Consider the following 68950-nt stretch of genomic DNA (forward strand, 5'->3'; position numbering starts at 1 on the left):
TGTGGATTGGGTAAACCTGTGGAACTAGATGGGCTAAACTGGGGGCCAAAGAGGAGTTCTGGTCCCTCCAGCAGTGGCTGGAGTGAAACACTCAGGGATCACTTGTTGTGGTTCCTGACCCGGTCCTTACCTTTCCCCGCAGGGAATCTGGAGCTGGAATTTCAGGCTTTGATCTCACTCTCACTCTGTGGTGTCGCTGGGATTAAGGACAGGGTGTTTCAGGACTGATGTGATGTGAGGGGTGAGCACAGCTCCTGCTTTCCTCCCTCTGCAGCCCTGCCAAGGCAGAGGAGGAGAGTTTATTTTCCACTTCAGTCTGTCAGAGCTTTTGGGTGCCTGGGGCGAGGAGGGGGTTAATGTTATACCAGCCTAGCCGTGCCATGAGCAAACCTCTTTTACACCCGTTAATTTGCACGGCCAGGAAAAGAAACTGAAGTTAATGTGTGACACCCGAACGCTGCACAGAAAAATAAAACAAAAACAGACAACAAAACGTTTCGGAATAATAAAATCACTTCTCTGGGGGCTGTCCATCCTTCGGTAACACACATGTGCCAGTCAGCAAGTGGCTCCACGGCCCTGCACATCGTGGCATGGCAGCGATGGGCTCTGCCACAAAGCCTTAGGGGCAGAGGGAGCAAAAGCTCAGCCAGCCCGACTCCTGCAGATCTGGACTCCGCGGAATTGCTCCGCGCTTACCCCTTATTTGCTCTTTCCCCGGGCGTTCGTCTCCGAAGGAAAAAGAGGGGAGAGAACGTCAGACAGCCCAGCGAGACATCTGAGCGGCGGATCTGCAGCCGCTGCCCCTGGCGGGGCTCAATGGGCTACATTCTTCTGCCTTTTTCCCCCCCCGGCTTTAAACAAACAGGAGCTGGAGCCTCGGGGGATATTAGGGAGCGATAGGGATCTCCAGGGATAATGCCAGGGTTAGGAAGCCATTAGCTCAAAACTCCCAACAGGATCCGATGACGGCAGGGGTGGGGGGTGAGGGGCAGAGGGGGAGGGTTTGCAGCCGTGCCAGGGAACGCTGCCACGGGGACCGCGAGGGACGGGAAAAGGGAAAGATTTCCCCAGGAGTGGGAGCTGCTGCAGGTGATGCAGCCGGTGTGGGAGAGGATGGAACAGCCGCGCACTCGCTAAATCCTCTCTGCCTGTCCAGAGACTCCAATCCTCCCATTTCCCAAGCTCGTTTTCCCAAGTTAATGATGCTCAATCCATCAGCGCCCGTTGTTAACATCGCCTTTCGCTGCTTGGGGGGAATCAAGTGAGGAAAGGAGGTGCTGCTTTTTTAGTTTGGAAGCATGCTTAGCACAAACCCATAAACAAAGATGGAACGACCTGTGTTAATGGGCTCCTATTATTCAATGGGGTTGAATAATAAATTCAGGGAAAGGAGATGCCTTTTATTGGCAGGTTTCTGTCCTGTTCTTTAGCTGGCACAAAGGGCCTCCATTCCTGCAAATCAGGAGCTGCCTGGCACTGCTCAGGGGCTGCAGTTCCACAGCTGGACAGGCGCTTGCCAAATCAGCTCCCATTAAAAAACTCCATAAAACCTGTTGCTTTAAATAATTCAGTGGGATTTTTGTGCTGCTGCACTCATAAAGGTGAAGCCTTTCCCCCTCTAATGAGTATTCCCTAAATTTCAGCCAAGCCTGGGCATATTTGCTTTGGGTAGGAACTGCAGAGGCCAACGGGGAGTGTTTGAAAAAAGTGAAGTTCCTATAATTCTGGCTGCTCGTGGCTTCCATGGGCTCCAAGGAAAACAGGAGGCTGGTTTCTTAAGCACCTTTTTTAAAGGCTTGTGCTCCTCAAAGAGCATCACAGGTTGATGTTGTGATGTCAGCTCTCTGCAGCTGGAAGAGCAAGACCTGCTCCTCGTTCTGGAGGGAGGTAGGAGGGCACAAAACTCCTTTGGAAAAGCAGGATTTGATGCAGAGACTGCATCCCATCAAATCTCAGGGTCTGGGTAAGACAGGGCAGAGCTGAGCTGTGGCCAGGAGGTTCAGGTGCAGAAGGATGGGGAGAGAAGGAGCAGAGAAGCTGCAAGAACACCTGAGATACAGGGAGTTAAATCAGTGATCTTGATGTTATTACCTTTTATTGCATCACAGCCTAATGCTGAGTTATTCATTCATGCTTTACACTGGGAATGGAGCTGGATTTGGGATGCTCAGGCCCATGACTTGTCTGAGATGGAATGTGAAAGATCAGGCCAAAGCCAGGCTGTGTCCACTGCATTTTTCAGGGACAGGGCACATGGAATGAGTTATTGGAGCCCTTCTTCAAAGTGGCTTCTCAAACCAGCTCTGTAAAGGTCCAAGCAACAACTCACTGTATGATGGGAGGGAAAGTCAGGAGCAGAAAATGCCCATTTCACACCTCTCTGTTCTCTGGGAGCACCAACAGGGCTGGTTTGGTACCAATAAACCTGCAAGTGTTGGTCGGTGCTGCTCCATCTCTGGGGCTGGGAAGGTGCTGATCTCCCCCCTGTGGATCCTGAGGGCTCCAGGGATGAGCTGGAGGAGGGAGGGAAGGGGGGGATCACAGGGACTGTGTGTCAGGAGTGTGGGGGGAAAAAAAAAAGGAGACTCTTTTCCAGCCCAAGGTCGTTAAAGAATAAAAACAAATCAGCGTCTGCAGAGAAGCCCTTGAGGACAGAGATGGGAACAGGGCTGGGCACGGCAACAAATGGAGCGTTTTTCATCACAATCTCATAATTGCTGTCTTGTTCCCTGTCTGCTCTTGGGAGAGACTCTGCAATACCCACTGGGGACTCTTCTGGGACACAGCACGGGAGCCAGAACCTCCTTTTGGAAGGAGGGGAGGGGAGCGGAGCCATGGAGGCAACGTGGGATCCAAAGTACTTTTTTTTTTGCTTTGCTTTTTAATTTGGGTGTTTTGGTTGTGGGGTGTTTTTTTTTTTTTTTTTTGTTGTTTTTTTTTTGGCTCCAGAAGCCCAGAGCAAGGAATGTAAATTGGCTTTTGGAGAAACGTGTCACTCCCGGTGCCAAAGTTTCACTTGATATCATCTCTGTCTGGCACCTCCACAGCAGGTGCTTCCCGGGATGACCCCGGGGCGAGGAGGAACAGCGGGAATGCCGGGCTGAGCTCTGCTGTCACACAGCTCCTGTGTCCTTCACAAACACGACGTGTCCCAGCCTCCCCTGCAGCCACGGGGATGTTCTCCTGACACGGTTCTCCCACCCCAAATGGGTTTGGCAGGAATGTGGCTGCTCCTGGTTCCATACCCCTGCACTCAGAGTCACTAAAGAGGATTTGGAGAGTTGGGCCAGCAAGGGAAAGCTGCTGCATTTCCACCTGAACTCATCCTTCCCATCCCAACCCAAGTGGAAATTCCTTCCCCCTTTCCCCACCACCTGAACTCACGGGACATCAGGATTTACCCACCTTCTACCTGCAGGCCCAACGTGCCTTCTACCTGTGCTGGGAGAGGTGATGGAAGGGAGGGTGAGATCACACTGAAGGAATGTTTCCTTTAGCCAGGAGCACTTTTCCCTTCTCCCCTGTTTTGTTTTGAGCAGACACAGCCCAGGGTGGAACCTTTCATGTGGCTGTGGGGCAGGAGATCAGGAGAATTAGTCCTTGATATTAAAAAGCTGGAGCTCGGCAGGAAGGTGTGAGGATGGCAGGGATTGACAAGGAGAGACAGGTGAATTTTTGCACTTGGGATAACGTTTGGCTGCAGGGATTTGCAGGGGAGCAGGGTGGCAGTTATCCCCAGCGTGGAGTTTCGCGCTGCTGGTAGAAATGCCTCACTTTAAATATCCCAATCATCATGTTTTAGGGAAAAACGCATTCAGCCAAGCTAAGGGAAGATGTTTATGGAAGGTGCAAAGCCAGGAGTGGCAGAGATTCATTAAGGAGCTTGCCTGGAGACAGAGGGCTCTGCGTTTAACCTGCAGCATTCCCTGGAAGACAGGGAGAGGATTAGGGATTGTTGCTTTAGCTCCTCTCTCTCTCTCTCTTTACATCTTTCTCCCTCAAAGTGCTCAGCTCTTTTTTGGTGGTTTTTTTTTTGTTTTGTTTTTTTTTTTCCCAGGGCACATCCTACAACTCGTCCCCAGGCCAGACAAATTGTCCCCTGTCGGGATCCTCCCCCGGCTGCCCGGGCGCCAGGGCTGACAGCGAGGGATGACAGGGAATGTGCCTCGTGCCGAGTGACAGCGCTGGGCTCCTGCCAGGAGGCAGCACAGGGCTCTGCAGGGGCACAAACCACGCACAAACCACACACACACACACAGTTTTTGGCAGAGGGTTGCCAAGGATGTGCCCGCCGGGCTGGTCAATGGTGGATGCTCGGAAGTGCAGCAGGACAAGAGGGCATGGCCTCTAAAATGCACCAGGGGAGGCTTAGGTTGGATTTTAGGAAGGAATTCTTTACAGGGGAGAGTGATCAGACACTAAAATGGGCTGCCCAGGGCAGGGGGTGGATTCTCCATCCCCTGGGGGTGGTTAAGGAGAGACTGGATGTGGCATCAGCACCACAGGTTGGGTGACAAGGTGGGGTTGGGTCATGGGTGGGTGATCTCAGAAGTCTTTTCCAACCTGGGATTCTGTGACTGCTGTGTTCCTTCTGGGAAGGCTGGAAACCCTCTGGAGCCCGGGCAGGTGGAGTGGGCAGTTTGGAGAGTCCCAGAAAGGTGATGGCACCGTGCCTTTAGCCCGGGCAGAGACACCCTGGGGGCTGCTGGAATAGGGATGTGGGATGGAATCACCCCAGAGACACCCAGGGGGCTGCTGGAATAGGGATGTGGGATGGAATCACCCCAGAGACACCCAGGGGGCTGCTGGAATAGGGATGTGGGATGGAATCACCCCAGAGACACCCAGGGGACTGCTGGAATAGGGATGTGGGATGGAATCGCCCCAGAGACACCCTGGGGGTTGCTCCAGGTCTCCTTGTGCTCCTCATCCAGAGGGTTTTTGGGCACTGAACAGGCTCCCCAGGGTTTGATCACGGCTGCCAGAGCTCAAGGAGTGTTGGGACAACGCTCTGAGGGACAGGGTGGGATTGTTGGGGTGTCTGTGCACGGTCAGGGGTTGGACTGGATGATCCCTGGGGGTCCCTCCCAGCTTGGGATATTCTGTGATTCTTAGGCATTTATTTTGTCCTTTTCTTTGTAATTTGGGCAATTCTCCCCCTCCAAAAAAAAAAAAAAACAAAAAAAACAATAAAGGCCTGAGTTGATTTCCTGGCAGACCAAAACTACCCTTTTTCATCACAGAAACCTCCCAGCTGACCCCAAAAACTGTGCACTGGTCACTCAGGGCTGTATTTGTCAGGGAACCAGAGCTGGGTTCATCCCAAGTGGGGATCCCAAATGCAGGAATAGTTATTTCCTATTTCCCTTTCTGGGGAGGTGTTCTCTGTTTCCACAGCCTGTGTTGGTTTTCTCACTGTCACCAGCTTGGGCCGTTTTCTGCCTTTGATCTTGGGATCAAAGAGCTGGAGGGGGTGGGAGGTGCTGGGGACAAGCTGGTCATGGAATATTGGATTTCCCACCAAACAACCCTGGAGGGGGAGAAAAAAAAAAACAAAAACAAAAAAGAGAAAGGAAAAGTGAATAATGAGAGTTGAGGCAGAGCGAAGGTGTGGGGGGGAATGTTGTGGTGGTTGTCCCGGTGTGTGGGCACAAATGGTTTTTGAGAACTTGGAGAGTTGGTTCTTTCCAGCTCCTGAAGGAACTTCACAAACCTTTGTTCCCCCTGACATCTCAGCAACAAAATAATCACATTTTATTTGTTTATTCTTTGTTTTCTTTCCTTCAAACACCTTAATTTCTTACCTTAATCTGCTCCCTCTCCCCACAAAAATCCTCCTCAAACCCACCCACTTTCATCTTCCTCAACACCATCCTCTTCCACTTCACAACCCTCCTTATTCTATTCCCTGTCAGCAGAGCCTTAGGAAAACAAAATACTCAACTTCTAAACCACTCCACAAATACTATTGTTTTGTAAACCATTCTTAAAATATTATATCCCCATCTATAATTTAAATGCTATCATTTATAATGATACATTTTTTATTATTCAGTAGAAATAAATTTAGATCCTAGAATTAAACCTAATTTATAATGATGTAAAATATAGAAAATGTATAAAATAAAAATCTATAAAATATATAAAATAAAAGTATGTAAAATAAAAATATAGAAAATACATGAAATAAAAAGATACAAAATAAAAATCTATAAAATATATAAAATAAAAATATAGAAAATACATAAAATAAAAAGATGCAAAATAAAAATCTATAAAATATATAAAATAAAAGATATAAGATAAAAATCTATATAATAGAAAATATATAAAAATATAAATATCTAATATAAATATGTATATATTTTTATATAAAAATATTTATATTTATATTAAATATGTTTAAATGTATATATAATATAAAAATCTAAAACACAGTCATAACAATATAAAAATAAAATTAAAAAATTAAAATATATAAAAATATATAAAAATAATAAAAAATATATATTTGTAACCCAAAGACTGAAAGCTGCCCCTTTCTTAGAGTTTACCATTCAGGAAAAAAAAAAATAAGAAGGTAATTAAATAACCCTTTCTCCTGGTGCTGCTCCGTAGGACGAAGGCGAACCACGTGGGCTGGGAAAGTTTTGCAACGGAGAGGCTTTGGAAATACTGTTCATTTTTCCATGACAGGGCCCTTCCAGGCCTGGCTGTGGGCAGGGAGCCAGGACATGCCGTGAACTCCAACAATGAGAACAATTTTCCCGGGGAGAAATCGCCGCGACCCCCCCGCCGGGCTCCTGCTCCACGGGCGCCAAATCGCTTGACCTGGGTTAGCCCGGGCTCCGGGAGCCTTTCTGCTCCACTGCCTGGGCTGGAGCCGGGCTGTTCCTCCCCTGGGCCCGCCTGTCAATCCAGGGAACGCTCAGAGCTCCTTATCCGGCAGGAATTCCACTTCCAGGGGCTGTCTGGGCTCCGGGAGCGCCCGAGCGTGGCGTGGGCTGGAGGGGCCAGGAGGGAGCTTGGCACACCCCTGGCCTCGGCCTGGCTCGGGTCCAGCGGGTCTCAGGCTCAGTTTTGGTGCCCTGGACTCACCCCTGGAGGGAGGGGGATGTGAGGGGCTGCAAGAAGCTTCTCTGGGGGCTGTGAACACTCAGCACCCGCTTTTGGGGCTGTTTCACCCCATGTGGCAAAGTTGGTTTGCAGTCGTAGATGGTTTCCACACAAGGGTTTAATCTGAAGGGGAAGAGGCTGGGAGTGAGGGTTTTGAGGGGTGGCAGGGGGTCTGGAGAAGCTTAATCTAGAAATATTCTCTGGGAAGAGACTGGGAGTGAGGGTTTTCAGGGGTGTCAGGGGGTCTGGAGCAGCCTCATCAAGAAATGTTCTTCACTGAAGAGTGAGCTTTTAACACCCCTCACCTCAGCCTGGCTCAGGTCCAGCAGGTCCCAGTCTAAGCCAGGCAGGAACACATCCCTTGGGCTCTCATGTGTGGGAAGTGATCCACTACAAGAAGCTTCTTTGAGGTCTGAGAACACTCAGCACTCGGTTTTGGGGGTGTTTCACCCGATGTAGCAAAGTTATTTTGCAGTTGTAAATGGTTTCCACAGAAGGGTTTGGTTTGAAGTGGCAGAGTTGGGAAGAGTCAGAGTGAGGGTTCTGAGGGGTGTCAGGGGGTCTGAAGCAGATTAATCTAGAAATATTCTCTGGGAAGAGTCTGAGTGAGGGTTCTGAGGGGTGTCAGGGGGTCTGGAACAGCTCAAGAAACATCTGGAAATGTTCTTGACTGAAGAGTGGATAAAAGGCTTCATTTGAAACGGTCAAGGCCAGGACTCACATCATCTGCTTTGTAAGGGACTTACAAGGAGGATGGAGAGGAACAAGGGCCTGGAAAGACAGGACAAGGGGAAATGGCTTCAAAATGAGAGAGTGGAGGGATAGATTGAATGTTGGGATGTTGGGAAGAAATCCCTCCCTGGGAGGGTGGGGAGACCCTGGCACGGGTTGCCCAGAGAAGCTGTGGCTGCCCCATCCCCTGGGAGCGTCCAAGGCCAGGTTGGAGCAACCTGGGAGAGTGGAAGGTGTCCCTGCCCATGGCAGGGAGATGGAACCAGATGATGTTTAAGGTCCCTTCCAGCTCAAACTCACCAGGAAATTCAGGAACCTCCCACTTCTCCGTGTAGGAAGGACCAGACACGTCTCATTCCACTGATGATTTCGGGGAGACAAAGTCTGACATTTCCTAGATTTTTTTTTTTGCCTAGCAAAAGAGGCTGATTATCCTGCAAATAATGCCCTTCTTGTGGGTCACCCTGGAGGGCCAGGAAGTTGTGATTCATGGGTGTGCAACAACTGGAGTTGGCCAAAGGGAACGAAAGGGAGGGGAAAGGAAAACACATCAGAAAGTCAGAGCAGCAGGATCAGGGCCAGTTCAGTGTGTGTGGTTTGGACAGCACATTCCTAATCTGCCATGGCATCCAGAGGAGCTTGACAGGAATTCAGAGGTTTGTCACTTGAATCCCATTTCAGGTTTTCTGGAAAATGCCATCAAGTGATGTGAAGAGCAGGGAGAAAACAGGGGGGTGATGCTTTTGCTCTGTGCCCAGGGAAGGTCATAGTCAGGATATCCAACAGGAGTGCTCAGCACTGCCCATGGAGTGGACTTTTCCATTGGTATCTTTTCATTTGAGCCTTTCACTAAAATAGAGAGCCTAAATTGAGATGGGAGGATCTCCCTCTGGTTTGGGTGACCTTAAAGTTCATCTCATTCCACCCCCTGCCACGGGCAGGGACATCTTCCACTAGCCCAGGTTGCTCCAAGCTGGCTTTGGGCACTTCCAGGGATGAGGCAGCCACAGCACAACATCCCAGGGCTTCCCCACTCCCAGAAAATTAGGAATATCTTTCCAATATCCCATCTAAACCTGCTCTCTTTCAGTATGAATCCATTTCCCCTTGTCCTGCCACTGCAGTTCCTGAGGAAAAGTCCCTCTCTGGCTTCCTCCTACCTTTGGCAGGACCTGGGGATTTTCTATAAGGAAACATTTATTTTTTCCCCATTTCTTGTCCCTCTTATCCCCTCCATGCCACATTTTCAGGCAGTGCTCCAGCAGGAAGGTGAAGCTCCACTGCCACCACCGAATCTTCTGCTTTCCAACCTCAGCAGGGCAGGGCAAATGATGCAAAGGGGCTGGGGAGCTAAAATAATGAATTTATAAGGTTCATTTTCTCTCTTTTCACGCCTCCCTTAGCAGTGGTGAGGCCATCCAAGTCAAGAGTGGGAAGGATAATGCCTTGGCCTGGAATGAGTGTGTTTTCCTCCGATTTTAACCCATGATCCCCACCCCAAAAGCTCCCTCGTGGTCCTGGGAAGAGCAGATGATCTGTCTGCAGACACAAAGGCAGCCAGGAGTGTTTGGGCCTGTCATGTGAAAGGAGAAACCAGTGTGGTAACCCTGCCTGGAGAGCTGATGTGGAAGGGTGGCCAGCAAGGGAATCTTCAAGGTCCATTTAAGATTTTTTTTTTAGGTTGGTTTTGATTTTTTTCTTTTTTTTTTTTTTTTTTTTAATAAAAAACAGGAAAAATCAGAATTTCACAATGTCTGTGCTGACAGAAACGAGAGACCAGGTCAGCAAAGTCCAAGCCCCTGACTGGAAATGTAGAGTTTATGGTTTGCTAGGTAATGTCTTTGGAATTCCAGGAGGGAAAAGGCATCTACTGACCCGCTCTGGGACTGCTGCTGGTCCTTGGGCCTGAGCAGGAAGGGAGTGAGAACCCTTATCCTGGGGGCCAAGGCTGGGATTCAAACCACAGCCACATCTTCCTGCTATCCCATCTAAACCTGGGTGAGGAGCAAGACCCAATGAACCCAGGAAAAAAACCTCCAACGGGGAAAAAAGTGACAATTTTGGGCAACAACCAGCGGGGAAAGCCAAGGCTGCAAATGACTCCTTCAGGTGATCAGAACTGTGTATTAAATATTAATTACTGTGCATTAATACACAAAACCTGTGCATTAAGTTGATGTTTATTAATGGTCCTGCTGGAGCCAAATCCCTTGAGTTCCCAGGCTGGCTCTGCCATGAAACTGTTGATTTTTGGGTGGCATCAGGCGAGACACTTTCCTTTTGTTTACCTGCTGGCTAAACAAAGAGGATGGGGAGGGGAGAAAAAAAAAAAGCTTAATTCTTTTCCTACAGGAGAAATCTCAGAGATAAACTGGCAAAAATCCCCCAAAAGAACTAAACCAAGAGCCCCCTCCCCAAACTCCCTTTTCTCTCACAGCCCCTTCTTTCTTTGGGAACGCTCCGAGAGGAACCTTCGAGGCAACAGAGGGGGGTTGGGGGGGGGGGAGAGAAAGAGCTGCTCAGACTGCAAATCTTCCAAAGGATTAGGGTTTTACTTCAAATAGAGGAATGTAAATGTGTCTGGCTCCATAGTGGCTGGAAATTTCCCTCTGGAGCCAAAGCTGGGCCATACTTGGCGGGGCCGGGACGTTTGTTTGCCCACCCTGCTCGGACCTCGACTCTCGGGCTGGAAAATGTGAAAGTGGGCTCTGGGTGCTTTCAGTGCCATAAAGCAGAGGGGTTTTTTGGGGGAAGGAGAGTGTAGGACTGGTTACAGGTGATTATTCTCCCCCCATGCTCCCAGTTGGAAAGCTGGGGGAAGGAGCTGGGGAAGGAACGGGGAGTTTGGGCTCATTTTTCCTCCCCCTTCTCTGATTTTTAGGCATCTCCCTTTCCTTTTAGGCATTTTGTCCCTTCCCAAAGGTATTTGGGGGTGTAAATCCGGGAATTTGGCATCTGAGTGCCTTTGTGGTTTCAGGTTGTCCTTAGAAAGGCAGGAAGGGATTGAGCTCCCGGGCAGGCAGAGGGGAAATGTGGGCACGGGATAGAGGGGAGTATTCCTGCATGGAAAACCAACACCCTGGGTGTGCTGGGAGTGGCTCCAGGGGAAGATCTGAGCACACAGTGACAGTGCAGTGGATGGGCCCTGAGATCAGCAAAGCAGCTTTTGGGAAGGGCAGTGATAACAAGGCCTCGACTCACAGAATATCCTGAGCTGGAAGGGACCCCCAAGGGTCATCAAGTCCAATTCCTGGCCAGATGTTTCCTTGCTACCTCTTAACTCAGTTGGAATTAAGATGTTCTGTGTTGTCCCCATTGATTGAAATTATTATCAGTGAAAAAAACCCCTGATTTCTTTTGTGTTGGATTGTCCAGCCTGTGATGGGCAGTGGCAGATACAAACCAATCCCCCCCTGCTGCTGACAGAGGGGAAAAAGCCAATCCTGTCATGGATAAACTTCCCAGGAACATCCACCTGCAGCTGATAAAGAGCAGGTATGGACATAAAGAGGGCAGGGTGTGCTGGATCAGTGTTATGCTGATTAATGGGTGGGACAGATCCAAGGTGCTGCAGGAGAGCATGGTTGGTTGAGGACCTCAACCAGAGCAGGGGGAGCTTGGAATGAGATGATCTTTCAGGTCCCTTCCAACCCTGATTTCTCAGGAAAAGCAACATGAAAGAAGGAAGAGGGGAAAGCTTTGGTTGTTTTAGACCAACTGGTTTGGTACAATTGACCCCAAAGACTGGCAGTAACTCCACTGACCTCAACCAGTGTCGATTTACACCAAATAAATACCAGATTACACATGAGAAACAGAAATAATTATGTTAGTATTTATATTCTGTACCAGCTCTATTCAATCAGGATATATTTTTTATCTATTGATATATAATTTTAATGTATTACAGTCACTCAGCAAGTGAGAGCTGTGGAAATATCCAGGAGTTGGACTCAGGGGTCCCTGTGGGTCCCTTCCAACTCAGGATATTCTGTGATTAGAATAGTAAAGACTTTTAACTCAGAGACAAACACCTTTAACCCAGACACCCCCAACAAATACAACACTCTGGATAAACCCAGAGCAAACATTCCTTCCCAAAGTTAAGCCATGTTTAAAAACCTCCTCAGCACCTCTTCAGCTAACATTTACACAACTTAAGGGAGGAAATTCCCATCTGCTGAATGACACAGGGCTGGTTTTGATCCAGCCAAGGGCAGGAAATCCACGGCTAAGCCCCAAATCCCACCCTTGGCCACTCGGGTTGTGCCCCAACAGTGACATGGATTGTCCAAGTCCCAGCTCCTCAGACACAGGGATCCATCTGTGCCTCCTCTGCAGGGTTTTGTGAGTCTCTCCTGAGGCTGAAATCAGTGGGAATTCACTGGAATTCCTTGGGGTTCAGTGCCTGGCATCCCTTTGGCCCCTGGGATCATCACGGAGCTGGCTGGTGGCTGTGGCAGAAGGTCCATCCCAAGGCAACCCAAACAATATCCCCTCTCCCTGGCCTGGGATGAATCCCAAGCTATGTTTCATCATTCCCACCACCCAGCAGGCAGGATCAGCTGCCAGGACAAAGGCTGGCACCTCCACAGACAACTGCCCTGTGGATCCCACCAGCCCAGGCACCAGGACAACCCCGAGCCAGCTCTGCCATCTGCAGCTTCAGCTGCCCCCTGGCACTGAAACCAGGCTGGCAGTGAGAGGGGAGAAGGGCTGGGAATTGTTCCCTTCAGGAGAGAGGCCCTGTGGAATAACAAACACAGGGATGTGTTTTATCCTTGGGATAGGGGCTGGGGATAGGGAAGGCCAGGCTGGGGTGTTTCTGCACAGACCACACATGTGCTGTATTTATGAAGCAAAGAAACAAAACCTAAATTGTCTCCATTTTATAAAGAAGAAAAAAACACAACAAAACCCAAACCCCACCTGAATAACAGAGCTGTGTGGTCTGGCAGGGCCTCCCCGGGCTCTGCTTCGCTCCCCGCAGTGACAAACACGACCTGCTCCATCACTCACCTCCCCCTGCCCTGGCGGGAATTTTTGGGGAGAAACCCTTGGAGAAAGGGTTCAAAAGAAGCTCTGCCTTGGGAATCCCAGGATGGTGGAATGGATGGGGTTGGAAGGGACCTTCAAAGTCAGGGAGTCCAACTCCCTTCCCCTATCTCAGGTTGCTTCAACCTGGCCTTGGACGCTTCCAGGGATGGGGCAGCCACAGCTTCTCTGGGCAACCTGTGCCACCCTCTCACAGCCAAGAATTCCTCCTGCAGCTGAGGAAACAAATGGCCAGACTTGCTGATGGTTTTGGCTCTGGGGGTCACTCTCCCCTGGATCCACTTTGGCTTTTGGGGGGGGGGGGGGGGAAAAACCAGTGCCCCACTCGTGCTGCTTTGGGATTTGAATTTTCCATGAGTGCCCTCAGGTGAGGCCCTGGGGACTGAGAGTCTGGTAAAAAAGCTCTTCCCAATCAATCTGTCCGTGGAGAGGGGCCCTGGGAGGCGAGTGAGGCGTTCAGTGAGTGACGAGGGCAGGGTTTGTCTCCCCTCAATCAATTATCGATCCCTCCACCCTCACCTCCCTCATCCCACCAGCAGATGGGGAGCAAACAGGGTCTGTGCCAGCACATCACCCCTCCCTCGTGCTTTTTGGGTCCCTGCCAGCTCAGCTCTGGCAATTAATTCCTGTTTTTTTTTTCCAAGCAGCTGCACGTGCCTCCCCCCTGCTTTGTCCCAGCAGCATCCCTGGATGGGGATGGGCTCTCCATTCACCCCAGGGAACCAGGCCAAGCTCAAAGCCCTCAAAATTCCTGCCAGGCTGTCTTTTCCCAGTACTAAACCAGTTCCCCCAGCACTGGGTACTGGGAGGATCCATCCACGGGCTCTGCCTGAGCTCCCAGAGGGGCAGCTTGGAAAAGACCCTTTACATCAAGTGCAGCTTTATTTATAAAACTTCCTTTTTCACAAATATGGCTTCGTGGTTAGAAATATAATTTATTTATAGAAACGTATGTTTAGATATAAATTTACATGTTAAAATATATATTTATAAGTAAAAATGTATTGATATAACTTTATTTACATAACTTTATTTACAAAACCCGGCACTTCAATTAAAAAAGCAGCTTTTGCAAGGGAGGATTTAGTGATTCCTGCCCAGCTCTTGAGCACCTGTCCAAAGCCTGGCTGGCTGTGGAAAAGGGAGTTAAATCCTTTGGGAAGGTCTGGGCAGTGCCAGAAATGAACTGCCTGGGCCAGCACTGGCTCTTCTATAAAGAAAAGCCTTTGAGGCCCAGATTTATCTGCATTTATCACTCTTGGATCTACTCCCTGGCATTCACTCCCAGGTGATTGATACTTCCCCAAAAAAATAATTTGAGCTCAAGAGAAGGGCAATTCTTTTTTTTTTTTTTTTTTTCCCAGGCCATTTGCAGACAAACAAATCCCAGAGAGAGGAATCACAGAGCACCCTTCAGAGCTGGAAGGGATCATCAAATCATCCACAAGAATCATCAAATCCAACTCCTGGCCCTGCACAGGACACCCTCAAGAAGACTGGAAAGTGTTCAGAGCTTGGGGTTTGGAGCAATTCCCCCCAAAATCTGGAGACTCTTTGACCTGTGCCTGCAAAAAACCAAACCAGAAAGCTAAAAGTCTTCCTGCAACAGGTCTGATATTCCTCCTTTCCTTCCATCTGGTAAATCCCTTAGGAAGGACATTTCCAGAGCTTCTGGTGGGGGAAGGCCTTGAGAAAAACTCTTGCAAAAAAAACTGTGGCTGAAAGGAGCTCCCTTGAGTTACCTCCTAAAAAAAAAAAAAAAAGTCCAGAGAGGAAAAACTAAACAGAGAAATAAAAATCCCTGATGTTCATCATCACTCCCAGGAACTGGTGATTCCTTGGAGACTCCCTGGGGCCGAGCAGGGCTCCCAGAGGGGGCAGATGAAGGGAGCACTGCGGTGTTTGGCTGGGTCTGAGAGTCTGGAATGTGCACTAAAATAAATAATTCCTGCCAGGTATTTATTTTGTCTGGAGTCAGGTTGACAGGGGCTGACAAAACCAGCTCCTTGCCTTGGGATTATCCAGGTTTCTGGGAGTCTTCTCTGATGGATTTTTGGGCCTTGCAAGCTGCAGGGTTGGTCTCACTCCTCTCTTGGAGAGTGGTTGGAGCTTGTGCTGGCCGTGGGACGTCGTGGAGGTTTTTTCCAACACACGGGGGGAAGGAATTCCAGAGTTCTATAAAAGGGACCTTTCCTGTCTTCAGGAAAAGTCCTTGTGAGTGGTGCCCAGGTCTGATTTATACAGGACATGATGCTGAGCAAGGAGAGGATGTTTTGGGAGCAGCTCCTTGCAGGTTGTCCAAGCCCTTTGCAGCCCACAGGTGCTCCCAGCTTCGTGAGCAGAACTGATGGAAAAGGACCAAACTGTGAGCAAACTTGTGGTTTTATACCAGTTTTCTTTGGCAGGAAGCAAAGAGGTGATATTTGGGTTAGATTGTTGCTGCCCTTTGAAAGGGAGAGGTTGGGAAGCAATTCCTGAGATGGGAATGCAACCAACTGCAGTTGGTGCATCAGCAGAGCCATGGAGTGTGTGAGGGGTCAGTGGAACAGCAGAGAACTCCTCCTCCTCCTCCTGCTGCTTCCAGACCTGCTTTCCTTCAGAGGCAGAAAATCTTGAACCTTTTTATTTTCCTTTTTTTTTCTGGAGCTCTTTAGACATTTCCAAGTGAAACCGTGAGGAAAAGGAAAACTGATGATTTGTGGAGGTTCCAAAGGTGGTCCCAGCGAAGGCAGAAGGGACAAAGGGCTTTCCCCTCTCTGTTCTCATGGATACAACCCCCAGCTCACCTTGCACAGGATTTGTGATCCCTGATCCTTGGATTCTGCCAGGGATAAGTGGCCTGGGCTGGGTTGAAGCTTCCTGGCTGAGCTGCATCTTGTGCTGAATGACAGAGGGCTCAGCAGGGCTGAATCCATCGCTGTCAAAGGCTCTGCCCCCTCTTGGAATGGGAATTTCGGCCCCCAGACAGACTAATTCCATTCAGTCCTTGTCCTCAATCCCTTGCCTGGAGCAAGGAGTGCACCCAAGGCTCAGAATGATGTTTTGTGGTGGAGTTTACACAGGGACAACGCCCTGCTGACGTGTCCCAGGGGGTGAGCAGCTTGCTGAGCCTGCTGTGGCCACAGCCTAAGAAGACAGAGCTTAAAACAGGTTGTCTTGGTAAATGGAAGAGACCAAGGACACCTTCCCAGGGCAATCCCAGATCAGTCCTTGAGCTGCAGAGCTGCTCTGAGTCCCTGCAGAGCCTCCAGTGCTCCCCTGGCTCCTCTCCCCACGACATGGGTGGCACGTCCAGCCCCAGCAGACTGTGCTTTCCTGTCCTCAGATTATTCTTGGCAGCCTGCAGGTCCTTCAGAGCTGGCTCTCTGAGGGAGCTGAGAAAGATCAACACACACACACACACACACTGTGTCATTTTTGTCTGGGAGGCAGGGAGGCCGTGCAGGGAGAGGGTGGGGTGGCAGGAAGGAGGAGAGAGGATGACCCGGGGGGAAATGAAGCCTCCTGTCAGCCCTGCCTTGGGAAACATCTCCCCCAGGAGGGTTTGCTGAGGTTTAGAACAGCCCAGCTGCGTGCTGGGTGGTGGGGTCAGGGATTATGAGGGGCACAAAATGGGTGGAAGGGCCCACAGTGGGGTCATCTGCTGTGGTTGTGCTGCTTTAGGGCTCCTGAGGATCTCAGCTGATGGATTTTGGGGTGGAAGGCGCAACTGAACCGACACCTGAGACTCAAATACGGTGTTTGTGCAGCGAGAAGGGGCCTGGAGCTGGTGCTGCAGCACCTGTAGAGCTGCTCAGATGAGGAGCTGCAGGTGGAGCTGCTCTTCCCTCACCCCTTCCAGCCTGTCTGACCCTGCCCTGAGCAGACACACAGCCTGGCTTCTTGGCAGCAGCAGGGCCACGAATGAAATCAGCCTTTCACTGACAAATTCACCAATATTTCATGGCATAAGGAGGTTCATTGACCTGCAATTGCACACGTTAACAGCTCACACATCGCTAAGCAAACAGCAGTAACTCAGGGGGTGCAAAATGAGATCATGTCCAGCCCGTTTCTAACACAGAATTTCTGTTCTGCACTGGCCTGACCCAGGGGGGAAAACAGTCCCACCTGTTCAGTGCCACTTCAGCAAAGACTTGGGAATAATCAGTCCTCAGTCTGCGAGTTGAATGTTTTCAAGAACACACAAAGACAAGGGGTCTGGTCCTAAAAAAGACACCAAAAAACCACAAACCACAACCCACCCTGTGCAGCAGAACCACCCACAACAAATTAAACTTGTGCTCAAGGCCAAGGGACAGTTTTATCTTCAGGGCAGAACATCCAGCATCAGCCAGGAGAGGAATGATCCCACAATATTCACCATTCCAGAGGATTGCAGCCACCACCCAGCAGAGCAGGCAGAGGTGCTGACACGGCTCGCTGAGGTGGAACTCGCTGTGTGGCCATGAAGACGTGGAGGGGGCAGAAATTGGGGGAATTTAGGGGGAGAGGGGGGAGAAAATGAGCAACAAATCTGTCTGGAGCAGGAGGTTTCCTAGCACGTGGGGTGTTCACCACCAGCAGATGCTCGGGGGCTGGTTGGGCGCAGGGTCCCGGTGTCGGGAGATGATGAAGGGCTGAGCCCCGTCCAGGGAGGCTTTGGGAAAGGGATAAACAGGAAAGCCAAACGTCAGAGAGGGGAGGAATTCGCCTTCAGATGGACGCTCTCCAAAGCCATCTGCTCGCAGCCTAACCCTGAGCGTGATTTATGGGCTCCCCTGGGCTCGGCTGAAGCTCAGCCGGTGCCAAGAGCAGAGCACGGGCCTGCCTGGCCTCAGGGGGTGCTGGGTGTGCAAGACAAGCTCCCAGGGGAGGTGACAAGCCCAGCAGAGCAGATGACTTTGCCAGCTGTGGATCTGTGCCTGCCCCTGGGAGGAACCACTTCAGTCCCAAGCGGGTTTAAAACTTCGGCGAGTTAGGAGCAAATTGAGCTTAAAACCCAAAGAGCACACAAAGGCTGCTCCCCTCCATCACTGGGAACTGAAAACCACATTGAAAGGTTAAAAAATTGCTGTTTTCTTGGGCTGTTTTTAGGGGGAATTGGGACAGTAGAGATAATTCATTCACCCACTGTAAGGGATGTCCAAGTTCTGGGAATTTCTCCCCCACCCGTGGCTGGGCCAGCAGTAAAAAACCAACTGCTCTGCACCTTCTGCTGGTACCTGGGAGCATTCCTTGGAAGGGAAATGTGGCAGAATAGGGAGATATTGGGAATTCAGAGTTGTCAGAACAATATTTCCACCTTCTTTCTTCCCCTCAGTGCTTATTCCTACAGACTTATCCCTGATGGGGACACAGGAGTTTGTAGAAAAAACTGACTGAGGGGGAAAGTCCTGCAGTGACCTGGCACGCTGGGAATAAGAAAAGGGATTACATTTCTATAGATTTATCCTGATTTACTCATAAAACTGTGGTAGCCAACAAGGAATTCCTGCTTCAAAGCAAGGAACAGAAAGAGAAAAGGTCCAGCAAAGACTAAGAGGTAAAATCAGAATATAGAACTATATAGGTTAGACTGTGGGGGAAAAAAAAAAAAAAAAGATGAATGGAGACATGAAAAGCCTGCAAAATCACATAAAGCAGAGAAAAGGAATAAAATGGGCCCAATTCCTGGGCAGACCCCAGCACAGACCATTTCCCTGCCCCGTCATGTGTTGACAAGAAGGTTTGGGAGATGGAGCCAACCCCCTCGGAGAACAGAGTGGGAGCAGCACTGTCAGCCTGGCCTTGCCCAGAGTGAATCAAGGGGAGATTCATTCCAGGAAATTTGCTTTCATTCACTGCAGAATTTAATTAGCCGTGGAAGGAACTCTAATTACGCCGGAGAAGAAAGTCTTGGGCCGCCTGTGACCGAAGTAAACACTGGAGGCCTGGGCAATGTTTAGATCAGCTGGGTTACAATGGAAATAACAAAGATGGATAAAGTGGAATCAGACTTTAAAATAAAGAAATAAATAATTTTTTTAAAGAAAAAAAAGCAAAAACTTTTCCCAGCAGTTTGGAGCCTTCATCTCCTGGCAGGACAACTCTTGGTGGTCCCACTGCAACTTCCCCAATCTTTGAGAGAAACTGTGGTTGGATTGGGCACCAGGGGCTTCCTTGGGACACTCTTCCTTGGGAATGCAGGTCAGGCTTTCACTTCCCATCTCCTCCTGTCTGAAAACAGCTATTCCTTGGCTAGGAAATGGGCCAGACCCCACAGAGGAGTGGAGGTGTGAGGAAAATGCTTATTGAGAGTCTTTATAATGAGATTAGAATTTAGAGAGGAAAAAAAAAAAATCCAAGTTTAGGTTCCTCATTTGCTTTTCCTGGCCTCAAGATGGACTTGTCTGGTTCCTATAACCCTTCAAAAATTAGGGCTTGGGACCTTTCAGAAATCAAGGCTTGGGACCCTTCTAAAATCAAGCCTTGGGACCCCAATATTTTATTCATTGCATTAATAACATATCACAGCATTCAAGGCTCAGGACAAGCCACTTCCCTTTCCAAAGCCTGGGTGTTTCCTTGTGCAGCTGAGGCAGGAGAAACCTTCCCTGGCCTTCCAGATGTGCCCCTGAGCCTTAATGAGGCTTGATTATTGTTATCAGAGCACTTGGAGATCTGTGAGTGGATAAGAAGCTTTCCAAAGTACCAAGCAGGGCTCTTTCCAGCTGAGTTGGGATTTTGGCTCTGAGGGGAGCTCTTGGCTGGGCAGTTGTGTTAAGACAAACATCCCGAGGCTGGTGACCATCTGGAGGGCTCTGATGAGTGCTAACATCTGCCTTTTGGGTTCTGGACACCAGATGGTGGAAAACAGGGTGGAAAACCAGCCGGGAAAGCCAGGAGAGCTGGGCTGGGAGGAGCTACAGCAACATTTTGGAGTAATTTGCTGCTCAGTGCAATGGCACAAGGGCCTGTGAGAGGCTGCAACGTCACCCAAGGTGAAGAGATTTATTCCAGGAGGGACGGGAACTAACCCAGGGGAGACATGGAATAACCTGGAAAATAAGCATGGAAAAATGACCCCCAAACTCTCACTCAAGAGCAGCAGTTCCTGCTCAGTTCAGTGACCTCCCTTCAGTTCTCCAAACTATTTCTTATATTCCCCCTTTCTTAACAAGTTATTTCTTATACTCCCTTTCTTAGCAAATTATTTTTTATACCTCCTTTGATAGCAAACTATTTCTTATATCCCCTTTCTTAGCAAATTATTTTTTATACCCCCTTTCTTAGCAAATTTTTTCTTGTATCCCCTTTGTTAGCAAGCTATTTCTTACATCCCCTTAGCTAGAAAATTATTTCTTACACTCCCTCTGTCAAGAAATTATTTCTCATATCCCCTTTGTTAGCACATTATTTCTTATGTCCCCTTTCTTAATAAATTATTTCTTATACCCTCTTATTAGCAAATTATTTCTTATATCCCCTCTCTTAGCAAATTACTTCTTATACTCCCCTTGTTAGCAAATTATCCCTATAATTTTACAGGAATATAAAATTTCTTAGCAAATTATTTCCTATATCCCCTTTGCTATCAGATTATTTCTTATACTCCCCATCTTCCCTTATCAAAGAGATGCCCCTGGGCTGGGCATTCCCTGTCCTGCACCCTCAATTTTGGCCCACGCAGCGAGCAAATAGCTGTTTTTTCGCTCTTGCCTCGGAGAATTCCTCCTTTTTCTTTATTTTTTTCCAGCCGAGGGAGCTCAGCGGCGACATCCCAGTGGTGCAGCCTGAGCTGGGATGCAATTCCCGGCTCCCCCTGAGGAATGTGCCGGCGCTCTGTGGGTTGGGCCGGGGATGGAGCGGCGCTGGAACGTTGTCTTTTTTTTTTTTTTGTTGGTTTAGTTTTCTAATAACATATTTGAGCGAGCGGAGCAGCCAGGCTGGAGCCACAGCCCGGAGCAGCAGCTGGCACGAACAACTCCACTGTGCTCTCACACTGGGGTCTTTTATAAACCCGGGGAGAGGATGGTTCCAGCAGCAGGGCGATTGCAACCCGGGATTAAATATCCCAATTAGCGCAATTCACAGGTATTGACAACGCTGTTCTCCTGCCAGCATTCCCCGAGGACAAGAAACTGCTCTGTGTGGATCCCGAGGAACTCTTCCTTCGGATGATGCTCCAGGGTTTTTATTATCTGCATTTCCAGAGGTGCTGGGAGGTAAAAGAGGCTTCCCAGCCCCAATCCCCCAGCTCAGGGGGGTGTCAGTGGAGAGCAGGCTTTGTGCAAATTGTATTTTTTGGGATTTTTTTTCCTTCTGCATTCCCACCTGCCTCGAAGGAAAGCTCTGAAAGGTCGTTGTCAAGGTCCCAAAAAGCCCCAAGAGAAAGCACAACAATATTAAACCAGCTCCTCTGGCTCGGGCTGTAAATCCAGGGGAATTTTTGGGCTCCAGCCCCTGCCAAAGCTGTGCCACCACGGGATCATTGAGGTTGGAAAAGCCCTCTAAGGTCACCAAGTCCAGCCATGAACCACCTGGGCACTGCCATGCCCACTCCTAACCCATTAAAATGCTGTTTGCCCAAGCTCATTCCACCAGATTGCTCCAGATTTGCCCAAAAAAGAGGAAAAAAAAAAAAACCACAAAAAGGGGGGGGAATTTTCTTCCCATTTCCTTCCCAAGTGGAACTCATGGAACAACTGTCCTGGCACTTCCCACCCTGTAGGGACAGACCCTTCCAAGCACCTGCCCAGTGATGTTGCTGAGGCTGCATTTTCCCTGGCTCTGCACAATCCTGCTCCCAGCTGCTGCAAACTCAGCCTCTTGGGCCATTCCCAATCCAGGAATCTGCAGCCACTTCCAACCTGCTCCTGATCTTGTGCCTGTTCTGCTGCTTGGGGTCCTTCAAAATGGATGGAGAGCAACGTGGAAAGGGGAATGGAGTGGGAAGGAAAGGAAATGAGGGCCTTTGATCTCCCTTTTCATCTGGAAGGCATCGAGAGCCAAATGTTTTGGGATAAACAAGCTGTCAGGGGTAGGGAGCGAGCGGATCCACGGGGATTGGGTGGGGTGCTCCCCATGGCACTGATGGAAGGCAGGGATGGGATGATTCCCAAGCACATCAGCCAGGCAGCCCTGCTGTCAATCCTGGGATAATTAACCTTGGGAGAGGCCTCTGGAGGTGCCTGGTCCAACCTGCTGCTCCCAGTGGGGTCAGCTCTGGGGGCACAGCAGGTTCCTCAGGGTTGGAAAACCTCCCTTATCAGGGACTGCACAACCTCTCTGGTCAAGCTGATCCAACAGCTGACCTTTCCCATGGGGAATAAATGCCTTTTAATCCGGTTTCAACCCCTCTCCTGTCAATGTACCCATCACCCCCTGTCCTCCTGCCATGGCCCACCGTGGAGAGCCTGGCCCTGTGTCCTTCCCAGCTGCTCCCAGATCGGTATTAATGCCCCCAAAATTTCTTATCCAGCCTTATCTTCATCCAGGAGAGGTCTGAGGTTTGGAAGCACTGCCAGGGAGGCACTGAATCCACCCAGGCATTTCCCACTTCCAGAGGGCTCCTCCAGCACGGCCTGGGCTGCCCAGTGGGACCTCTTTTCCCAAAAAGAGCTGCTGCTCTTGGGGAAAGTTCCTCTTGGCACAGCTGGAATTAAAGGCAAGGCCATTTTATCCCTTCATGTTCCTCATTTCCACCTCAGTGGGTCTCCAGTGACCCCAGTGCTCAGGACAACTGGGCTGGGACATCCTCCCTGGTGGCTGATTCCAGCCAGTTGGAATCTTGCTGTGCTTCCTTGCAGATGGAGATCTCTGGGAGCCTGCAGCTCCTGACGCTGAGTTTCACTCGTCTCAGGTTGTAGGATTTATTTCGGTGACTCCAGCCCTGCTGTCTGAGCCTGGCTGGAAATAGTAAGTGAGTCTGATCTTATCTGCAGCCACTGGAGCCCTCAGTTATCTCCTCCCGGCACTATCTGCTACTCCAAAGAAATTAGATCTTGCTTATTGTTTTCTTACCCCTCTCCCTGTCCTCAGGAACCTCCCAGCTCCGGCCTTGGCTTTGGTGGAGCTTTTCAGGAGCCAGATCGGGCTTTTACAGAGTGTAAGATAAATCAGGCACTTCCCTAAAATCCATCCATGGATCCCAAAGTCTTTGAGAGCTCAGCTTCCCAGTGCTGACGTCGTTATCCCTGCACTGAGGGGGAAGCTGAGGCGTGGAGTGGTTATAATTTCATTTTGAGGGCTGGTTTCTGCTCGATTCTGTGGGAATAACGGATGCACAGCACATTAAAGGCTCAGGGCTCATGGTTTGGGAGGTCTCCTCATGGCTCTGGAGCAACCTGTGGGAGCCACAGTCCTTGGAAGTGTCCAAAACCCACGTGGATGGGACAGGGTTTAATGGTGGGAAGGGTTAAGGGTCGGACTTGGAGGGATCTTGGAGGGCTTTTCCAGCCTTAGTGGTTCCATGGCTGTAGGAAGGAGCTGAGGGAGCCACCACCCTGCAAGGAGGCAAGTCAAGAAGATAAAACCCCACTGAAGATCTTCCAGCCAGGAATCCCGATGGAATCAGGGGTTGGGAATGGGAAGGAAAGCCAGAATAGGTGTAAGTTTTCCAAGTTTTTGGGCTCAGCACCTCATATTTGGGAATCATCAGCGTGGCTGATGATTCTCCTGACATTCTTTGCAGCCCAGCTCAGCAAGGTTTGCTCTGGGCAGGGACAGGGTGGCACTCCCAGAGAAGCCACTTGGAGGGATTGGGAGGGACGAGCTGAGAAATTCCCCAAAGACCCCAAAATTAATCTCAGTCTGGGCTCAGTTCTGGCCTCCTTGAGCCCCAAATCCAGGCCTGGAGCTCAGGGCTGGCTTTTCAGTCCATTGGACAGTGGTTGGATTGGGGATCAAGGCCCAGATTTTGGCAACCAACCCCACCCCTGGCTCGAGTCATTCCCTCAAGCAAATCTACAAAGCAAATATTTGGAATTCCCGTGGCCAGGAGCTGCTCTGGAGAAATGTTCTCAGAGCCTTTTGGCACCACCCCAAATCCACTGATCCTCAACAACCATCACCACCTCTTCCTCTCATTCAAATCCAGGGAGTTGTTCCTTTTCCAGGCCCCTCCGGTGCTCCTGGATCCTGTGCTTTGTGGGGAGCTGCTCTGAGATCCCAGTCCCACATTCCCTGGATTTGGGACCACCAGCAGCAGGTGGGACAAAATTCTTTAATGTTCCCTGAATTCCAGCCTTTCAGGTGAATCTTTTCCTTAAAGGTGAATCTTTTTCCTTAATTCCCTGCACCAGGAAAAAAAAATCACCTGAGAAGCTCCTGGAGCCCATTTTAATATGAATTGAATTTTAATAGAAATGAATTGGGTTTATTTTATTTTTGATATATTTTCATATAAATATCCAATTTTCCTTTCTCCATGTCCTTTCATCAACCCCCGAGTTCAAGCAGGAGATTTTTTTGGGAATTCCGAATTCTTTGGAGATTTCAGGGCAAGGTTTCCCTTCGGAAATTCCTGCCCTCAAATCACTTGTGTTTTCAGCTGATGAAAAATCTTGATTAAAGGATGGGGAGGGTTGGGTTGTTTGGTTATCAACCATTCACTCCATGGAGCAACATCTTGGCTCCATCCTTGACAATTCCTCCATAATTCCATTTTTTACTGGAAAACTCTTCTCCTTTTCTCCCCAGTCACTCTGTGCTAAAACCAGCAGATATTTGTTAGAGAACAAAGCCAGATTCGAGTCCCGATTTGGGACACTTTGGGTGCCTCCAGGTGCTCCGAAAGGCAGGGAGTGCCACCTAGTGAGGGAATTTTATAGGGCAAGGCGAGAGGAAAACCGCGGGATGGCATTCCAGGATCTGCAATACTGCCGGGAAAAGGGGTGATGTGGGTGGGATAACGTGTAAATAGGCGTTATATCGGGGATAAATGGCTTTTATTCGCGGTATTCCTGGGAAATGGGAGAGGGGATGAGGGGCAGGGCTTGGTTTGGCTCTTGGTTGTTGATCAGTGATGGTTTGGCTTAAACTGGGAAGGGTTTGGGTTTGAGGGGAGTTAAACCATTCCTTCTCTCTTCTGGAGTTGTGTTATGGAAAAGGAAACGAGGCTTTTACACTCTCTATTTTATTTATTCAATTTATTTTATTCTATTTGGTTTTTTCTATTTCATTCTATTTTATTCCATTTATTCTATTTTATTCCGTTTATTCTATTTTATTCTCTTTATTTTACTCTACTTCTCCTATTTATTTCATCCATTCCATTTATTCCACTGCTTTTATTTATTCCACTGATTTGGAAGATCTGGTGCTGTGACCCAGCCCTGGCTTTGCCCTCCATTTCCTTGGATGAGTTTGGAGCAAAGTTTGGAGCAATTCCTGTGTGCCAGGGACAATAATTTAGGGAAATTAATAATTCAATGGGACCACCCACATTTTAAAGAGGACAACCCACCCACAGTGGTGCCGCTGAAAGTGCTTGAAATGATTTGAGCAGATGGGAAGAGTGCAAATATTTTCAATTCTCTGCCACAACCTTCCCAAAGACACAAACCAGAACCAAACCTGAGGTGTTTTATTAATGTTCTATTTTTTTTAGGTATTTTTTAACCACACCAGAGTCAAGTTTTTAAGTGTAAAAACTCTGTTTTTTCTGACTTTGTCTTGGGAAAAACACAGAATTAGGATGGGTAGGGTATCACAGAGAGGGCCACACCATGAACAATTAATTTCTCTGCTGTTTTAATTCACTTTGGCAGATGTTTAATGCTTGGTATTTTTAAAAAAAAAAGATCTAAAAAATCATCTGTAAATATTACCATGAGTGTCACAGACTGCTGATGTTTCTAAATTAGTTTGTACCAACAATTTAGGAAAGCTGAGGTTGATGATTTTTCCTTTCCATACTGAAATAATATTTAAAAAGGCCAAGTTTTGGAGGGAAAAGCTTGAAAAGGAGCAGAAATATTATTTAAATAAATAAAAAGCTCAACCTATCACTGACCTTTTCCCACTAAGAACAGCTACAAAAAACCCAACAAACAGGGGACTCTGTTCCTGGATAATTTTATTTTCACACCAAACTTTCCCACTCTCACAGAGCTGCTTTAAGGACCAAAAAAAAAAAAATTCATTTATTTGACTGCCAAGAGATCAAATCCTGGTTTTCAAGTATAAAAAGCATCCCAACCACGACCCCCAGGGATGGTGGCAGGAAATAAGGAGCTCAAAATCACTTTGATGGGTCTGTCCCACACAAACCCTTCTAGATAAAATAGAAATATGTTTTAGTTCATGGAGGGAGTTGAAGTTTAAAAAGCCATTTTAAAGTAGCTTATTTTTCCTGTCCAGAATATACATTTCCAGGAATTACAATTATAAATAAATACATTACAGGCATTTAATCACAGATATACACACACAGCACTATGGCAAACAGACACTTTAAAAAAAATTGAAAAGAAAAAGTGAAAATCAAGTTCAACTTCTTCTGATCTTGTTAAATTCCTGGTTGGGAATAGGATACCTTGGGAAAAGCACATTGCCTGGCAGTACCTAAGCATGCATTAGGATGGACACATGCTGAAATAACTCCGTTTTTTCCTTCTGCAAACACTTTTCTTAATCCTCAATAATTTAATCAAAATGAGAATAACAACAGCAACAACAAAAATACATAAAGCAACACTTGATTCCTTTGGTATGAGTCGCTAATTTTGTTGTGAAGCAGAAACGCAGATATTGGCACCTTTTTTTGTGTGTTTTGTTGTTTTAATTTGGGGGTTTTGTCTCTTCCCGCGGGTGGGGAGGGTGTGAAAGTGCAGAGTGCAACAAACAGCAAAACTGGTCCTTAAGGATGTCCCTCAGCAAAAGGACACTTCAAAGAGAACAAAAATTCACATTTTCACACAGAAAAGCAAAAAAAAACCTCTGCCACCATCCAGCTGATGGAGCTTCCTGGGAGTTGGCAGCTCTGGGAAAAATACCTGTGGGTGTTACATATTTTATATTTATATATATATATATATATATTATAATGTTTGAATTCCAGGCTCACCTAAAGGCCTGGAGATGAATAAGGAACGAGGTGGAATTGTGTGTGTGCCAGCACTGGTAAAATCTGCACCTGATGCTCCTCAGTGTGGCCAGGACTCAGGGACATGATCACATTTATGGGTGTGTCTCTTGAGCAATTCATTCAGACCTCCTGCAAAATCATTTTAAATCCCGTTACAAGGTTGGAGAGGAGGAGGGAACTCACCCAGTCCAGCTTTGGGCACCTAAATGTGACTCTTTACACTGCAGATTGAACCTCCACTGCTCATTTAGGTGAGAACCAGCCCAGAGAAATATAAATCTGAATTCCACCACGTCTGGCAGCAGTCAGGGGATTATTTACTGCTGGAAGGGAAATGATTCCTCACACACAGTGTTTGGAGGGGAAGCTTACACACCAAATACCAAACTCGCCCACCTTCCTAAACCTTTCTAAGCACTCTGGAGCTGCCAGGTTTAAAATCCAGAATAAGTTATGTACACGGTGCCTTTGAAACAGCAAAGAGCTCAGAGAGAAGTCACACAGAAGGTCTAATAATTCCATTCCTTGCCAAGAACACCCTCCCTCCCCCAGCTCGGGTATCCCAGGGGAAACCGGTCCCTTTTCCTGCCCCTGACAATAACCAGCCCTGTTCCCTCTGGCAACAGCAGCTGATTTGCAGCCTTTTTACTCTTCCCAAACTGACATTTCTTCCCTGCCAGGAAACGGCAGCAGGCTCTGTTTTCACAACCTTTATCAGCAGCACAAAGGCCTGTCACCGTCTTCAGCAAATAAATCTTGGGGAAAATCTCCCAGCAGCTTTTCTCTCCCCGTTATTTTCTGTGCTATCCGTATTTTGAGACCTATTATTTGCCTCCAGTCCTGTCACAGGAGCCTTTCCAGCTTTCTGTCACCTCTTTCTGTGTTTTCTTTCAAGCATCTCTACCTCGTGCCACGTCAGCAGCTCTCGGGGAGTTGCAGGGTTTTCACTGACATAACGAGCCGTGCAAAATCTTTTTCTTATTTTTTTTTTGTTGTTTGTTTTGTTGTAGAGTAATTTGTAACCCCTGGTTACTGGGATTCTCCCCAGGCAACAGTAACCAAGCTGCGAGTCCATCACCACCCTTTTTTTTTCCCTCAGGCTTTCAGGGGATGCCGTCCTTCCTCTGGCAGCACTGGGAGGGGGGCACCCCCCAGTCGTACATGTAGGAAAGCCTGAGCTTCACCTCCTCCTTGCAGAGCTTGCCTTCCTTAGCCAGGGTCTGGTGCTTCTCCAGCATGTCCTCGATGCTCTGCTTGTGAGTCACTATGTACTTATTGTTGCAGCCCCGCGACTTGTACTCGGTGTCGAAGCGGGGGTCGTGCACCCTCTTCACGTCGATGGGCGCCAGCCAGACCCCCAGGGACACGTCCTCGCTCTGCCACATGTTCAGGTAGTCCCTGCTGAGCCGCAGGTAGCGCACCAGGTCGGCGGAGATGACATAGCCCCCGCCCAGCGCGTAGGGCAGGTAATAGTCACACAGCACCCAGGCGCTCTCCTTCCACTTCCCGCCCGACTTCACCCGGCCCCGGCCCGAGAAGAAGCCCCAGTAGAGCCGCCGCGGCTCCTTGGCCTTGAGCTCCTCCACCAGCACGTCCAGCCGCACGAAGGTGTCGTCGTCCGCCTTGAGGGCGAACTGGAAGTCCAGGTGCAGGTCGAGCCAGGCGTAGGTGGCCAGCACCTTGGCCGTGAGGTTCTCGTACGAGTCGCGCAGCTCCGGCAGCAGCAGCAGGTCGCGGTGCCGGCTCTGCTCCAGCTCCAGGCTCCGCAGCTCCTCCTGCCCCAGCCCGGCCGTGCCCACCACGAAGCGGCTCCACACGCGGCCGCGCTGGGAGCGGCTCCCCGCCGCCATCCAGGTGCTGCGGATGATGCTGCGCCGCTCGCTGTACTTGGGGCCGCTCATCACCACCACGGCCACCAGCGCGCTGCCCTCGGCGCGTTGAGGAGGGGCGGCGGCGGCGGGCGGGGCGCCGCGGCCCGGCCGGCTGTGGGGCAGCGCGGCGGGGGGCGCGGGCAGCGGGCGCAGCCCCTCGGAGGTGCACTTGGCGAGGTAGAGCAGCACGGCGGCGCACAGGGACAGCCCGCCCAGCCCCAGCGCCGCGCGGTGCCGGCCCAGCCGCCGCAGCGCCTTCATGGCCGCCGGGGCCCCCTCACGGAGCGCGGCCACGCCCACGCGGTTTAGGCGGGAACGGCTCTGTGTGTGTGTGAATGGGGGGGGGGGTCTGTACGGCCGCCGCGAGGGGACAAGATTCTTTGGTGGGGGGATGCTGCCCGCCCTGTAGCAGCGATACCTCTTGTGTGCGATTCCCAGCGCGCTGCGACCGCGCAACAACAAAGCGCGCCCGGCTTCTGAAACTCACCGAGCGAAGCTTAAAGAGAGGTTTATTTTAAGAGCCCGTTTTAGGCGGCGCCGCCGCCGCCCGCTCCGAGGGGGAGGTGGCTCCTGCCCTCACGCAGGATGGCGGCTGCCCTCGCCCAAGATGGCCGCCGCGGCCTCACGCTGTGGGGTGACGCCGTTCCGCCATCTTCCCTCCTCCTCCTCCTCCTCCTCCTCCTCCTCCCGCCCTCACAGCGCCCGGGGGCCGTGAGGGGCTGAGGGGCGGCCGGGCCCGCCCGGAGCCTCCCCGTGCCTCTCACGGCGCTCGGGGTCGCGTCCTCCTCCCTCTTTCCCCACCGAGCGCTCCCCCGGTGAGTGCGGGCGGCCCCTCCCGCAGCCCCGCGGGGCTTGGGGCGTGTGGGTGTGGGTGTGGGGAGTGCTTTCGATTTCGCTCGCGCTGTTCGATTTGGGGCGTTTTCCCTGGGCGATCCCACGTCTCGCAGGATATTCTGTGATTTTTATGGTTCTGTGACAGGTCCGCCGCGGGGTTGCGCTTCCTGCCGCTGTTTCCCTGCGTGTTTCCAGCTCCGCTTTCTCTTGGGATCAAACCGCGTTTCCCCCTCGCTCATCCCTCTCCAAAAAGACCTTTATTCCTTTTCTAAACAGCTGTGGTGTTGGGATCTCTGGGATATTGCTGTGCTGCCGTAGCTGTTTCTGCCTCTGGAAGGGTGTTCCCTTCCAAAGTCCTCTGCGGGCTGAAAACCAGCACCTTAATGCCGTGTGTTTATTATTTAATGGGCTTTTTTTCTTACTCTCACAGCAAATACTTGTGTATTTGCGTGTAGGTTGTTCCTAATTTATACTTCCGTGTAGTTTTTACTACGTATAGTATACATATTATACTTATTATAGTATATATATTTATATAGTATTTATGTACTATATATGTTATAATGTATATTTATGCCTCTGTGTAGCTTTTTATGCTTCTATATTTATACTTATTTGCATTTTTTTATACTTATTTATATTCTGTGCAGTTTTTTATACTTCCATACTTATACCTGTGTGTAGTTTTTTTATACTTGTATATTTATACTTGTGCGTGGGTTCTCCTGAATTTTAGGTGTTCATTATTTATTATCATTTGCGTCCTCACATTCCAGAATCTAATTTATGTGTTTTCTCCTTTTTTTTTTTTTTTGTTTTCAGATCATTTAACCCACAGTAATTCACATTACCCAGTGTTTTGAATTCAAAAAAGGAACAAAATGATGTCGAGACAAGCCTTCCTGTGCAGTTTGGGATCTCTGTATTTATCCCTCCTGTTCATCTTCCTCCTCATGGATGTTTATGCCAGGCCTGCAAATAACTCCGTGCTCAGGGAGAAGGCAGCGGATGGGAAGGATGAGAATGAGATCCTGCCCCCAGACCACCTGAACGGGGTCAAGATGGAGATGGATGGGCACCTGAACAAAGAATTCCACCAGGAGGTTTTCCTTGGAAAGGAGATGGAAGAATTTGAGGAAGATTCAGAGCCCAGAAAAAACAGGAAGAAGCTGATGGTCATTTTTTCCAAGTAAGTTGGGCAGTGCTGAGAGCAGAGAAAGAGGACAAGTTGGAGTTGTTTCCTGTAATATTTAAAAATTACAATGATGAAGGAAGGGGAAATCCTCATCCTTTTAGGGCTGTGTTTGTGTTTTAAAGGTGTAAAAAAACCCTCTCCAAACCCTCCTCAGGAGTGTTGAGAATCACGACCAGTGTTGTTGTCTAGGCAAGTTTATGCCAAAATGCACAGTTTCTGTGTGGAAAAAAAAAGCTTTTCAGGGTATGAAAATTAAAATTACTCTTTCCTGGCTCAAGGAATACTCAACCACACTTGTATTTTAGATCAGGGAATTGGTAAGGAGGGGTTTCCTTAGGGGAGGATGTCCATGAGTTAGGACAAAACTGGAGCAAAATCCCAACACCTCCATTGCTCTGTTCAAAGTTTGATTTCACTGGCAATTTACTTTGCTTATTTATTTTTTGGTTTCATATTCCATTTTGTGGCTCCTGCCACAAAGAGAACGAAGCGTGAGAATGAAAAGATTAAAGTTTCCTTTTAGAGCTTTTTAAAGAAGTTCATCTCTTTCTTTACTTGGTATAAAAACATTTGAGACATTAAGGCTTTTTTTTTTTCCTTTCATAAAGCACTTTCTGTGCTGCCTGAGGTCTGGGTCAGGTGTTTGGAGATCAATCACTGTGCTGGAAATCAAACCCAGGGTGCACTTTCAGTCACCAGGTGGCACAATTGGCTTTATTTGCATTTTTGAGTGAAGGATTGATTTTATTAGAGCAGCTCAAATTACATTGGTACTCTCCACAGGGATGCCCGTGGAGACAAACTGATATATATAAAAATATTAAGATTTCTTTACTGTTTTACATGTGTTGGCAACACTGTTTGTAATTTGGGAAGGACAATTTACTTAAGTCTTGAATTTCTGCCTGTTTGTTATCAAGGAGGTTTCTCAGGGAGCTTAAAATAATTGGATTCAAGATCCATTTCATTCAGAGCCTTAAAATTACATTCCCTCAGATTAAAAACGTTGGGAAGCTTTGTGGGGGGGCTTTGATTGCTTTCCAGACCTTCTCCTAAAGGCTAAAAGAGAAATCCTTGGGATCCTCTGGGAAAATCCTGGGCTTCCAGATGGTCTGGAATTGCTGTCTTGGGAAGGCACAGAGACAACACACCCCAATGTGGTTTTAACCAGTGAAAGCTGAGATTCCTCAGTGTATAAAATAGGATAAAATGGTATAAAACAGCCAGGATAAAATAACCGAGTCAAAGCATAAATTATTATCCTACAAGATTCCTGAAAAGGAAGTTGGAACATGAAAGAATTGCTCCCCAAACCACGATTTTCCAGGCAAGGTAAATTGTGTTGTTTGGCTTTCTGTGCTGTGGCTCCCTGAGGTCACTGTTTGGATGAAACAGAAACCGGCTCTGAAGTGATTTGTGGGCTTGGAAAAAGAAAAAAAAAATCAGCATTTTGAGGGGTGCTCTGGGTGAGACCTGAAACCAGGGATCTGAAAGTGGGTTATTGGTGATGGACCTTCTGGAGGGTGGCCACAAAAATCTGATATTTTTTTTTTTTTCGTGGCTTGTGGTTGAGCAGCTGGGCTGAAAGTGGTTTATTTTGATTTTATCCATATATATAATATAACCCTCACCATAGGAAAAATTCAGTTATCCTGCAAAATACCCACTCGTTTCTTACTCAGAGGTGCCACCTTTGTGCTTTCACGACCTAAATGAGCAATAAATGGGAGGTTTGCTTCTAGTTCTGGGGTGATTTAGGTGGAAAGTACAGCTTGGAAGTAGAAAGTTTGCTGGCTTTGATCTAAGGAAATAAAATGTTAAACGTTGAGGGGAAAATGCTCTGCTTTAGTCTCAGTTTTATTGTACCTGTTCCATGCCAGACCTGGTGGGTGCAAAGAGTTGCCATCACCATCTTACTGCTCTTGGCACTGAGATTTAAACGTAGCCCTGATGTGATATTTAAACCCCTCCAGTAATAGGTTTATTGTGTTTTCAGAAGATCAGGTGCTGGGGTGGTTATTTGGCTCGAGCTTTTAACATTTAGCTGACATTTAAGAGGCAAATCACATATTTAATAACTCGAGTTTCAGTGATAACACTTCAGTGATACAGAGATAACAAAGCAAGAGTCAAGCTGGGGGGTTTTGTTATGTTTGGGGTTTGGTTTTTATAATGAACAAGAGTGGTTTTGGTGTGCCTTAAATAGATTTTTGCCTCTTAAGTGGCTTTTCAGTTGTATCTGTTTTGAATAAATATTTAAAGGTGTGCTCAAAAAAAAGAACAAACCAACCTTCCAAGTGGAAAATTAGTGGGGTTTGTGTTTGTTCTTCTGCTGTAATTTTTATGTTCTCCTGAGTGAAATCAGCACTGGTGGAATTGGAAAGTGTCACTGGTGGTCCATTCAGGAAAAAGGGATTGTCAGGTTGGGTGTTTGCTGAGGATTTTAGTCGGAAAAGGGACATCCTTGGACAAAGCAGACAATTTGGAAACCTCCTGGAGGACAAATGTGTGTGCAGAACCTGTAAATGTGTTTAGAATTAAAAACTCTCAGCTGTAACATGTGGAGGTGTAACAGAGGAAACCTGGTTTAGCAAGGTTTTTTTCCACTTTTAAGCACTACAAAGTATAAAACAGTTCAAGTGTTTGCAGTTAGGGAGAGCCTGGAGCTGCTGACAGCTCTGAACCTCAGCAAACCAACCACTCTTCCATTTGGGATGAGCTCTGGTTTCCTCTCTTCGAAAAATTTACTGAGAAATGTGAGTTAAATTTAAGAGAACCTGAGTTACCTTGCAGGGAAGTGAAGGAGGGCTGAGTGTGTTCCACTGAGGGGTAACTCGTAGTGTTGCAGCTCCTTTAATTAACCAATAAATTGCTCTCTTCCCACTTATTTCTCTGGAGTTCCAAGAACCTGCAGCTTCTCCCAGAGGGTTGTAAATGTTCTCAGCCTGTTTGTTGTTGCTGGATAAAGGAATTCATTTTGAATCTGCACCTTTCCCTGCCTGACCCCCAAATCTTAAATGTGGTTTGCCCTTCCCCCAGGGTGGATATAAATAATGATAAAAAGATTGGAGCCAAGGAGATGCAGCGCTGGATCATGGAGAAGACGGATGAGCATTTCCAGGAGGCTGTGGAGGAGAACAAAATGCACTTCAGAGCTGTGGACCCCGATGGGGATGGTAAGAGGAGCCATTCCTGCATCTCCTGGTGACCACAGCCACTCAGAGGTGCTGTGGTGACAACCCCACTGTTTGTTTCCACGAAGCCCAAACAAGTAAAAGTGAATCAGGTGATAGTTTTTATCTTGCCATTCATAAACCTCGGTCTGCTGCTTGAGCTGGACCAAAAGGTTTGGAATGGGCTGGTTTTTTTTTTTTTTTTAGTCATGAGACCAAAAGTTCAGCTTTTAAGATCTGTCTCTTCCTCACAGGCCACGTGTCCTGGGATGAATATAAAATCAAATTCCTGGCAAGTAAAGGCTTTAATGAAAAAGAAATTGCTGAAAAGATCAAGAACAACGAAGAGCTGAAAATAGATGAAGAAAGTAAGTGCAGACTGGGGGGGTGTTGGTTTTTCTGTTGTGTTCCTGAAACCTGAACGTCAAAGCTGTTCATGATTTCTAAGCTGAATGTTTTGGTTGTTCTGTCTGTACCCAAATACAGGAGGTGGGAGTCACAAGGCAGAAATCCTTCATTCTTTCTACCTGAAATCCACCATAAAAATGGGCAGATTTTAGCAGGAATCTCCCAAGCTCCCCAACCCAAGAACTTAAATTTACTCAGTTTAAATTTACTGTCAAGCAAAACACAAAGCCTTTTTGCCTTTCCCTGCAGGAATTAGTCATTTAAAAGCTGGTTGTGTTACACTTTCCACTGATCAAAAAGCAACTGAGATGCAAATGGAGCTTTGAGCTTTCTGGCAAGGGAAAGCACCTGTGCAGGGGGGCTGGCTGCAGTTTACAGGAATGCTCAGCAGATAACACATCTGCTGAGTCAGGCAAGTGTCTCTACACCAGCACTGCTCTACCTGGGGACCAAGCCTTATTTGGGAAAATCAAATTACTTAATCTGCAGCTTCCTGGGCCCTGAGGCAAAGCTGAGTCTTGGGCTCTAGTGCTGTGTAAAAGTGCTTTTCTTTTTTTAGGGGGGGGGGGATCTGTTTAATAAACACCTGGATGTGTAAGACCTGTTCTGAGCCTTGAGCAGGAGCACAGGCCAAAATTAGGGGCACCCCTTGAATTAATTAATGCAGATAACAACAGTTTTAGCTGGTGATTGACAGTTTAGTTTCATTTAAGACTTAAGGCAAAGGGAGTTGAATTAGGACTTCTCACATTTGGGGTTGACTGCCTTGGTTGACCTGTGTCCTTGATATAACTAAAACTTGCCAGCTGCAAACTTGCCCAAGATTATTAATATCTTCATTTTAAGACTGAAGGATTCCTTTACTCTTCACGGAAATATTCACTGAAAAATTCCAACTGTCAGCCTAGAAATGTAGATGTGACCACTGGGGTTGTTCTTCCTCTTGTAACTCAGCAACCAAAAGCCTTCAGGAGTTATTTAAGCCAGTGTGATAAATAAATAAAAAAAATCATTATCTGAAGCCTTTCAGAAGGTTTTAAAACTTGCTGCAAAGCAGATATTTCAGACTTGTGTTTCAGTGTGTGCTTGCAGGTAGCAGGGAGTGCTGCAGGCAGAGTTTTTTCCAGTGTGTCATTTAGAAAATGCCTACATGAGAAAAAGAATACTTTGGGCAGGTATTTCTTTCCTGTGGGTCTCTTCAGGCCCGGTAGGTGCACCCAAATCCACGCCGTGTGGGTTTGATTTCAACTCAGATGTGTGGTTTTAGCAGAAACTCAGGGGTAAATTGTGATTCTCAGTTGAGTTAGGGGGAAAAAAATTCACTTCAGTGGTTGTGTACACGGTGTAAGATGAAAGAAGTGGGATTGTGAAACGAAATGAAGAGAGAAGTAAAAGGATTTGGGTGCTGAGTTATCTGTTGATTCGCAGGAACTTCAACTTGCATCTGCTCTTTGCAGCAAAAACATTTCCTTGTCATTAAATTACTGTGAAAACTGGAACATGTGGAGGGGTTTGGCTCGTGGAGCATCGACTGAGTGTCAGGGCAAGGTGTGTTTTAAGAGCTTTTAAACAGATGGAAGGTGACAACAACTTTAAAATCTGGTGAAATTTGCAGCCCAGGAAGTTTTAGACAACCTGAAGGATCGGTGGTACCAGGCTGACAACCCCCCTCCTGACCTGCTGTTGAATGAGGAAGAATTCCTGTCCTTCCTGCATCCAGAGCACAGCAGGGGGATGCTGAAGTTCATGGTGAAGGAAATCATCCGGGATCTGGGTATGGAATTTTCCAGTGTCTTCTCAGGAGCTGTTTCCTCGCACACCATTTTGTTGGGTGGTCCTTGCACTGCCCTGGGTCGGGCTGGAATTCTGGCACATCTTGTTTGCTCATCTGCTGATGTGATGAGTTAAAAAAAAAAAAAACAAAGCCAAGCTGTTATCACAAATCCTGGCATCTCTCTGGAGTTGTCTCAAGGCTCTGGTTGTTAAAAACCAGAACATTAGAAGGATACTCTGAGTAGAAACATTAAAGGTACTTCATGGGAAGCAAATCATCTTCTGCTCCTTCAGCTTCAGCTCTGCTGCTCCAGGGTCATGGTAGCAGTGGTAGAAAAGGTTTGCTGAACATTAAATATTATAAAATAATAGGTTTCCTGAGGATGGCACTAACCCCAGTGCAGCAGCCCTGTCACAATCGTGGCTTCCACTCATCAAAGTGGAAAAAAATGGTTGAGTTTTGCAACAAAGTTGTATTTTTTAATCCCTATGTGTTGGCACACGAGTGGAGTGAGGGCTGTGGGCTGCTCACAGCAGGCAGCCCGGCCCAGTGAGATTTCTCCTTTTTAATGGGCACTGAGCAAATAACTTCTCACTTCTTTGGTGCTGCTCTTGCAGATCAGGATGGAGATAAGAAACTCACCCTGTCAGAGTTCATTTCCTTACCTGTTGGCACCGTGGAGAACCAGCAGGCTCAGGACATTGATGACGACTGGGTGAAGGACAGGAGGAAGGAGTTTGAGGAGGTGATCGATGCCAATCATGATGGGATTGTCACCATGGAAGAGCTGGAGGTGAGTTCCCAAATAATTTCGAACCCAGTAATTTTAAACACAACACACTTGGGTGGTTTTTTTTGGGGGGGGGCTGAAAGCAGGCACGGATTTCCTCAGCTCAGCTGGGCTATGGGGCACTGACTCAGACTTCCAGTTGCAAAAGGAGTAACTGCCCACCTAGAGATTCATTGAGAAGAAAACCCCACCAAAATAAAAGAAAGCCAAAAAAACCCCAGTGCCCAACAAACACTGGGGCCCCACGGCCTTGAAAAGAGCAGGGTGTTTTTCTTGTTTAAAACCCAAATTTTCAAGTGTGAAACAAACACTGGGGGCCCCACAGCTTTGAAAACAGCAGAGAGCTCTTGTCTTTTAGGCATTTGGTTTGTTTTTTTTTTTTAAACCCCAAATTACTATTTTTCAAGTGTGGATTCCAGTTTGGGGTTTTTTTTTTTTTCACTACAAGAAGAACTACTCTACTACTTTTTTCTCTTCCCCAGACTGTTAAAGTTTAAATGAAAGTTGGATGAATGTTAAAATCCCTCACCTCAGTATGCAAATATTTGGGTAGAGATGTTTGATATTTTATGGATATATGTTTATATGGACAAATTTTATGACCTTTTTCCTGAGAATTTCCTTTTAAAAACAGCTGTTTTACCTGTGGAGTCTTTGTGTACTTACACATCCATCACATATTCTGGGGAGAAATGAAATCTTGAGTCTCCTAACTTTTAATTAAGTGCCCCACCTTTTAATTTATTTCGTGTGAGGTGAAGGGGCAGGTGCTGATGTGTGGGCAAGCGAGTGCCAAGGATGTTCTTCCTTGTTTCCAGGAGTACATGGATCCCATGAACGAGTACAACGCCCTCAACGAGGCCAAGCAGATGATTGCAGTGGCAGATGAGAATCAAAACCACCACCTGGAGCTGGAGGAGATCCTGAAATACAGCGAGTACTTCACGGGCAGCAAACTCATGGACTATGCACGGAATGTCCACGAGGAATTCTGACCCTGCTCGCTGGCCCAGAGCTCTGAAGCACTTTCTGGCTTTCAAAAAAGAGAGGGAGAAAGGAAGAAATCCGAGCCCCAAACAGACAGAAAGTTCCTTTGCTGCTAATCTGTGTTCTTTGCCTCCAGTTTGTTGCCCCAGACTTCCAACTTTCCGTCCATCCACGGGATCTGCTGCCTTTTGGGGTGAGGGGAAACCAGGCCAGGAAGAGTGGGAAAGGCCCTGGAATCCCTCAGTTCACCCTGGATTGGGCAGTGATTCCAGCTGAAGTTCAACAGATCATTCCTGGGGGAGGCTTCTGAAATACTTCACTTATTGCCCTCGTAGCTGCTGATCCCTGGGAATCACAGATTACAGGGAGATGTTGGGTTTTGGAAGGGATGCTGATCCTGGGGAATCATAGAGAACAGGGAGATGTTGGGTTTTGGAAGGGATGCTGATCCCGGGGAATCAGGGATTACAGGGAGATGTTGGGTTTTGGAAGGGATGCTGATCCCTGGGAATCATAGAGAACAGGGAGATGTTGGGATTTGGGAAGGGATGCTGATCTCTGGGAATCATAGAGAATAGGGAGATGTTGGGTTTTGGAAGGGATGCTGATCTCTGGGAATCATAGAGAACAGGGAGATGTTGGGTTTTGGAAGGGATGCTGATCTCTGGGAATCATAGAGAACAGGGAGATGTTGGGATTTGGGAAGGCAGTGGTGGTTCCAAGGCATGTTCTGACCTCCTGGGAATACCCACGTGACACTCCACCCATCTCCCAGTGGTTTTCTCAGCCTAGTTGGGAATTTAATCCAAGTTTTCCCTCCATCACTCAATTATCCTTCGGGACTGTGGGGAGGAATTTGTTTTAAACTTTAGAGAGAAGCTCTTTGGCATCTACTTCAAAATAAACCTGGTTGTAGCATGACAGGCTTTGTGTTGGCACCTGCCCCGGGGGGAGATGGGGGAGGGCTCAGATTATGGCTTCAAAAAAAACCCCAGATTTGGCTCTGAAACGAAATGCAAGGGGAAAGTTTCTTCATGGACTCAAACTCGCTGTTCAGACTGGTAAAATCAGTTGTCTCTCTGTAAATTGGAGCTGAATTTGAGGTGCTGAAGGGGGGGAATTCCAGGCTTTGCTTCTGAGCTGTGAACACCCGGCACTCGGGAAGCCCTTTGATCAGCCTGGCTCTGGGTAATCTCTCCGAGCATCTTGGCTCCCATCCACTACTGCAAAAATAGAACGTTTATTTTTACTCTGGTTCCATCTTTACTGTAAAAAAAAAAAAAACAACCCCAAAAAACCCTCTTTGTGAAGGGTTCCTGCAAAATCCGAGCGAGATGTTATATTTGATTAAATTTATTCTCTTAATATAATGTAAATATAAGTATTGCTGGTTCTGTTTGACTCTTCCTCCTCTTTTTTTGTTGGTTTTATTAAATGGCTTGTATAAGAGTCTTTTTTATATCAATATATCTCTTTTTTTTTTCTTTCCCATTAAATATTTTTCTCCATTTGGAAACGGTGCTGGGTTCAGGTTTGTGGGGAAGAACGAAACTCTCGGGAAGAGACAAAACGGGATTTTAAAAGGGGAAAGGAGGGATCAATTCCATTGATAATCTCATATTAAAATGAGCTTAAAGGGAGACATTTTAATAATATCAGTTGATAAATATATGTTATTTTTCTCTTTTCTTTTGATAATTAATGATTTCTGTTGGGCTCAGGATGATCAGAGGTTTGGCCGCTCCCTGCCTGCAGGTGGTTCCGCTTCAGGGAGAGGGGACTTTTGGAAAGAAAGATCTCAAGCTATAATATCTTTTCCATAGGGGTTACCTTCCCAAATCCTTGGAAAACAGGAGAAGTAGATAAAGAGTTGCTGTTTTGCCTCTTCCCAGAAGTTGAGGAGAGGAAAGAGAAGCAGCAGTTGCGGATAAATCCACCGTGACGTTGCTGTCCAGCCCTCCCAGACACTGCAGGAAAACTGCAATTCCAGAATTCCTGGTGTTCCAGTCAAGCCTCCTTTTGCACCTGGATGTGACTTGGGAAGCCTGGCTGTGTTTTTTTGTTTTTAATCTAAATTAATCCACATCAGAGGTTTGCTCCCCATGGCACATCCTCACTCGGCCTTTCCGCTCCCGTCTCGGGAACACCTAAAATTTCATTCCTTGACCAAACAAGTCGAATTCTGGGAGACTAAAAAATTCAAATTCACTAACTCTTCATGTGTCCACTGTTCTTTTTTCTTCCTGCACCTCGGTGCTGGGTGTGGGCACAGCTGCAATGCCAGGGGAGCTGCTCAGCCTCCTCCATCCCAGCTTTTCCCGCTTTTCCAGCCATTCCCAGCCTGAGCTTTGCTGCTCCTTTAGAGCGCCCGCCTGGAGGGGCCTTGAGAGCTAAAACAGAAACCTCCTGAGAATGCAATTCAGCATCTTACCTTCCTGCCTGTGAATCTTTTCAGTCATGAACTGCAGAAAAAAAAAAACCCACCCAAACCCCCCCAAGCAGGCTCAGGGTAGTGTGGGAAGAAGGAAGGGGGCGTGGAGCACCGGCTGGGAATTCCCCAGCCCCGCCATATCAACCTGTCCTGCTGGCCCAGGGCTCTGCAATCACATCTCCCAGAGCCCAGAAAACTCTGCTGGCATGGTTATGGCAGGTGCAGGTTGGGATTTTCCTGCTGTTTTCTTGCTGCTGCTGGTTGCTGTTGGCCATTCCTGGGGGTTGGAATGTGGGGAACACCAATATCCTTTCCGGGACAAATGTTGCAGCGACTGCGCCCCGGGTAAGTCACTGCAGATGGGGGCTCGGGGGGAAATCTGCTTGTTAGGGAGCCAGAGGTGGCATAAAACAGCTTTCTGGGAATGTTTCAGGATATCCTTAAATATATTTATTAAATTAATCGATATTTATTAAATTAATTAAATAAGGATGTTAGGATATCCTTAAATATATACAGTGGTATCCTTAAATATATACAGTGATATCCTTAAATATATACAATGATATCCTTAAATATGTACGATGATATCCTTAAATATGTACAATGATATTCTTAAATATATACAATGATATCCTTAAATATATGCAATTATATCCTTAAATATGTACAAGAATATCCTTAAATATATACAGTGATATCCTTAAATATATGCAATGGTATCCTTAAATATGTACAATGATATTCTTAAATATGTACAATGATATTGTTAAATATGCAATGATATCCTTAAAGATGTACAAGGATATCCTTAAATATATACAAGGGTATAATTAAAGATGTACAAGGATATACTTCAATATAAAGGATATATTTAAGGATATATCCTTAATATATAAATATAAAGGATATAATATAAGGATATAGGAAGGATATAGAAAAAGCATTTGGTGAGGAGCTTTCCTGAAAGATTTTTTTTTTTCCTATAACGTAAAAAATGTAGGAATCTTCCTTTTAGTCTTTAACTCTTCTGTCTTCTAATGTGTCAGCCAAGGGCATTTTCACTTTGGGAGTATCATCTGAAAAAGAAAAAAAAAGTTGTGGCATTTATGTTACTGTCCTTTATCACATAAACCCCTCAGAAGTCTTAGTTAATAATGAAAATTATTTTATTGCTAAAGATGTTTTTTTAAAGCTTTTTCCTTTGTAGCAGAGTTTATGTTACTCATGTTACTGGTGGGATTTTTAAGGGAATAAATCGATGTTCTTGGATCATAATGATCAGCACAGTGTAACAAGGTGGATTATTTTTTTTTAAGGAAAAATACTCCATTCATAGACAAAGATGAGCAAAGTCACTTGACAGGGACTGTATTTGTTTCTTCCTTTATTCTTGTAGAAATTAAACGAGTTTTTTTTCCACAACCCACAAGTCTCCAGGAGGGATTTCAGCCTTTTTTGCCAGGAAAAAAAAACAGCTTGGTTTTCCCTCCTGACTTCTTATTTTCATCATGAATTCTATCCCCAAGATGGATGGGGTGTGAACTGCTGCAGGAGTTTCATCCTCCGAGATGCTAATTGGGATAAAATCAGCCTTTCAGCTCAAAACTCTTTAAAATCTGAGTGTTTCTGCACTCAGTGTAAGACAAGGCACGTTTTGTGGGCAGCAGATAACACTTTTATCTCTCACGTTTTGTTCCCCCTTAAACTGGAAAAAAAAAAAAAAAACCTCAGGTTTTTGCATGGTTAGAAAATCTGCTGCTGCAGGGGAAACGTTTCTTCACAGCCTCTTCCACGTGTAGACAGTAAAAATGTCATTTATTGCACGTGTTATGCTCTCTAATAATCTTCATTTTGCCACCCAGCCCTCAGTAAAACAGAATTCGAGTGAGCAGGTGAATGATGCTCCTTCACCTGCAGATGGGAAAATGGAGAGGCAAAACGAAGGCAACAACAATTTTTTTGTCCCAGTCTGGGATCATTTGGGCCGAGTCGCATTATTTGTGTATAAATACATATATTTATAATTTATGGGGAAAGAAAAAAGGGTTTCCTTGGTGCTACCAAGCTGTTTTTTGCTGCCTGTTTTAGGGGAGAGGATGAGGCAACGCTGCACGGCCACGGCGGACACGGAGTGCAGCCCCTGCCAGGACGAGTATTTCAGCAGCAATCACCACCACAGCTTCTGCAGCAGCTGCACAGTCTGCAACACCAGTAAGGCTCTGCACAGGGGGGGTTTCCTCCCCAAAAATTTGGGAAAAATCAGTCTTTGCCTCCTCACCTCCGTCCCGCGGTCTGGGTTGTCCCGATGTTATCCCGGTGTCTGATCCCTCCTGCTCCGTGCTGGTGGATGGGGCCTGGAAACCTGTGCCCCTCAGGGCTGTCAGAAACTCCCTGCAGGTGTTTCCACCCACGCTGGGGGTTCATCTTCGTTCTCTCTCGGTGTCTTGTCCCTCACTTGCCTCTCTAATCCCTTTTTTGCAGAGCGGGGCAGTGTGGAGGTGAAGAGGTGCGAGAAGACCTCGGACAGGGTGTGTGTGTGCCGGGCAGGGTTCATGCCAGCCGGGCTGCCCCTGGGAAGTGGTGAGTCAGGGACGTGCCAGGCTCTGCCAGCTCGTGCCTCCACACCAGGCTGGGGTGGTGATTTCCAGTGCAACAGCTGCTGTCATTTGCCTCTCATTATTTCCAGTCAAAAGCTTTTTCTGTCTTTTATCTCTCGGAGATCTCCCCGCCAGGGCAGTTGTTCAAACTGTTGCTCTGTGGTTCCTGCCAGAACTGTGAACATTCTCCTTGGTAATATCCATCATTTACCAGCAGATAAAGCAGGAAATCCTGCCACTTGCAGGTTAAAACGAACCACTGAGCGTGCTGTGTTACTTCTGCCCCAAAATCTCTGGTTTTTAGAGGCTTTTTGTTGGGTCTGTTCTGCAAGGCAGACTGTTGTTAAGTTATTAATGTCATTGCTGTGTGGCTGTCACACAAGTCGTGTTGCTCACTGAGCTCACCCCCTGCCTGGTTTATTCCCTTTTTTCCAGTGTGCTCACCGTGTCCTGAGGGGACTTTCTCCCTGGGAAGGAATGAGAAGTGTCAGCCTTGGACCAAGTAGGTATCAAGCACCGTTCTGGCTTCCCACCTTTCGCAGTCGACGCCCCAATCAGGGTGTGCAGGATAAACCTGCAGTGGGTGCAGGGAAAACCGTGTTCCTCGTGGCTCTCAGGAGCCTCGAGCAGCCTGTGCTGAGCTGAAACCTTTGGCTCTTTCTGTGTTCACCTCCAACAACAGAATTCTCACCCTTTTTTGGTTTTTTAAAGATCTGGATGTTTTGTTTCTGTGCTAAAGGTTCCCCTGGCCAAATGCAGCTGTGCTGCCTCAGGGCTGTCACCTCTAAGAAAATCCCAGTAGGATTGTTTCTCCAGTAATAACTTTGATTACCTTTGTTGTTCTCCATATACCTCTGCACTCTGGAAAAGATAAACCCTGAGTTTGTGCTGATCAAACACGGATTGTGACGTTCTGTGGGTATCACTTGGAAAATCCCACTGATTTATTCCCAGCCACAGCAGCCTTGGGAAAAGCACCTTTTTGAGCAGGGACAGAAGCCCAGGATGCTTTGTTTCTGTCCAAAAGGTCCCCCTGGCCAAGTGCAGCTGTGCTGCCTCAGGGCTGTCACCTGTAAGGGAATCCCAGCAGGATTTCCCAGTAGTAACTTTGATTCTTGCACATCTTAGTTGTTCTCCACGTTATCTGTGGGCTGTAGGAAAGGTAAACCCCGAGCTTGTGCTGACCAAACAAGGGTTGTGGTGGTCACTCACGTGGGTATAATTTAGAAAGTCATTATTGCAGCAAGTGCCTGAAAAATCCCGCTGATTTATTCCCAGCTGCAGCAGCCTTGGGAAAAGCACCCTCCGAGCAGGGACAGAGGCTCAGGATGCTGTTTGTGGCAGTCCTGGCCTGCTGCCAGAGACCCCTAGGACTGCAAGCCCTGCCTGGAGTCTCCTCACCACTTCCCACAGGGATAACAGCTCCACTGGCACGACCTCCACCCCACCCCGAGCTGGGGAAGGTCCTTCCATCTGCCCCGATCCCAACGACCCCACAGAGACCAACTGGGGTAAGGAGGGGGCTGGGCTTGGTTGGCAAGAGCTGGGCAGGGATTTTCACCTCAAACTGCTCCCCTGGGAGGTGAAATCCCACCTGGGAGGTGATTTTCCCTGGGGAGGTGAAATCCCACTGATTTTTTTTTCCTGGGAGGGGAAATCAAACTGGATTTTTCTGGATTTTTTTTTTTCCCAGGCTCTCTCTCCCTTCTCCTGCTCTGTCTGATCCTGCTCATGGTGAGTGGAATGTCCATCCTCCTGCTGATCATCCAAGCAGCCAGAAAAGACACCAAGGGGAGGCCTCGTGGAAGCAACAATCAGAGTGAGTTCCTTTTTTAGGGAGGGAAAAACATATGGGGGAAAAAGAACAATCAGGGCCCCCCCTACTGGAAAATGGATAATTAATCATTCTAAAACCTGCCTGGCTGAGTGGAAAGTGTCACCTGCAGAGGTTTTAGCCCCTGTTTGATCCTGAGGGATGAAGGGTCACAGTGTTTTAAAACCTCTGTCTGGTTTTTCCCCCCTTCCAATTTTCCTGCAGGGAATTCTCTTCAGCACAGGCAGGATCAGGAATGGACTTTTTTAAAGAGTAAAATGGGAATTTTTTTTTTTGCCCAGGCAGAAGGGAACTGTCCTGAAGGGTCTCCTGCAAACACAGGGAAGGTGTGACTGAGAAGAGATTAATTTGATATTCAGAATTAATAACCCAGAGCTGCCTCAGGTTCCATCCACAGATCCAGGGCAAAGCGGGTCCTCCCTGATCCCTACACTGGTGTTTTCCAGCACCAAATGTCACTCCTTTTATGATCATCCACAAAACCAGACAAGTCCCTGCCTTCCCTTTTCCTGCCCCTTCCACCCTACAGTATTTATTTTTATTTGGTATTCATTTTTAGTATTTATTTTTAGTTAGTATTTATTTTTAGTTAGTATTTATTTTTAGTTAGTATTTATTTTTAGTTAGTATTTATTTTTAGTTAGTATTTATTTTTAGTTAGTATTTATTTTTAGTTAGTATTCATTTTTATTTGGTACTTATTTAGGATTTATTTTTATTTAGGATTTATTTTTATTTAGTTGTTATTTATTACTTATTTAGTATTTATTTTCTATTATTTTTATTTAGTATTTATTTTTATTTGGGTTTTTAGTTGGTATTTTTATTTGGTATTTATTTTTATTTAGTTTTTTAATTTTGGTCTTTTTAGTTAGTGTTTTTATTTAGTATTTCTTTTTATTTAGTTTTTATTTTTATTTAGGTTGTATTTTTTATCCAGTATATATTTTTATTCAGTATTTATTTTTATTTGGGTTTTATTTGGTATTTTTATTTAGCATTTTTATTCCACATTTCTTTTGATTCCATATTAACTTCTATAACTCTGCCTCTCAGAGGACAGGAGCTGTCGAATTCCTATCCAGGAAGAACAGGGGGACTCCAATTCCAGCCTCATCAAGAACTGACTCCCCATCCTTTGCTGTCTCCTGCATTTCTGAGCCCGTGGGTTGGTCCAGGGGATGGTGCCTGTTCTGTGGCTGTGTGGAGGTGTTTAACTGTGGGATTATTTAACTGTGGAGCTGTTTAACTGTGTGATTATTTAATTGTGGAGGTGTTTAACTGTGGGATTATTTAACTGTGGAGCTGTTTAACTGTGGGATTATTTAATTGTGGAGGTGTTTAACTGTGCAGCTGTTTAATTCCAAACTGACCCCCCTGAGCACACTGTCAGTGGAACCCCCACCCCAGACCAGAGCAGTGCCCTCCATCCCTGCCATTAAACCCCCCACACACCGTGTGAATTGACCCTCATTTCCCTGAGGTTCTGCCCCAGGTTAAACAGCCTGGAGTTAAACAATCCAAGTTCAAAAATCCGGAAAAATCTGGGAGGAGCTGGGAGTGTTGTTGGGAGCAGCTCTGGATGTGCCTGAGAGGCCTCAGTGGGAAGGTTCAGGAGGCAGCAGAGCTGGGAGTGCCACAGTTCAGGAGGGGTTTGCATTTCAGATGCGTCTCCTCCGTACACAATCCCTCAGAAATGGTGCTTGGGATCCACAGCGCCCGAGCAGGTGCCAGGAGAGGCAGCAGAAAATTGTATTCCAAAGAATACCAGGGGTATTTAGACGTAAATTTCTTTATATGTTATACATATGGTGGACTTTAGCAAGGGGTTTCCTGTGTGCGAGTGCATATACAGTGTATAGAAACATTTGTATTGTATACAAAGGGGCACCTGTGGGAAATAAAGGCGTGGTCGCAGCTCTGCACGGTGTGTGGTGTGTGGGATTGGGAGCACAGAATTCCTGTGGGAAGCAGGATTAACCTGGAGCAGAGGGGACTGAAGGGAGGGTGCAGCTTCCTCGGGAGGGAGCTCGGTGTGAGCAGGGACAGGAGCCCAGGAGTGCCCTGAAGTTGTGTTGGGGGAGGTTTGGGTTGGATCTCAGGGAAAGGTTCTTCCCTCAGAGGGTGGTTGGCACTGAACAGGCTGCCAGAGCTCCAGGAGGGTTTGGACAAGGCTCTGAGGGACAGGGTGGGATTGTTGGGGTGTCTGTGTAGGGCTGGGAGTTGTCCTGGGTGATCTGTGATCACCAAGTGATCAGCCAGGGCTTTGAGTTCTCCCCCTGCCTCGCCCTTGGCTTCCTCTGCAGCGTTTGCCCTGCAGGCTTGGCCTGGCAGCAGCTCTGACCACAGGGGTCGTGGTGGGGGGCTCAGCCCCTCCACAAGAGCCCTGGAGAGGTCTCTGAACGTGCCCCGTGGCCCTGCAGGGGATGGGGTGGCAGGGGTGGCAGGGGGTGACCGCCAGGAGGGATTCCAGGGAACACCCCCCGTGGGTTCTCCGAAGATGAGCATCAGCCCGTGGGCAGCAGCTCGTGGGGCCCACGGGGCAGGAACCACGTTTCCCTGGGAGTGAGCGAGGTGCTGATGACTCCTGAGCCACGTGGGGCTGTGGGTTATGAGAAGGGCAGCCCACAGGAACACACCACAGAGCTGCTGCTGTGGCAGAGGCGCTGCTAGTGCAGATCGGCCCCCCTCCTGTCCCGTGGGCTCATCAGCTGCTTCCAGGAATCTCCCTCCGTTTCCTGCCTCAGCTGCACACGAAGGTGCCCCAGCACAGAGTGTTCTCATGCCTTCCTACAGCCTCCCCCCAGCCAGAGATTCCCCAAAAACCTTTCTGCCTGGAGAAAAGAACAGATGCTGGCCCTGCTGGGGGAGCTGGGGACGAGCTGCCTTTGCTCCACTGGACAGACAATCCCTGCCCTGGAGCTGGGATCCCATCCCTGTGCTGTGCAATCCCATCAAAATATTTAATATTTGATAGGATTGAAGGCATTTACAGCGTTGGAAGGAGGTTGGAATGAGATTGTCTTTCTGCTCCCTCCCAAGCCGAAGCAGTGTGGGATCTGTGATTGGATTTGCTGAGGATTTGGGTGCCGGTGGGTTGCCAGTTTAACTAAAACAACACAGATATTTTCCTGGAAATGGAAGAACAGCAGTTTTTATTTTTAATTGCCATTGTTAGTCTTCTGTGAAAAGCTTGCTTGGATTTTTTGGTCCAGTCCTCCCTAAAAATGCCAGGAAGTGGCTGCACACAGGCAGAGAGCGGTGAATGATTTGGTGCTGCCTCTGCCCACGCTCGTCTTCCCACTGCCAGAAATGAAACTTTCCCTTCTCAGAGGTGCAGGCCTTGTCACCAAGTGAGTTCCTGTTTTTCAACCTTTCAGATTTCCCCTTTTTTTCAGGCACTCAAGAGACACTTGAGCTTTTTTCACCCCAGTCTGAGCTGGTAATGCTGGGCTGGGCTGCTTTGTGCCTGAACGTTGCCACTAAAACTCAGCCTCCTGATGGTTTTAAGAACCACCTCTAAAAATGACTGATAATTGTATTTCTGAGTGAGAATAATGCCATTTTTCCCCGTGGATAATTCCACTTCCTTTCAGCTGCACTACCCACGAGTTACAGCCCCTTCAATGTGGGGAGCAGCAGAGTTTTGGATTGCTACCAAAAACCCGGGAGGAAAACCAAACAAAACCCCAAGTCCCCTTGTCTTTCTACCCACAGTATTTTTTTCTCTCTGCCTGGAGTTTTATCAAAAATATTTGTTTAAAATTAAGGTGCTTTTTTTTTTTTCCTTCCCATTATTGCAGTGCTGCCTTCAGCTTTGGAGAGGGACTGGAGCAAGACCAGACAGCAGCCATTCAGTTTTGGAGAAGCATTTGGGGCAAGAACAGACAGTATTTGAGAGCCACACTGGAAAAAATGAGCTGGGTCTTGCAGTTCTTGAACCCTCCTCTCAGACTTGGCAGTTCCAGATGTATTTCACGTTACAGTAGTGATTACAATTATTTTTAAAAATACCTAAAACCCCCTCCTAGATCTATAACTTTATGCTTTTCACGTTCACTTCCTCCTTTGCCTTTTTTCTTTCTTTTTTTTTTTTTTTTTTTTTTCTTTTTCGTCTCGGTTTTCCCCCTGCCAATCTCTGACGAGTTTCTGTTGCTGTGGCTACCCCAGGTCCTTTATCTCCCTGCCTTTTCTCTTCACATCCTCCCCCTGCTTCAGAGGAGCCTCAGAGTGACTCAGGTTTGCCATGAGAGACCTCGGAAAGGTCAGAGACAGACACCAGGGTTGAGATGGGGAGGGAACACAAGGCCTGGCTGGGTTTTGTTTTTTTTTTTTTTTTTTTTTGCCTCTGTCTGGTTTAGTTTCCCTCTGAGAATTCAACTTTGTTACTCCCTGGGCTCATCCACCACTTTTGGAACTCAGAGAGGTGACCCCTTGCACAGGTGACCTTGCTGAGCAGGTTCCTTGGGAAGGATCCAGGGGGTCCCTGTAAAGCCCTGAGGGGTTTGGGTGAGGATTTAACTCGTTTTATGACCCCACCAGGGTTGTGCCACGTTGATCTCACCTGGGCCAGGTGAGATCCTCCCTGTGGGACAAATCAGGCACTGCAAGAAGACCTCAAGGTCTGGCAGCCCCCAAGTCCTGCCACTGCAAAGCCTCCAGGTTGACCTAAAAGCAGAACTTCTGGGAAAAAAAAAGGAAGGAGCACAACAATTTTATCTCCTGCTTTCAGGCAGCAGATAAATCATGTGCCCTCCAGCTTTTTTTTTTTTTTTTTCACCCCTAAATCTTTGGGTGTCACTGGGTGAGCTGTCAGTGCTGGACGTGAATCCTGCAGGTATTCACGGAGTTTTCCACTCGATGAGCTGGAGCTCACAAGGCCATTTGGGCCCAACAGAGCTCATTAGTCATTCAGCAATTGCGCAGATTTCACGTGAACAGCCTCTTAGAGGAGAACTGGAGGCTTTGCTTGGGTCACCCATTATGGGTAATCAGCAAAAACTCAGCGTCAGGAAACCAAATATTCTCTCTGGTGACAAAGTTCTGTCACTGCTGACGCGAAGGCCAAGCGGTGTCAGTGAAGCTGCTGGAGTCCCAAGAACTAATTTGGGGGTGAGAAGTGGTTTGTGCTGAGTTTTAATTTTGGTTTTCTTTTGCTTTTGTGGGGGGGGTTTTCTTGCCCCTCAAAAAAAAGATGACTCATTTTGGACAGGTCAGCAACTCGTGGCTCCAGGGGCCAAAAAGGAACCTGGTGTGTTTTCAACGGGTTTAGATCACGGCTGCATGTCCTGAAGGTGGGCAAAAGCAGAATTCACAGCCAGTTCAGGGAATCACAGAACCACTGGGGTTGGAAAAGACCTCCAGGATCACTGATTCCAAATTCTGACCTGTCCCCACCTTGTCCCCCAGCCCAGAGCACTGAGGGCCACGTCCAGCCCTTCCTTGGACACCTCCACGTGTGGGGACTCCAAACCTCCCTGGGCAATGCTTGACCACCTTTTCCATGAGGAAATTCCTCCTGATGTCCAACCTGACCCTCCCCTGGCGCAGCATTTTCCCTGTTCCATCACAATGTGCATTGATGTCTCAGCTTCAGTTTGCCCTGAGCCAGGTATGGGATGGACAGGGGGGGCTGGAACTGAGTCCTTTCCCCTGTGGAGGTCGGGGTGGGAAGTGGACCCCTGATTTTGGGGTCTCTGAAGGGGTTGACAGCTGAAATGTCACCTTCCAGCAGAGACAGGTAAGGCTGGCTTTAAAAAAGAAAAACCAAAGATTCTAAGGCCAGATAGTCAGGTTACCTCTGAAAGGTCACTGCTGACTCTGGAGGTTTAGACTTGGCTCGAGCAACCACTGTCTGTGCTCTGACTGTAAATGTTCCACCATCTGACCGTATCTGTGCCCCACTGTAATGCTTGAACAAGAGTGAAAAACACGTACAGAGCAATTTTTTGGGGGGAAAAAAACCAAAAAAACCCAAAACCCAACAGTCAAAACAGAGAGAAATAAATAAATGATCAGTTCCTGCTCTGATAAACACCAGGTGCCAGCTGGGCCCAACTGCCTGCAGCCCTCACCAGGAGAGGGGTCCCCTTGGGTACCACCTGCCCAGGGGTTCAGGGGGCCCTCAGAGGTCCCTTCTCTGTTGTTCCCTGGGTGACACTGGGCTAAACAATTCAGATTCATGTTGCTCTTGGGTATTTAGGCTGTTCTGGTGGTCGTTGTTTGCTGCTGAGCTCCAGGGGAATGGCCCTGGCACCACCAGCCTGCCAGGCTGGGAGAGTTGGGATTGTTCATCCTGGGGTGACCTGACTGTGGCCTTCCAGTGCCTGAAGGGAGCTGACAGGAGAGAGAGGCTATTTCCAAGGGCCTGGAGTGCCAGGATAAGGGGGAATGGCTTCAAACTGACAGAGAGGAGGTTTAGGATCGTAGATTGGATGTTAGGAAGAAATTCTTGGCTGTGAGGGTGGTGAGGGGCTGGGATGGAATTCCCAGAGAAGCTGTGGCTGCTCCATCCCTGGAAGTGTCCAAGGCCAGGTTGGATGGGGCTTGGAGCAACCTGGGCTAGTGGAAGGTGTCCCTGCCCGTGGCAGGGGGTGGCACTGGATGATCTTCAAGGTCCCTTTTAACCCAAACACTCCACGATTCCATGAACAAAACAACCTGGCTGCACCAAATCCACCCAAGGACTCAACCTGCTTTAATTCCCAGTGGTACATCCACCTGCAACCCCCTGGAGAGAATCAGGGTGCACCTTGCCCTCCACCTGCTCCTCTCCCCTGGGAGTCCCTGGTGCTGCTCAGCCCTGCTGGTGACGCGGATAAAACCATTTCCCCGCCCCTCCAAAAGCAGGAAGAGCGAGGCCACAAAAAGCCCAGCACCTGCTGCAGTGCCAGGGGAAGGAGCCCTCAGGCAGGCCAGCCCTGACACGGGGTGGTTTTTGGGTTTGTCTGCTCCAGACACGACCCCCTGGATGAGGGAATTCGGGCCCCTGGGCTCTCCGGCTCTCCTGCTGCCGGTGCTGTGCCTGGGGCTCTGGGCACAGCGGAGCCTGGCACTGCAGTGCCAGGATGGGGAGAGGAAAATCATCAGCAAAGATGCAGAGAAATGCTGCCCCAAATGCAACTTGGAAGCAGGTAAGGGAATGGGGCGGGAGTGTCCTCTTTGTCAGGGGTGGTTTGTTTGAGTCTTGAGCAACTGGATGTGCAGAACAAACTGAGAAGAGTTTCCTCTGAGCCCTAAATGAAGGATGTGCCTTAGATCATCACCAGGGCAGCTCTGGTGACCAGTGACAGGACTCAGGGAGCAGCTGGAGCTGTGTCAGGGCAGGGTCAGGTTGGATCTCAGGCTGAGGTTCTTCCCCCAGAGGGTACCTGGGCACAGGACAGGCTCCCTGGGGTGGTGGCCACTCACCTGTGCTCATCCCACAGTGCACAGCCCAGCTGATCACTGGTTCTCACCTGTGTTCTTGCCTGACCTCAGGGTGGTGGTGAGGTGGTGGTGCATGTAGAGGGCAGGGTTAGGTGGGATATTGGGAAGGAATCCTTCCCTGGGAGGGTGGGGAGGTCCTGGCAGGGGTTGTGCTGTGGCTGCCCCATCCCTGGGAGTATCCAAGGCCAGGCTGGAGCAACCTGGGCTGGTGGAAAGTGGTGGAACAAGATGATCTTCACAGTCCCTCTCAACCCAACCCATCGTGTGTGCCCCTGATTGTGACTCCCCTGGCATTTTAAGTCGAATTAAGGCAGCAGCAGAGGGTTCTCCTGGCCCCTCCCACGGTCCCAGGGACAATCCTTCTGCTCTTCAGTGCTGTCCCTCAGGGGCAGCCAGAGACTGAACAGGGGATGACTGTCAGAAAGAATCACCCCCAGGCTGTTTCCACTCCCTCCACACTCAGTGGAGTTCTGAAGGTCAGTGAGGGGAGGGCAGCAGGCACAGGAAGGTGTGGGCAGCCCCCTGGTGATCCTGTACGTTCCATCCCCAATCTCAGGAGATAATCTTCACCGCTCTCTGTGGGTTTCTAATCCCACCTCTGAACCAAGGCAGCATTTCCATGCAGATTTTTTTTTTTCCCTTTAACATCACACAGCTTCAGGATTCATGACAAAACCGATGACAAAACTCATTTTCCCCACGCTGTCAGCCCTGGGGTGATGGGAACCTGTGGGCTCTGTGGGAAGGCAAGTCCAAGCTCACTCTTCTCTTTTTTTTTTTTTGGCAGGAGGCAACAACCCGTGCCAAGACATTGAGGACCACGACTGCAGGTGTCCCCAGGGCCACAGATGTGGGGATGACAACTGCCAGTACTGCAGGAAGGTGCCAGAGTGCGCTGAGGGAGAGGAGCTCACCAGGAGTGGTAACTGCACCAAGGCAGAGCTCCCTGCAAGGGTCTGCCTGAGCCTGGGAATGGCACTGCCCTTTCCCACTTCCCTGGGTAGAATATGTGTAAAAGATGCCTTGTTAGGCTTTTGACAGGATTAATATAATATAATACAAAAATATAATATCTAATATCTATTTTTATAGAGATAATATTCCTAAATATGCTTATTGAGCTCCCCTGGTTTGGGGAGGCTCAGGCAGAAGTGGCATTTCTGCTGTGGCCTCTGTGCCAAACCCCCTTCCTTCCCTGTTCTGTAACCAGCCCTTCCCATCCTAAATGTCAGACTCTCACTCGTGTGCTCAGACTTCCAGGGCTGCTTTCCAGCCTGGAACAGCCCAGAGGAGCCTGTTTTAGTCTGTGGGGGCTCTAAACTGCCCTCCCTGAGCTGTCCCATCAGGATCTCTGCACCTCTGCTCTCCAAAAAGGGGCCAGAGCTGCTGAGGAGCCTCTCCAGGGGCTGGTTCGTGACACAGAGGGAATTCCTCAGGCTCTAATCCAGGTTTTTTCCACCTCTCCATCCAGGCTGTGAGCACTAACCCTTCACATTCTCTTTTCTTGCAGGAGAAACAGATTTCATATTCAAATGCAAACCCTGTGGGACGGGAACTTATTCTGATGTGAAGAATGGCTGGTGTAGGAACTGGACTGAGTATGGATTTATTGACATGTCCCTGCTTTGAAAATAGGCTTTAATAATAATAATAATAAACAATAAACTGTTAATATTTTAAATAAACCCAAAATATTTACTACTCAATAATTTATATTATTATATATAGTTTTATATACTTGGTGTTTTGTATAATTTAATATTATATATAATTTTAATATGTGTAACTTAATGTTTTCTAGAAAGAGGTTAATTCTGTATATAATTTAATATTTAGTAATTGGAAAGTAAAACTGAATCAAGGACAAGATCACCAATGAGATTAACTGATGAGCTTTTTAAGTTAAACACGATATGTCTCTTCAGGTTTTATAGTCAGCCTCAAATCAGAATTTCAGACAAACTACTGTGTTTTCCACTTGCTCCCAAGTCCAGCTCAAACTGAGGGAAAGATTTTTCCAATCAGGGACATCCCTGGAAAGAAAGAGTAAAGAAAATGGGCCCCTAAAGCAGCTGTGAGGTGGCTTTTCTTGGGGAACAGCAACAACTTCACCTGCCCTGCTGTAAAAGGGGATTAAAGGAAACGAGTAAAGGGGATGAAAGGAAAGGGAAGGGAAGAGAGGAACAAAGGGAAAACAGGGATGTTCTCAAAGTGCCTCTGGTCCTTCCTGCAGCTGTGAGAGATCCGGGTTTGTGACGCTCAGCCGAGGCAACAGCACCCACAACTCCAGGTGTGGCTTCCTTCCTTCTCCCCGAGATGTGGAGCAAGGTACCTTCTCCCCCCGAATTTCTTCCTCTGAGAATTCCTCTGGAACTTTTCCCTGCCTTTCTCCAGCGGGATTTGCTGCCTCTTTATCCCCCCCAGGCCTTGGGGGGAATGGGAATTTGGGGAATTCCACCTGTGTTCCCTGGAATCTTAACACGGGTTGGAATTGTTGACCTGGGCAAAGATCCAAAGTTCTGCCGGTGACCCAGGTAGAGAAAAGCCTGGTGGTTCTTGGATAGAGCACATTTATTTGGCAGATTATGAGTTTTCCACTGAAATGTTGGGTTTTCTTAGGAAGACCACAGCTTGGTTCCCTTGGCTGAGCCCACGGCACCCAGAACTGGAATTCCAGGTCTTACTTACCATGGCTCAAACTGCAGGGTTTGGGGGTCCTGAGCACCTCACAGACACCCAGCTCCTCTGCTCCCGCCCTTTCCCAGCCCCTTGTCCCTGCAGGGAATTGGTGCCTCTCGGATCCGGGCTCATTATCCAAAAATATTCCCAGCTCTGCTGAGACAAACTGCAAACACGCTGCTGCTTTCAGCTCCTGTGAGGAAAAAGCAGGGGGGAAAATCTGGCTTGGTGAGGTGCTGGGTAGGACACAGTGAACCCCCATCCTTCCAAAAAAACCAAACAGAGGAGGCAGAACAAGTGGGAGAGACCTTGGATAAGGAGGAGATGAGACAGGAGGGGTTTGCATGAAGAGCTCTCACAGTGACCCCTGGGGGTCCCTTCCAACCCAGCTCATTCTTCTATTTCTATTTCTATTTCTATTTCTATTTCTATTTCTATTTCTATTTCTATTTCTATTTCTATTTCTATTTCTATTTCTATTTCTATTTCTATTTCTATTTCTATTTCTATTTTCTCTTTCTAATTTCTCTTTCTAATTTCTATTTCTACTTCTAATTTCTATTTCCATTTCTTTATTTCCTTTTCCTTTTCCCTTTTCCTTTTTTTTTTCTTCCTTTTCTTTTTTCAGTCCCTTTCCTGATTTCTTTCCCTTTCCCCCTTTCATTTCTCCTTCCTCCCTTTCTTTATTATTCCATCACACGCTTGACTTGGAACTCGCGCTCTTTCCTTGGGAAATTATTCCTCCCCCCGCCCCAAACTAAATCAATCCCTAAATTTCCTTGAAATACCTTTCCTTTAACAACACTCTGGCCACGTAACCCCTTAATTCTGATGCAATCTCTTTAATTGCAGCTGCCCTCCCCCCCAGCTCCCTGTCCACCACCATCCTGGCCATCCTGACGGCCGTGGCCGTGTTCGTGCTCATCCTGCTCACCTTCCTCCTGCACTTCTGCATCTGGACACTGAAGGGCAAATATTTCGTAGCTGATGGTAAGTGGGCTCTTCAGGAGGCTGAGTGGGATATAAATGGAGCTGGATAAATGGGATTAACATGGATTTACCCAGGGCATCGCTGAGTTTCACTCAGAACGGTTGGGGTGGGAAAAGGGATTGTCCGGTCCGACCCCACTGACAGAGGGCAGGGTGAGATGGGATATTGGGAAAAAAAAAAAATCCTTTCCCTGGGAGGGTGGTGAGGCCCTGGAATGGATTGCCCAGAGGATTCCCCACCTCTGGAAGCATCCCAGGCCAGCTTGGAGCAACCTGTGCCCATGGAAGGTGCGGAGCGGCTCCAACGCCCCTTCCACCCCAAACCACCCCACAAATCTGCCACCTGTGTCCTTCCCCTTGTGTTGGGGACCCCCCTGGAGGCGTGTGGAGACTCCTGTGTGTGCAGTTTGCTGTCCTTGCTCTCACTGCAGACGTGGACCATCACTCCCCTAGGCCGCCGGTGGCTCCGCAGCTCCTGCCCCAGGGGGACGAGAGCCACAGCATCCAATTCCCCGAGGAGGAGCACGGGGACAAAGCAGCTCAGGAGAAGCTCTCCATGCTGTCCCTCAAAGTCTCCAACGACATCAGCTAAACCGCAGGGAGCCGTGGCCACGGGGAGCTGAGCTCGCCAGAAGGAAAGGAAGGAGGAATGGGATGGGGGGTGGGGTGGGGTGGGGGAAGCATCGGGAGACCCAAAAACCTGCTCATTGATGCTGCCATTCGTTCCTGAGGGCGCTCTCCCAGCTTTCCCAGCCTCTCCCTTTTCCACAGCGAGTCCTGATGCCCATATTAAGGGATTGAGGCACAGGGATAAGGAATATTCCTATCCTTTTATACTGACAGTGCTTTTCCCTCCTGCCAAACTGCCCTCCTGACTGCCATCTCTGACCCCAACTGACCCCATCCTCTCCTGCCCTGCCATCCCAGCAGAAGGGGCTGCTCAGCCCCAGCCTCAGGGCATGGAAATTCCCTTGGGAAGCCACAGGATTTGCAGGGAAACCAGGGATAGCAGAAGGGAGCAATGCTTGTTCTCCTGCCCCCCCCTCCTCCCAGCAATCCCTGTGCCTGGAATATTTGGTTTACAAAAGGGACTCTTCCAAACATGAGGCCCAACATTGGGTTTAATGAGTTTATAGAGCAGGAAAAGACAATGGAAGTCAGAGAAAATCCCAACATTGATGGATTTTTTTTTTTCTCTGCCCCTGAAGAAAAAGAACCAGAGCTTTTTTTTTTTTTTCTTAATTTTAGATTAGTGCTCCTCCCATTTCCTCGAGCTGGAAATGAATTGTTCTGCCTGAATTTCATGGCAAAAACCGACTCTTTCGAGTTTCAAAAGTGACTTTTCACCATCAAAAAATAACTTTTCAGCCTTCCCCACGAGGGGTATATAAATTCTTCTCAGCACGGCCCCAGCATCAGCCACCTCCTTGTAGATCATGTAAACAGGACAGGCCTTCTTAATTAAATCCTGGCAGATAATGAAATTGCCGTTAATCACCCCAGAGGGGATTATTCCAAGGAGGAATGACAGGCTGGGGTCAGCAGGGCTCTGTGGGATTGCTGCAGGAGCTCCAGAGATGTGGTGGAACCACTTGGGGAACTGCAAGGGAAAATGAAGTGTAAAAGGTTATAAAAATGAGGTGTCGAAAGTTATTCCCTATAAAGTTCCTGCCCAGTCCCAGCTTTAATCTCCCACCTTCCCTGTGAGTGTTGATTTTGACTGACACGTGGACTGGGAGCAGGGATATTTCTCAACCCTAAAAGGATGTCCTGAGATAATAATTAACACTTCCAATGTATTTTTTTGCCTTCTGACAAATTTTCCTTATGCGAAAATCACTTTAAAAATGACTTTTTTTTCCCCCTCCACGTTTGCAGTGGGAAACGTGCAGACTCTGGAGGTGAACTGGGATGACTAAAATAGGATAACTTTGATTTTAAAAAGTTGAAAATTCTCTCTCTGCCCCGTGAGCAGCTCCCCTGGGGGGATTTATTATACTCAGAAATCGAAATACTGGGGAGCAAAGCCCCTCCTTGCCCTGTGTTGGCCCTGGGTGTTCTCAGCTCTATGAGGACTCTTCTTGTTTTTTTTTCATGTTTCCAGCAAGGTTTCTGATTGTGACCTTTTGTAAAGGTGAAATAAACCTGAAAATTCGACAAAATACCTGTGAGATGTAATCAATAATCTGGGAAGGGGGATTTATTCTTTAGGTGGTCCCGTCATTCCTCAGTTTTACTTTTCCAATCCATTCCCCTCAGGTACAGAACCCTGGTTATTCCAGCAACGTTCCCCCTCACCCCAAATCCTTTTGTCAATGAATTTTCAACCAAATCCTTTTTATTACTGAATTTTCAACCGAATTCTTCTGTCATTGAATTTGCACTAAATCCTTTTGTCATTGAATTTGTGACTGAATTCTTTTGTCACTGAATTTGCAACCAAATTCTTGTTTTTATTGAATTTTCAACCGAATTCTTTTGTCATTGAATTTGCACCCAAATCTTTCTGTCACAGAATTTTCGACCCAATTCTTTTGTCGCTGCATTTGACACCAAATCCTTCTTGTCTCTGAATTTTCAACCCAATCCTTTTGTCGATGAACCTGATGCTCTTCACTTGCTCTCCTTTCCCTTTCTGCCACCTGCTCTGTCATTTCCTGGCCGTTTCCTCCAGCAGATTTTCAGCTGCCCACCACAAAACGAGCAGGAAACTGTGGCTGACAAAGTGTTTCCTGCAGAGAAAAACCGGAGTTTTTGGCCCAAAGAAACCCTTCAATGGGAGCTCCCACAGCGTCATGGCTGAATTTTTAGCTCAGATCTCAGAGTTTGTGGGGAGTTTTTGTTTAAATTGCAGGTTGATCTGGGCTGGGGAGTTAAAAAAAAAAAAAGGGGCTTCTCCCCTCGGATTGTTGGCATTCAGTGAAATGTCTGAAAGTTTTTTGTGCTCTTGAATCTCTTTTTGGAAGAGAAAATGAGATATCCCTGAAAAATACCCCAAAGTTTTTAGGGGTGAAGGAGAATTTAGAAATGGGGAGGATTTAGAAATACAACGTTCCATTAAATTTTATTGCTGTGAGTAAAGAGATAAATATGATCTGCAGAATCACTAAGGTTGGAAAAGCCCTCCAGGATCATCGAGTCCAACCATTGACCCAGCACGGAGCTCACCACCAGAGTGCCACATCCACGGGTTTTTGGAAGCCCTCCAGGGCTGGGGACTCCCCCTGGGCAGCCCCTTCCAATGTTTAACAACCCTGTCCAGGAGGAAATTCCTCCTGATGTCCAACCTGACCCTCTTCCTTCCTCCCTGGGTGAGAAGGTCCCCCCTGAGCCTCCTTTTCTCCAGCTCCTTCAGCTTCTCCTGCTGCTCCAGCTCCTTCCCCATCTCCCTTCCCTTCCCTGGACACGCTCCAGCCCCTCCATGCCAAACACAACAATATTTTTTCCTTCTTTTTCCCCCCCCTCGGAGATCCGGGAGAGGAAAACCTGCTTTGCAGATGCCAACAGAGGGCAGCGAAGTTCCACACATTTTTCTTGGCAAGCTCCTTCTCCTCCTCCCTGAGTGTTCCTTTTTCCTCTTCAAAGCTCGCCGAGGTTTTGTGCAGGAAATGCAGGACTGAGCCAGGGCTTTGTTCTGCTGCTGAGGAGCAAAAAACACCCCAAAACCATTTTAGTTTGTTTAATTGTGTGAGTCTTTGCTGGAGCTCACAGGGCGGGGGGGACTGAACATCCCACTGGGGTCACAGGGAGGGAGAGGGAATCCATCCTTGCTTCCCAGGAATGGGAATGTGGGAATATGGACATCCCAGCTCCCAGCTGGACTCTGTGACCGCTGAGTGTCCAGAAACCCTCCCCATTCCTGGGGATAACACCTGCCAAAAAGCAGATTTGGGGCCTCTCTCCGTGTGGAAAACACGGGGGGCGGAATGGCCGAGGCCTTTAAGGAGCAGAGGAGGAGCTGCCACAACGGGGGTTGACACTGGATCTTCTATTCCACTTAAAGTTTACCCAGGCAGGGCTTTGGCACGCCAAGGTTGCAAAAGACAATTAATTCCCAGTGAAACCTGAGAGGCACCAGTTCCTGTGCCGGTGCCATCGACTCTCCCCCGGTGCCCTCCCGGACAAAGGGGCCCATTGTTGGGTGCCCTGCCCGCTCCTGCTGCCTTCATTCCACTCTTTCATGGGCTTGGCTGTTCCCACTGCCCTTTTTTTTTGGGATGTGTTGGAGCTCCTTGCTCCTTTGGGAGCAGCAGAACCCGCCGGGTGGTTTCGGGTGCTTTGGGAGGGCTGGGCTGCCCTGCAAGAGCCTCGATCGCTGCTTTTAAACCTTCCCCTTTTTTTGGGGCTCCCCTTGCCCGGGTTTGATTCACCCTTTGCAGGTTTGAGGTGTAATTTGTGCAGCTTTTAAAGCCTCTGTTGGGAGGAGCTGCTGCTAAACGGTCAGCCTGGAGATGCTGCTTCTGACATCTGTGTGGATGATTATTGATGATTCAGGATGGTGAGGGATGGATATCCTAGGATGGATATTTAACCAGTGTAAATCAGTGTATTCTCTGTGGTGTTAGAGGCATCACACACTGATTTAAAGCCAGGGATCATCTGGGATGTGGATCAGGGCTGGAGCCCCTCTGCTCTGGAGCCAGGCTGGGACAGCTGGGGAGGTTCACCTGGAGAAGAGAAGGCTCCAGGGACACCTTAGAGCCCCTTCCAGTGCCTAAAGGGGCTCCAGGAGAGCTGGAGAGGGACTGGGGACAAGGGATGGAGGGACAGGACACAGGGAATGACTTCCCACTGCCAGAGGGCAGGTTTGGGTTAGATACCAGGCAACACTTCTCCACTGGGAGAGTTTTGCTGAGTTACAGCAGGTGATGCTGTTTCACTCTGTTTGGGGTGGAAATGCCTGAAAAGAGAGGCCATGGAGTTGGCTGAAAAGTTTCTGGTCCTCTGAGAAACTCAGCCAGGTTTTCTTCTGAGCTTTCTCTAAACCAAAACCCATTTTAACAATTTTCTTTGTATTTGGCTTTTAAGTGCAGCGTTCCCCAAAATCAACCCAAGGGAGTTGTGCCCTCTGTCCTCACCACATTCACCCCAGTGAGTCATGGAGAGAGAACTGATGCATCACTGGGCTCAGGGCTGATGGAATGAAGTCTGAGGGATTCAGATAATTCCTCCCCTTCCCTTGTCCAGCGAGGCAGGAGGAGGGCAGGAAATCAAAGCAGTCGAGTCTCATCTCCCCTCCGGGACAAGAGAAGATCTAAAGCCCTGCCATGATTTTCATGGGGCAGAATCAGACAGAAAGTGGACCATGAGACCGAGTGAGGCAGGAAAGGGACCACTGAAAGTGGGGTCAGAGCTCCCTAACATGGACTTTATTTGTTAATGCAGGACCAGAGCCTGGGCCCAGGATTGCGTTTTAATCACCAGCACTGTCACCCCCACTCTGTCCCTCAGCTGTTTGCCTGTTTTGTCAGAATTAAACTCTGTGTCTTCCCTCCTGTGGGAGGCACCTGCAGATAAAGGGTTGCCACGGGGCCACCAATCCCTCCCTGGGTGTGTTTCCTTGGGTTTTCTCCATCTCCCTAATTAGGCACACACCAGTAAACACAGTGAAACTCAGGCTTTGGGGAGCCTCTGGTGTTTCTGAACCCCTCATTAACGTGGCTGTTGGAGTTTCCACCCTCCAAACGGTCTCATCTTCCCCCATGCAGCGAGCTCTGCCTGTGCTGGGGGTGGGGAACAGAGCACAGGGAAAATTGGGGTTGTGATGGGGGAAACTGGGAACCAGCTTGCAGGGCAGACATCCCACCCCCCCTGGCTCGATCCAGGCATCTGGAATTGGGAAGAAGCCAGGATTAGGAGGGGGAAGGAGCTCTTCATGTCCTGCCTGTCACCATCAGAACATGCCTGACCCAGGTGGACACTGCACACACCATCATCCAAGGGCTCTGGCCAAGCACTGGGAGGTGGGATCTGTCTGGACTGGTGGCTGCAGGCAGGGAGATGTCTCCCAGGTCATGGCCATAGGATTTTTTTGGACTCAATCCCATTCCAGGGTCTGTCTGCCTCGTGCTCTCCTAAAGGAGGGCACACCTGGCAGAGAGGGATGTTCCCCAGAGGAAACCAAGGGGAGGGTTTCTCTCTTCCACTGGATTTTGTCAATAAATGGGGGCTTTTCAAGCAAAGGCAGGTCCCTTTTCTTTGTGGGGCAGCTGGGCTGGGCTTGGCTCCATGGCTGGGACACTTGAGAGGCTGCTCCTGCTCAGTGCTGCTGTCTCTGCTGCCACTTGTGTTTTGGAAACACAGTAGGAAAAAGGCTGGTTCCATGGGGAAATATCCATGAAAGGGTGGGAAGGGAATGAGAACAAATCCACCTTGCAGAAGTCTGACCTATCACCCCCTCCCTCCCCCCAGTGAATTTTGTTTCCCTCCTCCCAGCAGGAACTGGGATCATTTCTGCCCTGCTAATGAACACCTGCCCTTTGTTTATCATCACTTGGTGCCAGGGGATCCTGAATTCCCGGGTGGAAAGCTCTCCCACTGAGCAAACAAACTATTCCAGGGAAACAAGAGGCACCCTGATAATCCCAGCCACTGCAGGAAGCAACATAACCTGCCCTGCCATGGGCACTGTAAAACTCCAACTGAACAGGATGGGCTGACACGCCCATTTTAGGATATTTTAGGAGCCAACTGTTCCTTCCTTCTGCTTCTTTTAATTCTCCTTCACCAGGGACAGTTCCAGCTGAGGAAAGGCCTTGCTGGAAGTAAATCTCAGGTAGAGGTGAGCAAGGAAAGCTCAAGTTTTGTGTGACAAGAGATGTCTGGGGGTATCAGCCAGAACAGTCTCATTGTCCTTCCAGAAGCCAAGAGGAGAAACAGGAATTCTGGCTCTTGAAAAAACACATCTGCATCCTATGATTGTTGTATTTGAGCACACCAGGGTCAGCCAATTCCATAAATTAAGGCTCCTTGGTGCTTGGTGCTGCAATCAGACAGCCCTGAGGAGCTTCTGGTCTGGGAATGATGGCAGGGAGAGGAGTTGCCAGGTCCAGCAGAGATCCCTGGCACAGAACCTGCTTTGCTGCCCGACCATGAGCCCACATCCATTTCCTTCCAATCCCTGCAGTGATTTTTCAGGCATTTCTTTTTATCCTCTCCAAAGTCTTTCTTGCTCCCACCTCTGCCAAGCACACCCTCCCTTTCCTTTGGACTGGGAGTTTTCCTGACCCATCAGATGGACCATCAGATCTGCCACGGGTCAACCTGGGCAACAAAATCCCCCCTCTGGTGCTGTGAGGGGGTGACCCAGACCTTGACCTTCCCTTCCAGGAGCAGAACACGCCAGGGGGAGCAGGATTTCCACCACCAACCACAGCCCCTGGCCATTCAAAGCTCCCAGCCTGCTCCTCCCACGCCTCTAAGCTCTTTGTCCCTTTTCCAAGACCTTTTTTTTAAGGTGAGTGGCAGCAGAGGGAGCTCTTTGGAGAGGCTGGAAGTGCCACAGCAGCTCCTTCCAAGAGGAGTAGGAACTGTGTGTGACCTGGGGAGCGGGAGGTAATTAAAGATTTACTAATATTTACCGGGGAATACACAAAGTTGGTGTCAGAACACAAAGAGCCCTTCATACAGCACCACTGCTTTTTATTACCAGAGTGATGTAACCTGGGAATTGTTTGCCTTTATCATCAAAGCTGGATGTCTGCACAGCTCACAGGGATATGCTGGCAGAGCAATCAATGCCAACAGCACTTTTCAAAGGAATCAGGAGCCTCCTTCTTCAGAGCACAGGCCATTCCTCACTACTGGGAATCAAGATGAGAGCTCAGGTAGGGTCCAACCACTTCTTCCCTGCAAACCCCACGTTTTGGTCCAAATCAGGACTGATTTTGCCAGTTGTTTGGCTCCAGGGAGCCTGCAGGGTCAGCAGCCCAGGAATTACCTGTTTGGGTGATTGCAGGCAGAGAATCTCCACCCTGCAGAGCTGCCCCCAGCCCTGGGAGAACAGCACGGGAAGGACGTGGAGCTGCTGGAGAGAGTCCAGAGGAGACACCAAGAGGATCAGAGGGATGGAGGAAAGGTTGGGAGAGTTGGGATTGTTCAGCCTAGAGAGGAGAAGCTTTGGGGGACCTGACTGTGGCCTTGCAGGACCTGAAGGAGCGACAGGAAAGATGATTACACAAACCAACCTTCTTACCTTTACATTTTTACCTTTAATAGAAACAGCAGCTGCCTGAAAAAAAAAACCACAAACCAGGGTCCCATTGTTTCCACCCCTTTTCACTGCACTCACAAAATTAATGGTCTAATAAGAACAAAAATGTGAGGGAGGAAAGGCCCCTGCAGAAACAGCGATTTGTCATCATCATCGAGTGGTTGATTTAGTCAAAAACTGGCACTGGATAGAACCTGGGTTTGAAGAAGAACCCAAAACCAGAGTTGTTTCTTTTCCAGCCTTCTCAGACTCCTGGGAACACCTCTAGGAAGGAGACCTGAAGTGGCTATTTGGTGTTTATAATTATTATTTATATTATTATTTATTTATAATATTTATTATTTAATATATCATACTAATTATTAAATTAATTATTAATTATAATGATTATTTATAATATTATACTTATACTATTATCTTTATAATTATTATATTTATTATTTATTATATTATTAAATTATTTTATTATATTTATCATTTATAATATTGTTTTTATTTAAATTATTTAATTATATGTATTATCTTATTTAATTAATTATTTTAATAATTTTATTCTATTTTTTATTATTATCTTGGAAACCTGGGCTCAAAAAAAAAAAAAACCAATTTTTTTTTTTCCCTGGAAAAGAAATGGGAAAGATCCTGTGCTACCAACATAGAGACTTCACCTGGGGTAGTTTTCATGTCAAAGAGTTTTTGGGGCTTGATTTGCTGCACAAGAAATATTTGAGTCATTTTTGGGGGCAATCAGGTCTGTCGTTTAAGGGTATAAAGTTGGAAAGCTTTGATGGGAAAGGCCCATTTATGTTCCATATTTCTGTGGGACTTTTGGGATCCATGTGAAATACAAGGGTAACAAACCTGTCCCTTGACTAAAATAGATCAAGAAATATATATATATATATATATATGTTTGTGTTTTTCCACTATAGAAAATGTAATAATAAGGTTATAATTTTTCTGAGCATTCTCTTGAAATCCGAGGTGTGTGAGACGGAAAAATAGGCAAAATTCAAATATCAGACCACGGAAAATTTATTTGAAAAAAAATAAACATATGTTTAAAAAAATAAGCATGTGTTTTAATAATAAATAAATATATGTTCTGCATCATTACTGATGCAGAAATTTGAGGCAGGAAGCTGAGCCTGGCCATTCCCCAGCCAGGAAATCCCAGGAACAAGTCGGGAGGCTCCCCCTGCAGCCTCGGGAAGGGGAGAGGGAAGATGCCCGGCTGCTCTTGGGAAGGAATTCCGGCTGAAAGCTGATATTCCGACAGTCTAAAGGCAGCTGTTTCAGCAGAGTTTGATGGGATAAGTGCTTTTTTCCAGGCTTTTTTTTTTTCCAGTTACTGGCACTGAACCTGTTGCTTCGCAGCGTCAGGTGGAGCCAAATTTCCCTGCCTGTTGTCAATCATGTCCTGCAGGACCCAGCCCTGCTGCTGGGAGACCTATTGTGATATTTTTTATTTAACCCCAGTGAACTTAACCCTTTATTTTGCCAGGGCCAGGCATTTGGGAGCTGTTTTGGGAACTCCCAGGACTTGGCTTTTCCTCTGCCACACTCAGTTATCATCTCCCAGTTCCAGCCCCTGCACTAAAGAGCCCCCTCACTTCACCCCAGCACTCAATGCCAACAAAAGGTCACTGGGATTTTGGCAACATCAGCCTGGAGTAGAATTGGACTGAAAAACCTTTGTGTATTTTTGAGCAGCCCATAAATCCCATTTTTAAGCAGCGTTCAGCATCCTGGTGGCATTTTAGGGACTGTTCCCATCAACTTCCTGCTCCTGGTCCCTCCCTGGGAAGGCACAGGTGGAAGAATTTCCCTTTGAAAACTTTAAACACAACATTGGTGGCTATTTTTCAGGATCTTCACCATCAAATCAGGTCTGAGATAAAAGGGAAGTGAAATGAAATATAAATAAATAGAACAATTTGCTTACAAAATGTGTGTTGCCTCGAAATAAATTCAACTCAGAGCCGGGTTATGTTCCAACTATTTTATTATATATAAACTAAAATGCCTAAAATTAATACTGTCAGCTCTAAGGCAGTGAAACAGCACATGAAATAGCTGTAAAATATAAAAAGGGATCTGTGCAGTGGCAGCTACTGAAGCTTTTCTTCCTAATTCTACAGAGAAAACCATCTTTGTGTCCATGTTTATCCTCACAGGTGGATTCCAGTGATAAAAACAGCGAGAGCAGAATATTCCTCCCAATAATTCCAGGAAGGTGTGAACTCAGCATCAGTGACTGGAGAAACTTCTTCATCCCTCTGCCTTCTTTGAGGGTGTTTTAGAAACATTTACCCTTGAAAATTGGCTGTACAGGGGGTTTTTAGTACCAACTCACCCAGGCACACGTTTTAATAAAAGGCATTTAGTTCTTGTTTTCACTTCTTTTAAAGATCACCAGCAAAGAGCTGCTGAAAGGTCACATTTGTTTTGTTTCAGGAAAACACCAGAACTGCAAAAAAAAAAACCCTCTTGAATATCCTGTTGGGCATCTCGTGAAGGCAGAAATAGAAATGGTGAAGGTCCAACAAGGGAAGATCCAGCAAGATTTGGGATGGACTGCTCAGCTATTCACATTTAGGATGGAATGCTCAGCTATTCAGATTTAGGATGGACTGCTCAGCTGATTCAGATTGAGGATGGACTGCTCAGATTGAGGATGGACTGCTCAGATTCAGATTTAGGCCGGACTGCTCAGATTTAGGATGCACTGCTCAGATTTAGGCCGGACTGCTCAGATTTAGGAGGAACTGCTCAACCGATTCAGATTTAGGACGTTTTCCTCAAAGCTGTGATGTTTGCACCCACCAAACTTCAGGCCAAGTGTGGTAACAGGGCCAAGAGCTCCTGAGATGCAGCCCAGGAGCCTCATTTCTCAGGGAAGCAAGAGCAGCAAACACATCTTGACCTCCCAGCACGCGCCGGGCGCTCCGGCTCATCCTCCCCTGGCTTTTCCCGCCTCTCTTCCTACTTCTCCAGGAATTATGGAATATATTTGGGTGTTCACAACACACACACACACAGACCCAGCACACTGGAGGCTTTCCATCCCAAATCCCAGCAGGAGGGCTCAGCCCATCCCATGATTCTTCAGCTGAAGGCGGTTTTGGGCTCGGTTGCCGTCGCGGTGAATTGAAGGTTTTGCCGCTGCGATTGACGGCATTACCAGACAGTATTAGACACCAACAGCCAGATCTAACTTTGCCTGGTAAGACAGCAATCAGCAGGCCAGGAGGGAAGCACCGCCAGCCAAGGACTTTCTCCGGATCCAGGGTTAAGGAAGGGCAGGGAAAGCAATAAGCAGTGAATATTTAACTCGGCCTCCTTGCTGATTACGAGGCAGTTCAGGGATGGAAACGCAGCTGTTTCCAGCTCACTGGGACGGGAATTTTAAAATATTGCAAAGGACTTACCTCCAGCTCCATCCTCTCCCTGGGACACGGTCCTGCTGCAGCTCCCACAACACCTGGGTGCTCCTTTGGGCTGCTCCCCAAAGGCTCTCCCTCCTCAATATTAAAACTCCCCTCCCTGAGGCACCTTTATTTTAGAGACCCAGCCCAGGCATGGGACAGCTCTTAAACCACCCCAAGCACCAGCACTGCCCCTTGGAAACCGGCTCTGCCGGGAAATGGGCCTGAAGAAGATAAAAATCAGGAGGAGAAAGGGGAGGGAAAGATCCTGAGGCAGGAGGGAGTTTTTCTGGGTTGCCCCCAGCTCTCATGACTAAACTCTGTGTGTCTGAGAGAGGTGGGATGGATGTTTTCCTAAGCACACATCATAAAGGGGAGGGTGGTGGTGGTGGTGGGGATTTCCCTGGTCTTCATTTTTTGTAGGGCCCCATTTCTGTGCCTGCCATGGATAATTTCCAGTTATCTCCATTTTCCTTTTCTTCCTTTCTTTCTTTTTTTTTTTTTTAATTACTATTTATTCTTTCTCTTAATTTACGATTTACTATTTATTTACTCAGCTCCACCAAGGTTAGGCCCCCCCATGCTTTGTTTAAAGAGATGGGGGGAAGGGAGGCGTGTGCTCCAATTCCTCTTATTTAAATGCTTGTTAAAAGCCAATTTGCAGAGTCACTCGAATTTCACATCATTTCCTCAATCCCTCCCGAACCAGTTACTCATTAACACAGTAACTAATCACCAAAGAACTCTCTTCTGCTTCTTCCCTCTCTCCTGTTTGCCTGAGAATTTACAACCTGCAAGGGCAAACAGAGAGCTGAGCCTGTTCCAGGGACTCAGGAGGTGGATTTAGAGCAGGCACAGTCACATCCTTCCAAGTTCTTCACCTTGTAATCAAAATTAAGTTTAAATTAGATGCCAATTATTTTTTTTCCCTGCTATTTCTGTATTACCTCCTGATTTTGGCAAGGAATTCTGCACCCACTTTACTGCAAAATATTGAATAAAACAGAGATTTATAGAGAAACACGGAGTGGTTTGGGTTTTTAATGGGCTTTCAGAGGTTGGACAGGAATTTCTTCATGGAAGGGGCTGCCCAGGGAGGTTTGGAGTGCCCAGCCCTGGAGGTGTCCAAGGAAGGGCTGGACGTGGCACTCAGAGCTCTGGGCTGGGGGACAAGGTGGGGATGGGGCACAGGGGGGAACTCTGTGATCCTGGAGCTCTTTTCCAACCTCAGCGATTCTGGGATTCCACGTGGGAGGTGGAATCTCAGCTTGTACCCGGCCTGACATGGATTCTCCTCTTCCACAGACAAATCAGGCTGTGAGTCCTCTGTCACCCCAAGCAACTTATTTAATTAAACCTC

The 68950-nt window shown here is 47.8% G+C and overlaps 4 protein-coding genes across 5 annotated transcripts; 3 read left to right on the plus strand and 1 right to left on the minus strand.

The window, feature by feature from the left end:
- Positions 1–25928: 25928 nt before the first annotated feature.
- B3GALT6 (beta-1,3-galactosyltransferase 6) lies at positions 25929–29095 on the minus strand. The gene has a single exon (XM_050322229.1). It carries the CDS (start codon positions 29086–29088, stop codon positions 28060–28062), a length of 1029 nt encoding a protein of 342 aa, XP_050178186.1. The 5' UTR covers positions 29089–29095; the 3' UTR covers positions 25929–28059.
- A 387-nt stretch (positions 29096–29482) lies between these two features.
- SDF4 (stromal cell derived factor 4) lies at positions 29483–39275 on the plus strand. Of its 2 annotated transcripts, none has more exons than XM_050322226.1 (7): positions 29483–29642; positions 30484–30850; positions 33896–34032; positions 34284–34397; positions 36053–36211; positions 36829–37004; positions 37820–39275. In XM_050322226.1, the coding sequence occupies exons 2-7, from the start codon at positions 30543–30545 to the stop codon at positions 37994–37996; spliced, it is 1071 nt and encodes a 356-aa protein (XP_050178183.1). In that variant the 5' UTR covers positions 29483–29642; positions 30484–30542; the 3' UTR covers positions 37997–39275. The 2 variants fall into 2 exon arrangements, with proteins under 2 accessions (XP_050178183.1, XP_050178184.1); XM_050322227.1 differs by lacking the exon at positions 29483–29642 and adding an exon at positions 29878–30049.
- A 302-nt stretch (positions 39276–39577) lies between these two features.
- On the plus strand, positions 39578–46753 carry TNFRSF4 (TNF receptor superfamily member 4). The gene is made up of 7 exons (XM_050322228.1): positions 39578–40764; positions 42511–42633; positions 42904–43002; positions 43455–43521; positions 44298–44530; positions 44713–44838; positions 45910–46753. Exons 1-7 carry the CDS (start codon positions 40446–40448, stop codon positions 45978–45980), a joined length of 1038 nt encoding a protein of 345 aa, XP_050178185.1. The 5' UTR covers positions 39578–40445; the 3' UTR covers positions 45981–46753.
- Positions 46754–51783: 5030 nt separating this feature from the next.
- Positions 51784–56590, plus strand: TNFRSF18 (TNF receptor superfamily member 18). Its single transcript, XM_050322238.1, has 6 exons — positions 51784–51986; positions 53069–53203; positions 53792–53879; positions 54515–54609; positions 55813–55950; positions 56382–56590. Exons 1-6 carry the CDS (start codon positions 51824–51826, stop codon positions 56540–56542), a joined length of 780 nt encoding a protein of 259 aa, XP_050178195.1. The 5' UTR covers positions 51784–51823; the 3' UTR covers positions 56543–56590.
- The last annotated feature ends 12360 nt before the right edge of the window (positions 56591–68950 follow it).

This window comes from Myiozetetes cayanensis, unplaced genomic scaffold (assembly GCF_022539395.1).
Source record: "Myiozetetes cayanensis isolate MyiCay16 unplaced genomic scaffold, myiCay2020 scf28, whole genome shotgun sequence".
Lineage (NCBI taxonomy): Eukaryota > Metazoa > Chordata > Aves > Passeriformes > Tyrannidae > Myiozetetes > Myiozetetes cayanensis.

What these genes read in the sequence shown, in the direction of transcription:
- B3GALT6 (XM_050322229.1), bottom strand. Translation starts at nt 29,088, where the DNA reads ATGAAGGCGCTGCGGCGGCTGGGCCGGCACCGCGCGGCGCTGGGGCTG.
- SDF4 (XM_050322226.1), top strand. Translation starts at nt 30,543, where the DNA reads ATGATGTCGAGACAAGCCTTCCTGTGCAGTTTGGGATCTCTGTATTTA. An exon ending in GCTGAAAATAGATGAAGAAA is followed by an intron (nt 34,398 to 36,052) that starts GTAAGTGCAGAC and finishes TGAAATTTGCAG; the next exon opens with CCCAGGAAGTTTTAGACAAC. An exon ending in TCACCATGGAAGAGCTGGAG is followed by an intron (nt 37,005 to 37,819) that starts GTGAGTTCCCAA and finishes CCTTGTTTCCAG; the next exon opens with GAGTACATGGATCCCATGAA.
- TNFRSF4 (XM_050322228.1), top strand. Translation starts at nt 40,446, where the DNA reads ATGAACTGCAGAAAAAAAAAAACCCACCCAAACCCCCCCAAGCAGGCT. An exon ending in TTGCAGCGACTGCGCCCCGG is followed by an intron (nt 40,765 to 42,510) that starts GTAAGTCACTGC and finishes TGCCTGTTTTAG; the next exon opens with GGGAGAGGATGAGGCAACGC. An exon ending in TCGTGGAAGCAACAATCAGA is followed by an intron (nt 44,839 to 45,909) that starts GTGAGTTCCTTT and finishes TCTGCCTCTCAG; the next exon opens with AGGACAGGAGCTGTCGAATT.
- TNFRSF18 (XM_050322238.1), top strand. Translation starts at nt 51,824, where the DNA reads ATGAGGGAATTCGGGCCCCTGGGCTCTCCGGCTCTCCTGCTGCCGGTG. An exon ending in CAAATGCAACTTGGAAGCAG is followed by an intron (nt 51,987 to 53,068) that starts GTAAGGGAATGG and finishes TTTTTTTGGCAG; the next exon opens with GAGGCAACAACCCGTGCCAA. An exon ending in TCCCCGAGATGTGGAGCAAG is followed by an intron (nt 54,610 to 55,812) that starts GTACCTTCTCCC and finishes CTTTAATTGCAG; the next exon opens with CTGCCCTCCCCCCCAGCTCC.